Genomic DNA, 71,110 nt, shown 5'->3' on the forward strand with positions numbered 1-71,110 from the left:
AAAGTTCCTCATGAGAGGCTTCTAGGAAAAGTAAAAAGTCATGGGATAGGTGGCGATGTCCTTTCATGGATTGCAAACTGGCTAAAAGACAGGAAACAGAGAGTAGGATTAAATGGTCAATTTTCTCAGTGGAAGGGAGTGGGCAGTGGAGTGCCTCAGGGATCTGTATTGGGACCCTTACTTTTCAATATATTTATAAATGATCTGGAAAGAAATACGACGAGTGAGATAATCAAATTTGCAGATGATACAAAATTGTTCAGAGTAGTTAAATCACAAGCAGATTGTGATAAACTGCAGGAAGACCTTGTGAGAATGGAAAATTGGGCATCAAAATGGCAGATGAAATTTAATGTGGATAAGTGCAAGGTGTTGCATATAGGGAAAAATAACCCATGCTATAATTACACAATGTTAGGTTCCATATTAGGTGCTACAACCCAAGAAAGAGACCTAGGCGTCATAGTGGATAACACATTGAAATCGTCGGTTCAGTGTGCTGCGGCAGTCAAAAAAGCAAACAGAATGTTGGGAATTATTAGAAAGGGAATGGTGAATAAAACGGAAAACGTCATAATGCCTCTGTATCGCTCCATGGTGAGACTGCACCTTGAATACTGTGTACAATTCTGGTCGCCGCATCTCAAAAAAGATATAATTGTGATGGAGAAGGTACAGAAAAGGGCTACCAAAATGATAAGGGGAATGGAACAGCTCCCCTATGAGGAAAGACTAAAGAGGTTAGGACTTTTCAGCTTGGAGAAGAGACAACTGAGGGGGGATATGATAGAGGTGTTTAAAATCATGAGAGGTCTAGAACGGGTAGATGTGAATCGGTTATTTACTCTTTCGGATAATAGAAAGACTAGGGGGCACTCCATGAAGTTAGCATGTGACATATTTAAAACTAATCGGAGAAAGTTCTTTTTTACTCAACGCACAATTAAACTCTGGAATTTGTTGCCAGAGGATGTGGTTAGTGCAGTAACTTAGTATAGCTGTGTTTAAAAATGGATTGGATAAGTTCTTGGAGGAGAAGTCCATTACCTGTTATTAATTAAGTTGACTTAGAAAATAGCCACTGCTATTACTAGCAACGGTAACATGGAATAGACTTAGTTTTTGGGTACTTGCCAGGTTCTTATGGCCTGGATTGGCCACTGTTGGAGACCCCAGGATGCTGGGCTTGATGGACCCTTGGTCTGACCCAGTGTGGCATGTTCTTATGTTCTTAATTTTCTCTTTCTTGTTGGTTTCTGATAGGGATTTAGTAATGAAAACGTATTTTAGAAATATGAAAGTGTTCTTTCTTTAGATGAAAGTACAGATTTTCCCCGATGTTGCAAAGAAAACACAAGAAAGAAAGAAACAATTTTTGCTTATAAGATCTCAGATACTAAACACGGGAGCAAAATTTCCTTGTAAATGCTACATCAGGTATCGAGAAGTAAATTATATATTGTATAGTCCATCTCAATTGTTGAAATTTATAACAGATAGAGTAACTCCTAGTATAGATAGAGTTAGTCCAGATGCATCTTCTCCTCAGTAAACGGAGATGTTCTATAAATGTAAAGTTGTAAGTCCAACTACAATTTCTTAATAGTAAAATATTATGAAGAAGCTCTCTTGAGTCATGGGATCTCTCTATATATTGAGGACTATATATTAACAACCAAATATGAATGTAGAATACACTTGTTAGATATTATTATGTAAAATGGTTATTATAATTCCTGTTCAGTCAAGATTATTTGATTGTTAAATGTAATAATTTCAATAAATAAAAAAATATTTTTAAAAAACCTCTCTGTTCTTTGTTTCACCATTTCAGAGGGGCTTTGAGGGGGTTCTAGGGGACGTCCATCTGCCCAGGAAAGCTGAACCATTATCATTCAGACGTAAGGCTGGAGACCATTATTGTTCACCCTCTTGTGCCTCAGAATTGTGCGAAGGGCAGGAGTGAGGATGAAACAGTTCATGAGTGTAGCTTGCTTATTGCGGCGGTTACTACCCCTAACTAATTACGCTAGATATTTCACTTAGATGCAGCTCTAACACTGCTCTCTGCATTAATGGTGGGGGTGGAAGGGAAATAGAACCAAAAGGTTACTAAGAGCCAAGAGTAACAGATAAGTATGAGGAAAAAAAAAGTGCGAAACTTGCTGGGCAGACTGGATGGGCCGTTTGGTCTTCTCCTGCCGTCATTTCTATGTTTCTGTGAGTCAAAGCGAGCCCATGGCTAGTAAGCAGGTTAATGTGAATGACAGTGACTTCAGCTGGTGAAGACATGGCTATAACATTTATTTTCAAAAGATGGAAGAGAAAACACACAAAATTTAAGGGGATAGGCATGGGGTTTGGATTGCCTTGACTAGGTCACAAATAGGAGAAGATAAATCTGCCATGTTCATGCACCTCCTTGTATTAACCTGCCAGATTTGTTCCTTCCTCCACATAAATCCATCTAGTTGCATGCGGTTCAGATCTATGGTATGCAGTATTCACAGCTTTGTACTTTGTACCTGAAGACTTTTCATATCTAAATAAATCAATATTTAGTTTTATTTTTTTAATTGGTCTCCAAGTTGAACTTGATCAAAGCTGACTCGGAGCACCTTTTAATAAATGTTGTTTGAGCCGCTATAGAAAATAGCCTTGAGGGTGCCATGGGAGTTATCTGGGAAGAAGCCAGTGCATTCATGTGAACCCTGACCCTGAAGTTAACTTGAGAAGTCTGATTCTAGATCACAGCCGGAGGCAACCTCACTACTGTCCAGTTGCCTGTTGGCCTCTGGTCACCTCCTTCTCCTCCTTAGCACCCTGTGCAGGCTTGGATGCTGGCATGTTCAGTCGCTATCATTTCTGTAAGTGGAGGGAGGTGAGAATGTGATAGAGAAGAGAGGGAGCGACCAGAGGGAGTTCGATGACTTAGCATTAAACTGGCATACATATGAAGCAAAACTTAGGTTCATTAAGAAAAATTTCCATTTGATCAGCAGGGAGGAATCTTGGCTGTAGATTGTTATTCATACAGAACTAATTGCATTAATAAACATAGCAAGGCTGATTCATAATCTGCTTATTAAAAGTGCACATTGTCAAAAACCAGGAGAATTGAAGGGGGTGAAGGTAATAAGCAGTAATTAAGGGTAGTGATGAAGGAAAGAGTTGAGAATGCACTGCTGCTAGAGAGAGTCTGGCACAGGGTCGGCAACTCCCGTACTCTGGTGTCGCAGGCTGATTGGGTTTTCAGGATATCCACAGTGAATGTATGTGTTAGGTGCATATCATTCCTGTCCACACTGAATACCTGCAGAACCGGACCGTCTTGGGCCACTCGCATTGGAGCTGCCACCCAGCCCTGAGCAAGTTCACTTGCACTCTGGCTATTGCAGATTTAGTTCTTGTTTTTTTTCTATAGCCCCTGCACGGACAGAGAGTATCCACAGCTGAACCCCAGTAATCAACAACGCTTCCCTAATTGTTGGAGGAAAGCTTTTTTATTTAAATGCCCCTTTACTACAACAGAAGAGAGCTCTGGTCCTGGAGAGTCACAAACAATATGCAAATGAATGCATAAAAGAGATTCACCTGCAGGGGAGGCAGTGCCAGCAGATCTATCTCATGCATATTCATTGTGGATATCCTGAAAACCAGGCCTGCTTGTAGCTCTCCAGGACCCCTGCCTTAGTGCTTCTTTTAATGACCAGCTGGGCCGAGCTGGATGATTGTGGGCGTTCATTCCCGATACCCAGAAAAAGTGTTTGTAATGGATCTAGCGTCCACGGCTGCCCTGAGTGGGATATGCTTGGAAGGGCTCCCTAAAACTCAAGCCAGCCGTTTGCAGTGCACCACCCATCACCGGAGACGGACTCCCCCCCTCCCCGAGGAATGGGCAGCTGAGAGCTTGGCTTTCCTCTCTGCCTGGGGCTTTGCTGCTCTAGTAGAGCTGGAGGTTTGATGGACTTCAGATGAAAGCAGAATGTGCTGTGCTTCTGTCTGAACGTTTGCTGCTCTTGGAGCTTCGCTGGTGCCAGGCACTGCAGAGCTCAGTAAGTAGCACTGTCTCTGGGCAATCTTAATTCCTGGCTCCTCTCCTTGAGAGCGCCAGACAATAAAAGGCTCAAAGGGTTGCAACTTGCCAAGGAATGTTCCCTCCCACTCCTGCCCCTCATGTTTTTCCACTTTGATCCTTGCCAGCACTGGATTTACAGCCGCAGGATTGCAGCCTCTCATACACCTTAAAGGGGGAACGGAAGACACGGATGCCGTTCTGGGACTGGCTTTATCTACCCAAAGCAAAGAGCATGAAGCCATGTCCTGTGATCACACAGTCTGTGGGAGACTTGGGATGTGTGCATGCCCCTGCCTTCCACTGGCCCACACTGCCATTCCAGTAGCCCATGGAAAAGGTGCTCCAGCAATGCCTCCCTGAAGGGAGACTCACTGGGCAGAAGAGCTGCTTGATGCTCTCGTCACTGTAGGGGTGGGGGTAAAACAGGGGAGAAGCCATATCTCACCTCTTATGTACATTTTTCTGTGCTTATTTTAGTTTGAGAGAAGAGTAAAGGGGGATGGGGATCTTCCTTGTGGCTTAGGTGGGCTCCATTTTCAAAAGTGTGCAAAACTGCAAGGTGTCAGGTTGCATGCGTAGCCCTGTAATCTGCACAGTCTGAGTGTGAATCCCTATTGACTTTATGTGGCTGCCTTGAAGCTAGAGGTGGACAATATGCTCATTTACTTAGCTAGATGTGTAATATGGAGGCCTGCAAACAGGTTGCACATTCATTGGACTAATTAGTGACTTTCCACGGGACCTCTGACTTTAATCCATTAATTCTACTGTAAAGCCTCCAAAGGGTGCTCCGACTGACCCTGCCAAGCTTTCCCTCACCAAAAGCTCGTGGAAGTAGCCAGCTCCATGTTTTCAGTACAGGCCGATCCAGTCCTGGGAGAACCCGTCTGCCAAGCATGGATTTCTAGTTCTGGCTTATCAGAGAAAATTGGAAAGCTATGTCCATGGTCTAGCAGGGTGAACCAGGATGGTATGGAACCAGTCTGCACGTCTGGGCTTCGTCAGAGAGCACCGAGAAGATTTAAGAGAAACCGGATTTTAATAGCAGAGCAACCTCTTAAGTAATTCCTCCTTTCTTAATTGTGATATTTTGGAATAGCAACAGATTTTTCAGCGTTGCTAATTGCAGTTTGTTTACTTTGCATTAATGTTGGTTGCCAAAACTTTCCCTGCAGGTTGTAGCCTTGGGGTCATGGAGTGCCTTCCAGCAGATGGACCTAGCTATCAGGCCCATTGACCCAAGCTTGCTGAGGGGATCTGTGAATGCCAGCCTGCGGGTGGGCTGCTTGCCCCCTGTTCTTTCACTTGTTCACACCTTGGATGAATTCTTCCTTGTGCGTCATCTCTGGGCCTTGGGAGTTGAATAACGAGCGCAGGTTTCTACAGGTTCTGGCTGGGAGTGGAGGGGAATGTGGACACACCTGGTTCATCCTCTACTTTGCCTTCTAATACTTGCAGTTGGTAACTTGTTTTTAGTTTGATTAGCTATGTATTCTGGGGTTTTTACAATTATTGCTGAATTTGGTATTTATAAGCAGTTGCATGCCAAATACATTGGAAACAATAACAGTGCAAGTCTTAACCCTGCTCTGGATTGGGAGGGAAGTTGGTCTCCATGTTACATTTCTCTTCCAAAATACCACAAAGAGGAAGCATCCCACACCAGGGGGGTGCACAGCATCAATCCTAACTGCCCAGTCAATGAGGCAATAGCTGCTGTATCTCAGGGGCTCCTTCTATGGTTTGAATATTCCTGATTAGGGCTGTAGTGGGTAGGGGTAGGCTCTAAATCCTCTGGATATCAATAGTGAATGCCCAGTCATCCATGCTCACTTGTTTCAGAAGAAGCACAGTAGGTACACAGGTCTATCTACCACCATCTACCTTCCAGTCTACCATGCTAGTTAATTACTGTTTTAGCATGCCCTAGTATGGAATGGGGACTTCCCTAAACTGGTATTTGAGGGCAGCAATTCCGAGACTAAAATTTTTAAAGGAATATGAATATTCTTTATTTTATGTTCCCTTTTATGGTGACAAGATAGTGCCATGTCTAAGCAACTTCTCTCACTTGTTTACACAGTGCCCTGCCCCGGGGGGATTCTTCCGAGGTGCAGATCAGAGAAGTAACTGGGCAAACCTTTCCAAAAACCAGTTAACAGTAGAAATCTAGTGTTCAACCCTCTCCCAGAACTGTAACAGCTCCACAGGACCCACACGTAGGATCTGCTCTGGGTGAAATTTTAAAGAAATAAGGATACCTAAAAATACATAAATAAGCTGTGAGGATCAGTCTTAGCATTAATTCTACCCTCCCAATGCAGATGGCTGAGGACCAGATCTTTTCCAACCTTTTTTTGTTGCTATTAGATGAGTCCTTCATTCCAACTTCGCTACCTGACTGATGCACCCCTGGTCAGTGACGGTGTTGTACTAAGGAACAGGATTCCTTTCAGTCTCTGCCAGATGATATCGTTTTCCATGTAGGAGGGTGGCTGCCGGACCCTCCTGGCCACTGGAATGCAGTTCTGGCCTCTGAATGTTTTTTAAAGCATTAAATAAAAAAGTCATTCAGCAGGGCAGAGTTTAGACAATTAATTTTCTTCATAGCGGAAGACTCAGGATGGGTGAATCACTGTAATAAAAGAGCGGGAGGCGGACGATACCTTTGTCCTGTGCTGGAATGTGAGGGCCAGAGCATTTCTCCTAAAACGACTCATAGAGGTGAGGTTTGTCCTTGGGGGATGCAAATCTATCCCAAAGGCAGTGAGTTAGACAACTGTATTCTGCAAGAAATGCTGTGCCCCACACACTGAGACTGTGCAGTGATGCGCACGCTAGGCCAGAGGCTGAGAGCCTCCTGAACACATTGCATGAGTCCCAGGAGGCTGAAACACAGGGCATTGCACATGAGCCTGGGCTCCATGGGAACTCATCGCAAGATCATTTCAGAAATGCATCCCTTGGACTGACTGCACACAAGGCCATCAGGATAAATTTCCCTTACAGTCTAGGACCTTGCATAACTCATTCCACCTGTTTTCTAGGATCGGAGCCAGTGCAAGAGTACCAGACACCTTATTCACCTATCAGTGGCAGCTCTGGCATAGCATGCACTGCTCACTCTGCCAAATCCTACATGCCCTCTCCACCGTGCCCAGCATCCCTTCTCTCTATACCTCCCTCTCCACCGTGCCCAGCATCCCTTCTCTCTCTGCCTCTCTCTCCACCATGCCCAGCATCCCTTCTCTCTATGGCTCTCTCTCCTCTTCTCCCACCAGCATCCCTTCTCTCTATGGCTCTCTCTCCTCTTCTCCCACCAGCATCCCTTCTCTCTGTCTCCCTCTCCTCTTCTCCCACCAGCATCCCTTCTCTCTATGTCTCCCTCTCCTCTTCTCCCACCAGCATCCCTTCTCTCTATGTCTCCCTCTCCTCTTCTCCCACCAGCATCCCTTCTCTCTGTCTCCCTCTCCTCTTCTCCCACCAGCATCCCTTCTCTCTATGCCTCCCTCTCTTCTCCCACCAGCATCCCTTCTCTCTATGCCTCTCTCTCCTCTTCTCCCACCAGCATCCCTTCTCTCTATACCTCTCTCTCCTCTTCTCCCACCAGCATCCCTTCTCCCTATGCCTCTCTCTCCTCTTCTCCCACCAGCATCCCTTCTATGTCTCCCTCTCCTCTTCTCCCACTAGCATCCCTTCTCTCTGTCTCCCTCTCCTCTTCTCCCACCAGCATCCCTTCTCTCTATACCTCCCTCTCCTCTTCTCCCACCACCATCCCTTCTCTCTATGCCTCTCTCTCCTCTTCTCTCAGTAGCATCCCTTCTCTCTATGCCTCTCTCTCTCTTCTCCCACCAGCATCCCTTCTCTCTATACCTCTCTCTCCTCTTCTCCCACCAGCATCCCTTCTCTCTATGCCTCTCTCTCTCTTCTCCCACCAGCATCCCTTCTCTCTATACCTCCCTCTCCTCTTCTCCCACCAGCATCCCTTCTCTCTATGCCTCTCTCTCCTCTTCTCCCACCACCATCCCTTCTCTCTATGCCTCTCTCTCCTCTTCTCCCAGTAGCATCCTTCTTTCATCCTTCTCTCCCTGCTCTGCATAGCAGCATCACTCCAATCACTGACCCTTTTTTTTTTTGCAGTGCTCAGCATCTTCTCTCCACTTCCCCACCTTCACCTATCCAGCATCCTTTCTGTACAACTCCCCCCCGTACCCGATATCTCCTCCCTTCTCTCTTCTGGTGCTGTTGCTTAACTATTGGCTTTTGCCATCCCTCTAATTGTTGGGGCCCTGTGTGACTGCATGGATTTCCTAATGAAGGAACTGGTCTTGTCTGGCACCACAAGGTGAGCGCTTTGGCCCAAACATTACCTTCTCTGATGTTGGCTCGTGTCATTCTTACCAGACGACCAAGTCCTCTTATCACATTGCCTGAGTGCAGGGTAAATATTGCTCTCAGACAAACACACGACCTACCCACCTGCACTTTCCCTGCAAATGCTGTATCGGGTCGTGCAGTCAAACCCTGGAGCTATTTTTCTGTTTTGCTAATGATTAATTAACTCCTTCTCGCCTCATGCAATGGTATCTGTCTGGGGGCTTGCATTACCTTCCTACGTGGGGTTTGCAAGGTCCTTGATCTTCTTGCCATGGTAACCAACGGTTGTGCCCCTTCACCCACCCACCCACTGATTGGAGCTGAATCTGATGTATTAGGAAACCTTTCCTCTTATCCCACATGGCCTGTATTCTCTTATTTCCAGGTACAGGAAATGCATTGCAGGTGTGTATATTCTACATTACTGGGCAAATAATGTATGAATCAAGGACGGTGTGGAAGCTGAAAGCTGTCAAGGGACAGAAGAACATAAGAACATGCCATATTGGGTCAGACCAAGGGTCCATCAAGCCCAGCATCCTGTGTCCAACAGAGGCCAAACCAGGCCACAAGAACCTGGCAAGTACCCAAACACCGATGCCAGTAATAGCAGTGGCCATTCCCCAAGTCAAGCAGACACCCCTTGCTGGAGAAAGTCTCTCCCCCAACCCCTCCATATCAGGAGAAAGTCAGTCTTGTTAAATAAGAAATGCATAGCAGAGTAACTTCTGATTTTCACCTCCTGCCACTGTTGCACTGCAGTGACTTTAGGTGACTCAGCTGCAGTGCTGCCTGGCCACCATGGTAGCCACTGCTTTCACCTATTGCTTTGCAGACGAATGTATAGGGAGGAAGCACGGCTGCAAAGGCTTCCTGTGCCAGGGGGTCCCAGGCCACCTGTTATACCGGGCTAAGATGGAGGATACCAGCTTCAGGCAAAGGTTTTATATTTTAATGCTTCTCATTACATGCAAACAGCCACCTCGAGGGTGGATGAACCAATACCACATTTCTCGTGCCCACAAAGCTAGCAGAGAAGAAAAGGTACAATGATGTTCTTAGAAGTAATGCCCAGTTTATTGGATAATGTGAAAAAATGGTTTGTTCAAGGTGACATGGAAGAAGTGGTAGAGAGCTCACTGCTGCAATCCCCAGGCCCCTGCCACCCACGTCCTGTCCTCAGCTGTCACTTATGAAGCTAAGATGCCCGTTATACCAGGATAGGGCACCATTCAACAATACTTTTTATTCAGCTGTACAAGTCACCGAAAGACAGGCTTCTGACCGATGTGCATTACACCTTCACCTGCCTGGAGTGCCAGGTCACCAGAGTCCGGGTCAGCCAGTGCTTGCTGTGTTCTGGGATTTGTAGTTACAGCATCTCTCAGAACTGACTCTGTAAAACCGTTTCTGCATCCTGTTGCTCGCCTTCACTCTGAACGTTTGGGCGCCACGACTGCAGGAGGAGGCTGACTCCATTTCTTTTGGTCTGCAGAATCCACTCCTGGCTTTACCCCACTGCTGCATGGATTCCTGGCTCTTTTCTGCATCTCCCTGCAGGCAGCGGAGGAAAGCTAGGGCTGCAGCAGCAGCAGACTTGGAGCTCGTTGCTAATCCTCGGTGGGTGACGTTTCCTAGGGCCCCTCCCCCAGGTCTGCTCTTCTCTGAGATGCTATGCATTGGTTCCGGTCCAGTTGAATGTGGGAAAGAAACATTTTATAAGTGTACAGGAAAATAATGGGTTTCTTGTTAACCCGTTCACATTGCTGTTTGCTCCCCACCCCATTCATTAATACAAACACTTTTTACATGGTTTTTGTAACATGAACATAGTGCTCAGTAAAATAGAAGTAAGAAGTTCAGTCACAATTGCTTTAATTTTATCACATGTGTCCCCCTGGGCACATGTGCCAGGGCAGTGCAGCTGCAGGGTGGAGGCTCTGTGTGATGCTTCTGCTCTACATGGCTTAGGACGTGTATCTCAAAATAAGTTAGTCAGTCCCAGGTTGCATAGGCCACAGCTACGTGCCATCTGGCGTGATTTTGATTTCAGGGGGGTACAGCTCCAGCTGGGCATTCACCTGGTTATTCATGGCGTAGAATTCTTGGTGGCCGGGATTGAAGGGAAGGTTGTTGGTGAAAGGCAGAGTTGGGATGCGATGGTACCGCTGGTTGGTCTTTTGCACGATGCATTCCCGGCACCTCTTGCCAACCAGGTAGATCATTTCACATATGTTCAGGAGGACACAGATGGCCGAGGTCACCACCATGAAGATAGTGAAGATATTCTTTTCAGTGGGGCGGGAGATGAAGCAGTCAACAATGTTGGGGCAAGGGTCAATGCTGCATTTCACCACGTTGGGCAGGGAATAGTTTCTGTACAGCCTGTGGAAGACGTACAAGAAGATGATATCCACAGCGGCCTTGAAGAGCAGGCTGAGTAGGTAGGTCCACCAGAGGCCTCCCCTCTTCTTGGCAGTGTCTGGATACAGTTTGCTGCAGTTCTCCCCCATTTTTTCTTGGTGCTTTTTCTCGCGGTCTTCCCGGTAGGCCACGTGCATGATGACCAGGAGAGAGGGGCAGGTGACCAGGATGAGCTGCAGGGCCCACAGTCGGATGTGGGACACTGGGAAGAAGTGGTCATAGCAGACATTGGTGCAGCCGGGCTGCCGGGTGTTACAGTCAAACTCTCCTTGCTCATCGCCCCACACCCTCTCGGCGGCTACCACATAAACCAGCAAGCGGAAGATGAAGACCACTGAGAGCCATAGGCGGCCGAAGGCAGTGGAGAACTTGTTGACCCCACTCAGAAGCCCCTGGAAGAGTCCCCAGTTCATAGCGTCTCTTGGCCTGGCAGGAGGAAGAGTAAAATCTTGGGATTAGATGGCAGCAGCTACAGGGGCTAGTGCCCGCCCTGGCAAATCGCCAATTGGACCCTCTGTTTCTAACCTTCCCTAAGTGGGGATCTAGCAAGTGCTTACAAACGGGCCGATACAGTAAAAACGTGGAAGAGCGGGCGAGTGCCCGCTCTCCCAGTGCGCGCACAGGCCAGTCTCCTGTGCGCGCGATACGTATTTTAATTTATTTTAATTAGGGCCGGCGGTAAAAAGAGGCGCTAGGGACACTAGCGCATCCCTAGCGCCTCTTTTTTGAAAGGAGCGGCAGTTGTCAGCGAGTTTGACAGCCGACGCTCAATTTTGCCGGCATCAGTTCTCAAACCTGCTGACAGCCATGGGTTCAGAAACCGGACGCCGGCAAAATTGAGCATCCGGTTTTCGACCTGCGAGCCACGGGCCTATTTCAATTTTTTTTTTACTTTTTTTTTAACTTTCGGGACCTCAGACTTAATATCGCCATGCACTTTCCTGGTGGCTGGAGAAATTAGCACCTACCTAAGGGGTAAAACTAGCACGTCCAAAACGCGTGTCCAACCCCCCCGAACCTAATAGCGCCCGCAACATGCAAATGCATGTTGATGGCCCTATTAGGTATTCCCGCGCGATTCAGAAAGCAAAATGTGCGGCCAAGCCACACATTTTATTTTCAGAAATTAGCGCCTACCCAAAGGTAGGCATTAATTTCTCCGGGCACCGGGAAAGTGCACAGAAAAGCAGTAAAAACTGCTTTTCTGTGCACCCTCTGACTTAATATCATGGCGATATTAAGTCGGTGCTCCAACGAAGCGCACTGTTAACCCGCAGTTGGATGCGCATTTTGGACGTGCTATTACCCCTTACTGAATAAGGGGTAAAGCTAGCGCGTCCAAAACGCGCGTCCAATCGTGGGTTAACAGTGCGCTCCGCCGGAGCACACTGTACTGTATCGGCCCGAAAGAAGGTGGGAACGTGCCCATGCAATCCCTTCCACCCATGGGATTTTGGGGGGTTAATTTAATTTGATTCTGACTAAGATTAAATTTAGAAAGCAGTGTGTAATAGCTAATGAGCTGCTGACGGGCTTGCTAGGGATAATGAGGAAATAATGAAGTGGTAGAATGTATTAATTTTCACTTGTTACAGAAAACGCTGCTCCTGTGCCTGGCGCTCACGGCTCCTCTTTGTCTGCAGGGCCCCTTACTGGGAAGCGCTTGGAGATCGGGCCTTCGGGGCAGGGACAGGGGCAGGTAGGGACGAGCCAGCCCAGGAGGCAGAAGAAACCCCTGCACCCTAAACCACCTTTCTGATATAAATAGCCCCGGAATTTACAGCGCAAGGTGAACAGAAATCAAACCCCGGCAAGGATTTTGTAATGGGATTTTCCTGTCCTTCAGTAGAACTTTTGTGACGATTCCTCGGAACATTTCCCCTCACCACAGTTAGGGCAGGGCCTGGCTAGCGAGGGCCACGGGCCGGGGCCGGGGCTCAGGGTTCTCCTTACCTGCGATCCTGGAGGCGCCGCGTCCTCTCTAAGCCATGGCAGAGGCGTCTGAGCACTGGAGTTGCACCTGCAGCCCCGCCCCGCCCTCACCTGCAAGCCAAGCCCCGCCCTCACCTGCAAGCCCCGCCCTCTCCTTGCGAAAGCCCCAGCGAGTCATCCGCGTTTCCCCCCCGGGAAAAGCTTTTAAGGGTTTTTTTCTTTTTCTTAAGAAAGGTAAATCAAACCAGAAGGCTGCAGATCCTGTTCTTGGAATCAGACTTTATTACAAAAGAGTTGCGGAAGATGTGGACAGTTGAAGGGGTTTAAGCCTGCAGAGCTGGAAACCCCCCTGCCGAGGCCCTCCTGAACAATGAGTGCTTTCTTACCCCCAGAGGGAGCGGGGGCCTGCCCTCTTCAGGGGGACTCTGGAGTCTCTCTGCTTCCCTTCTCTGGGTTTTAGGTACAAAATCGCAGCCATTCAAGGCTACACAAGGAGCTTTGTAAATATGCTGATTCCACAACCTGCACTCGTTTCTGTCTTACATTTCTTTTGCAATTTCTGCCAGAAATGTTTTCACAGACTGGGGCAGGTTGCAAATGTACATAGAAAATTAAAACCATAACAAGAAATAATAATAATAAACAGACAGTAACATACACATGACAATTCTTTTAAAGCCATCAGCAGGGACAGGCAGTTAATGAAAAAAAAAAAGCATAAGCAATTTAAAAAAATGAACTTTCAAGGCTGCTTTAAAGTGTTTAGACTGCATTCTATGTATTAAAGCAGGAGGTAAGGAAGTGCAGACTCATGTGAGTGCAAGATTGAGAGGTAGATCGAAAGCTTCTACAAGGTGTACAGATTTTTAAAATGGAACCGACCCAGGAGAGCTGAGGTCATTTAAGAGATTAGGACTTGGATGTTGGATCGCAGTTACTAACATGGACCCTTCTCCTTTCTGTATGGTGGACACAGACACAGTGACAGAGTAAATGACAGCAGACAAAGACCAGTATGGCCCATGCAGTTTGCTGAGCGAGGTGCTTCGGGCTGTCCTCCCACTCCCTGCAGGCTCCAGGCTCTGAGCACCCAGAAACCTTAGCCCAGATCACCGCAGGGCTTCATTTCCAGCCTCTCTCTTTAAACCATGCCCTTTTGAATTCTTCACCACCTCTTCCAGGAGGGCGTTCCAGGCATCTGTGCCATCTTTTATTCCTGGTTGACCCAGACTGCAGCCTTTCATGAGCCTGGATGGAAGCTCCGGGCAGAATTCCCAGATTAGATGCCTTAATTATACGTTTCAATCTCACCTCCTGCTGGTTAAACCCCAGGGGAGATGGAGACCTGGTCCCTGCTGCACCTCACTGCTCCGTCTGCCCTTTCCCAGACCACATACAGCCAATTCACCCAATATCCACCCTCCCCTCCTAGCTCAGATTATCCGATTCTGATAGTTTTACTTTGCAGTCTCAGTTTTTCCCATATTCCTTCTTGAACTGAGGGAAATATTTTATAGATCAGAGTTGATATATTTTTTTTCAATAGCAGAGGCTTTTGATTTTGTTAGAAATAAAATTCCCAGAGCTCCTTACTAATGCTATTTAAACAGGGACAGATTGCGTGATTTAGTCCTTGGTAGGTTCGCTGGCCATGACTGTCGGTGCCAGCTCTGTGGGTGGTTGACCATCCCCAGTTTTGTGTCCTTCGTTGCTGTAGATCGGGAGCTGAGAGCTCCATGCTGCCGAGGAGAATAAGAGGAAGGAAGTGCTTCTGACTTATTGCTACTGCTGCCACCTTTCCCTGCAGCTAATTGGCTGGCTGTAGAATGTTTGACCAATGGGATGCAGGAGAGGTCAGGAAGGAAACATTTGTATCTTCTCTGTTGCTACAACTCCCATCACCCTCTGCAGCTTATTGGTTGGCTGTAGAATGTTTGACCAATGGGATGCAGGGGAGGTCAGGAAGGAAACATTTGTATCTTCTCAGTTGCTACAACTCCCATCACCCTCTGCAGCTTATTGGTTGGCTGTAGAATGTTTGACCAATGGGATGCAGGGGAGGTCAGGAAGGAAACATTTGTATCTTCTCTGTTGCTACAACTCCCATCACCCTCTGCAGCTTATTGGTTGGCTGTAGAATGTTTGACCAATGGGATGCAGGGGAGGTCAGGAAGGAAACATTTGTATCTTCTCAGTTGCTACAACTCCCATCACCCTCTGCAGCTTATTGGTTGGCTGTAGAATGTTTGACCAATGGGATGCAGGGGAGGTCAGGAAGGAAACATTTGTATCTTCTCTGTTGCTACAACTCCCATCACCCTCTGCAGCTTATTGGTTGGCTGTAGAATGTTTGACCAATGGGATGCAGGGGAGGTCAGGAAGGAAACATTTGTATCTTCTCTGTTGCTACAACTCCCATCACCCTCTGCAGCTTATTGGTTGGCTGTAGAATGTTTGACCAATGGGATGCAGGGGAGGTCAGGAAGGAAACATTTGTATCTTCTCAGTTGCTACAACTCCCATCACCCTCTGCAGCTTATTGGTTGGCTGTAGAATGTTTGACCAATGGGATGCAGGGGAGGTCAGGAAGGAAACATTTGTATCTTCTCTGTTGCTACAACTCCCATCACCCTCTGCAGCTTATTGGTTGGCTGTAGAATGTTTGACCAATGGGATGCAGGGGAGGTCAGGAAGGAAACATTTGTATCTTCTCTGTTGCTACAACTCACATCACCCTCTGCAGCTTATTGGTTGGCTGTAGAATGTTTGACCAGGGGGCTATAGAGGGATCAGAGAGTAGCATCAGTTTAGGACAGGCTTCCTACCCTTTGACTGACCTGAGGTGCAGTGGAGATGAGAAGGGCCAGGTACTTGTGGCCTGGATTGGCCACTGTTGGGAACAGGATACTGGTCTTGATGGACTCTGTCTGATCCAGTATGGCAATTCTTATAGAGGGAGTGAAAGAGGGACAGAGGAGTATGAGGAGGTGATAGGGACGATGGACAGAAGAGGAGTGGGAATGCAGACTGGTAAGTGGGAAGACTGATTATAATGGTGATAGTGGCCAGGAGAGACAATACTGTTGTGAGGGTCTGGGAGAGGAATTGTGGATGGAAGAGGAAGAGAGAAACAGTGAACAATGGAGGGGCTGAGAGCAGGCTGCCAGAGAGGTCATTGATATCTAGAGGAGCCGGGGTGAGGGGTTAAGCAAAGGGGAATGAATGACAGTGGAGGTAAAGCAATGAAGGGTTGTAAGAAGAGAGGAAGGAGTGAGAACAGGCTTGGAAGTGGGAAGAGAAGATAATTAGCTGTGGAGCAACATGGAAGAAAAAAACAAATGGGAGGAAGAGCAGAAAATAAATTCTGAAAGGAATGGGAAGGCAGAGAGGAAACTAAGAGAGAAGCAAAATACCGATCTGGGGGCGGGGGGGGCAGCCCTGCAATCAGAGGAAATGAAGTATTTTACTGGATGGAGGGGGAAGGGGGAGGGGGTTGCGATGCCATGGGCTGAAAACTCTCTCTCAAAAATTGCTCCCCCTTGCAGCCCCAGTATTGAGAGGCTTGAACTGAGATGGAAAGGGGGCGGGGACGACAGCATTCCCTTACTTCCCAAAAATAATAAAAAGAATCCCGCAGGAGGCAGCCGTGATCTCTGGGTGGGGGGCAGGGCCTGGAATCTGCGTGTGCACCTAGGGTCAGGGAGGGCAGAGCAGGGAAGTCATCAAAGCCAAAAGATGAGGAGGAGTGAAGGGATGAGAAGAGGAGCAGAGCAGAATGGGTGGAGGGGAAATAGGGAGCAGATCAGGCTAAGGGGGTGCAGGAAATGGAGGTAACACCCAAATAGAAAAGTCAAAGGGTGCCCATGCAGGGTGGGAAAAGGAGAGGAGAGGATAAGATGAGGACTGGAGGAGGAGGATATTAGGGTAATGTGAGAGGAAAGGGAGAGGAGAGGATAAGACGGGGTCTGGAGGAGGAGGGTATTAGGATAATGTGAAAGGAAAGGAAGAGGAGAGGATAAGACGTGGACTGGAGGAGGAGGATATTAGGATAATGTGAGAGGAAAGGGAGAGGAGAGGATAAGACAGGGACTGGAGGAGGAGGATATTAGGATAATCTGAGAGGAGAGGAGAGGATATGATGGGGACTGGAGGAGGAGGATATTAGGAGAATGTGAGAGGAAAGGGAGAGGAGAGGATAAGACAGGGACTGGAGGAGGAGGATATTAGGATAATCTGAGAGGAGAGGAGAGGATAAGATGGGGACTGGAGGAGGAAGATATTAGGATAATGGGAGAGGAAAGGATAAGATGGGGACTGGAGGAGGAGGATATTAGGAGAATGTGAGAGGAAAGGGAGAGGAGAGGATAAGACGGGGACTGGAGGAGGAGGATATTAGGGTAATGGGAGAGGAGAGGATAAGACGGGGACTGGAGGAGGAGGATATTAGGAGAATGTGAGAGGAAAGGGAGAGGAGAGGAAAAGATGGGGACTGGAGGAGGAGGATATTAGGGTAATGGGAGAGGAGAGGATATGTTGTGAACAGAGTGGTGGACCCTTGGTTCGACGATGATCGAGTAGACCACCGTCGTTAGGCGAGGCTGATTCTCGGGGTTGCAGATGGAAAGAGTAAGATCTGGACGCAGGCGCCTCCTGCAGGTCGTGTAATCCAGATGCTGGCGCCTCCAGCAGGTCGAGGAGCAAACCCCGCGGATCTCGTGAAGAAGTCCAATCCAGAAGTCGTGAGCCAGAGAGATCCGCAGCCAGTCCAGGAGTCAAAAGCCAGAGAGGTCCGCAGCCAATCCAGGGGTCAGAAGCCAGAGAAGTCCGCAGCCAGTCCAGGGGTCAGAAGCCAGAGAAGTCCGCAGCCACGCCAGGAAACAAGGAACCAGAAGGAACGTCAGCCGAACCAGGAATCAACTCAGGAGGACAAACAGGAACCAGGAACAAAACAAACGCAGGAGCCAAGAAGTCAAGGCAAGGTCTGAGGGTACAGACCTTGCTTAAATAGTCTTCAGCCAATTGGGATGCAGCAGGAAGGAGCCAGCTCACATCCTGTGAGTGTTTCTTTAATTACAAGCCAGAGCCGCCCGCGCGGCCCTAGCAGCTGTCAGGGGGCGGAGCTTAGCCACGCGGAGAGAAACGCCGCGGCCATCTTGGGGCAGCAGCGGCTGCTGCTGCTGAAGAAACAAGCGAGGTCTGCATCAGTGCCGACGGTCAGTTCGGCCCCTGGGGACGGCGGTAAGTCCCGGTTGCGGCTTGCCACGGCCGATATTCATGACAGGATAAGACGGGGACTGGAGGAGGAGGATATTAGGAGAATGTGAGAGGAAAGGGAGAGGAGAGGATAAGACGGGGACTGGAGGAGGAGGATATTAGGATAATGGGAGAGGAGAGGATAAGACGGGGACTGGAGGAGGAGGATATTAGGAGAATGTGAGAGGAAAGGGAGAGGAGAGGATAAGACGGGGACTGGAGGAGGAGGATATTAGGAGAATGTGAGAGGAAAGGGAGGGGTGACAGGCGAGAGTGGGGAGAGACTGTGGTTTGGATGAGCTGTGGGGGGTGGGGGGGAGGAGACTGCTGAGCCTTTGAGTGTTTGCCTGGCTTTTGTTTTGCTCACCTGAGTCTTCCCCATGTCCACATTACCTGCTCCTCGCTGGATATTTAAATCCGGGCTGGCCACTCACAACATATTGGGTTGTGTGGGGGGGTTTCTTTCCTTTTTTTGCTGGGGGGGGGTGGTGGTGCTGTAATTTGTATTGTGTTCAACGCCCTCAATCATTTTCAAAAGTGGCTCCTATGGCCATGGCTACCATTCCCATTCCCCTTAATTGTAAAGTGTATGGGCTCCTTCTTAGGCTTCACACCCCCCCCCCCCCCACCCCCTATTCTGTCACAGAAAATGTCTCCCACTCATAAAATAATATTATGTTCCTCATGCATCCTACTACATCCACTGAACCCATCCGGTGAGCAAACAGAGAGAAAACTGCAAACATCACCTTTTGACATGTAAGTTGCTTTTTGTCCTCCTTGCTGTGCCTCACAGCAGAGCAGAAGAGATGTCCACTAACTCCTTGCTGTGCCTCACAGCAGAGCAGAAGAGATGTCCACTAACTCCTTGCTGTGCCTCACAGCAGAGCAGAAGAGATGTCCACTAAACCTCTCAGTTCCTTTAGCAAGTTCTGCAGAACAATGTTTGCTGGCCTATAGCTCCCGCATTATTCAAAAACAACTCCTGGACTGGTGATGGTTTTCTCCAGCTTTCAGGCGCAGCACAGCTGGGAGGGTTATGGTCCTGAAACCACGGCTCTCTTTGTCTCACTCCAGCCGTAGCCGCACATTGGTCGTCTCTCGGAGAGCGGCAGGTCTGCACCTAATACCTGTGAAATTGCTGAGGTCGCTTGGTTGGAATCCATGGCTTACGGGGGGTCCTTAACGCAAGAGCAGGTACAAGAGTGGGGCGGAGCCTGAAAGAGTAACTCTGCCCTGCATCCCCCGAGGGATGTTTATTTGATTTTTATTTTTAAAATATTTCTAACCCGCACTCTCTAGTTATTCTATGACCAGATTCGTTCTCTGTTCATTGGACATAAACTTCAGGTTGCAAACTAGCTTCATCCTTTAAGCTGGCAGCAATTTTAATAACAGGTGGCTTACAGTTCTTGCCATTGAAGACATTTCTGTCCAATCTTAAGAAAGACTGTGATCCAGAGGTCATCTGAACATTGCTCCGAGCCTCCTCCTTGGTTCTCTGGCTTGCTGCACACTCTCTGCATTTCTTCGAAACCAAGTAGCCCACTTCTATCAAGTTTAGCAAGATGCACACAACTGAGGTGCTGAGCATGAAAATTGTGAAGAGGTTTTTCTCCGTGGGCTTGGAAATGTAACAGTCAACAACATTGGGGCAGGGGGGGATGGGGCATTTCACCAGCCTGGGAAGGACATAATTCTCATACATCCTGTGGAAGATGTATAGGAACACAATCTCCACAGCGGCCTTGAAGAGCAGGCTGAGTAGGTAGGTCCACCACAGGCCTCCTCTCTTCTTCCCAATTTCTGGGTAGAGTCTACTGCAGTTTTCCCCCAGTTTTTCTCGGCGCTTCCTCTCTCGGTCTTCCCGGTAGGCCACGTGCATGATGACCAGGAGAGAGGGGCAGGTGACCAGGATGAGCTGCAGGGCCCATAGTCTAATGTGAGAAACGGGAAAGTAATGGTCATAGCAGACGTTGGTGCAGCCGGGCTGTCGTGTGTCACAGACAAAGTCCCGCTGGTCGTCCCCCCAGACTCTGCCGGCTGTCAGCATGTAGACCAGGATACGGAAAATGAACACCAAGGAAAGCCAGAGACGGCCTAATACCGTGGAATATTTGTTCACGCCGGTCAGAAGCGCTTCATACACCAGCCAGTTCATGGTAGCTTTGTCTCATCAACTAGATTTAAAACAGAAAGGAAACAGGAAGGTATAATTTTAATGACTTGCTGGTTTTCAAATTTAAAATACCTTTTAAATGATTTAAGAATTATTTAGAATAGGCACAGTGAGGTCCATATTCAAAAACATTTACCATCTAATTCAGAAGTTGGCTGGCTAAAAGAATATTTGGACACTAGTTGGCTAATAAGTAAGGAGACTAGAATTTAGCTGGATAAGTTAGGGGCCTTCTAGGGGCATAACTGGGCAGAGTTGAGTTAGCCGGCTAATTCCGATATTCAGCCAGATGACTTAGCCGACTAAGGGTCTCATTTACCCAGCATTTTCCCCATAGAAACAGAATGGGAGAAAAGCCTTAATAAACCAGGCCGAAGAGGTGTTCTGTTAACTTTAGTAGTGCGGCTGGACCATTGAATATTCCTCCAAAGATAGCAGGTTAGGTTTATCCAGCTAACTGCGTCTGAATACGGATCATCTTATGAATACTTGAGTTGCTCCTGTGTACAAAGTTAGCAAAATAAGCTTCTTGGCTACATGGATTAACAGTGAAACCTGGCACAGGATGGGAGAAACATTTAAACAGAGCAGGGCAGGCATGAACCTCACTGCTAAGCCAAGATGCAGTCTCTTAAATTGAATGCTCCTGCTCCCGTTAGTGCCAATTCTAGTTTGAAGTCATTCAGGACAAACTGTATTATTTTCTCGAGCATTTGAGAGAACGGGGTGTTGGAAAGGCTCTCCTTGGAATTGGTTAGCATAGATGGCATTGTGAGCTGTTGAGAGCTGCAGTTACGAGGAGTTGAGCCACGTTTTAAGAGTCTTTTAGCTGCATTTCTTATGTATTATTTATCCTGTTTATTTCTCACAGGGTTTGGCTTGCAAGGTCATGGGTTTACTGCTATGCATTTTCTTGTTTCTTTCAATCTGTTTGTATTGTATGTAGTTTTATGAGTTTTATTCTGTAAGCCGCCTAGACTGCTCGATAGGCAGTTGGTTTCTTTGCAAATAGCTGGTATTCCACTTTTTGCCCAGCGGCCTTGACTCATGAGAAAGCTAATAAAAGCTGGGCAGGCTTTGACCCACATTACAGAGATAGATAAGTACTGATGAGAAGCAGCATGTGCGCTATTTGGGAGTCGAGGTGACCGACAAGGGGAGTGGATTTTGAGTATTAGATTAAACAAATAAAAAACTAAAAAATTGTCAAAAAATCATATTGAGAATAAAGAAGGCATAAGGACATGGTGGCTATTCCATGTATATGGCCTGCACACATAAGCACCCATTGAGAAGTTAATAGTTGATGATCAAGAATGGTCTCAAAGCAGGACTAAGAGTACGGCAGCAGATAGAAAAGGTGTGACGTTATAAAAGCCTGGTGTCCATGTTCCTTCCTAACGTACAGCCTGGTGGAACAACAACCATGCCTTAGCTTTTCCCAGAAAGTGAGGTAGCATGCTTTTGGGTGGTTGAGTGGTGGACCCTGGTCTTGTGCAGTTCAGTTTTACGAAAGTCAAAGTGGGGTGAAGAGAAAAGGATCAGAGCTCTCTGGTGGGGGTGTAGGCAGCAAGAAGATGGGCGAGATATCCCAGTGCCTGATTATCTACACACTTGAAGATGCAGCAAGGGGTTTCAATTGGTAGTCAGTGCATTCTGTAGAGAATGGGCTTTATGTGGTCCAATACTTTGATTCTTACCAGGATTCTGGCTGCACAAATTGTAGGTGTTTCAGGCTAGTCAGGGAGATGCCATTCAGTAAAGAGTTAAAATAATCTAGTCAACTGGTGATTAGTGCATGAAACACAGATGCAAGGTTATGCTGGTTAAGATATTTGTGTAATTGTTGGATCTGATGGAAATACAGAAAGGAAGTACCCACTTTCTTAGAGATGTAGGATTTCATCTTGAGATTAGGGTTGAGTTGAACTTCTAGGCTACATACGGATTCTTTAGGCTGGAGGGGAATTCCCACTAGGGAAGAAAGAGATCATAGGGGATGTGTAACACTGACAGGAGTAGCGGACCCTTGGTGCTGCGGTGTCATTGGCACAACCTAATGAGGGAACCTGTTAGGCACACACTGGCAGCTGGCAGAGAAGCCCTAGGTGGGACTGGATGGAACGTCACCTATATCAGCTGCCTCCCCTGCAGGTTGAGCCCTTGGGTTCTGGCAGCCAGCAGGTCTTAAGTGGGTCCCTATGGCTATCCAGAGCGAGAGTCCAAGTCCAGACGGAGGGCAGGGCAGACAGCAGAGTAGTCGGGTCCAAAATAGAGGTCAGGTATGGGCAGCAATCAAGGTGAGTCAGGGTCCAAGCTGAGGTCAGAGTCCAGGAAATCAAGCTGAAGAAAGACAAGATGAACAAGACAGCAGGACAAACAAGACGAGGACACGGGCAAGGCAGACCAAGGAACAAGGTTAATAAGCAAGGCAACGAATCAGACAGGGTAGAAAACCAAAGACAAGGCAAGAAAGGAACCAGCAACATGCAGTGGGACACAAGGCCCACCAGGGGACCTGTTGCTGAGGCAAGGCAAGGAGGACTGGAGAGCCCTTAAATAGTTCAATTACAAAAAGATCACCACCTCTCGAGACAATAACAAACACAAAGAAAGAGGTGAAAAAATGGACTTAATCCCAATAATCACAAAAAACGTCTAAAATATTTATAAAAACTATCATCAACCAAGGACTCCTGATGAAGGCATGCTTTGCCGAAGCATGGGCCATGTCGAGTCATGAGTCGAGTTTGGAATCTTGTTTAGAGTTTTGGAAGTTTTGCGGCTAGCCTCTATGATTCAAAGCTAGTATAACTGTTGGCAGTTTTGTTGCACTAATGAGTTCAACAATAGGAGTTTTTTTGGAAAATCTTTAATTTTTGGGAATTGTCAGTCAATTTGTGGATTACAATAATAAAAAGAAAAATTTGTATTGTGTTATAAACATTTTAAAAAATAGTGAGACGTTATGGTAAATGATTTGTTCTGTCTGTGCTTTATACTGATACTGCCTGAAGCTGATTACAGGCAAGAGACAGTGGATTAAACTCTGGCACCTTATTTCATCTGATACCAGCCTTCTCTATAAAGTGTTGGTTGATGACAGTTGTTATAAAATATTGAAAATATTTTTGTGATTATTGGGATTAAATCAATTTTTCCACCTCTTTCTTTGTGTTTGTTATTGTCTAGAGGTGTTGCTCTTTTTGTAATTGAAGTCCGTATTTGGTGAGCAGTTGATATGACATCAAGTTGGGATAATTGTTTTTAGTTTCTCGCACACGTGCTTGCAAGAAGTTTTACAATCTCCTTCGATATTTTCTTCCACCAGTTTGGGGATTGGGATAGAGAGTTTTACACAAGCGATGCATTTAAACAAAAGGTTAATATGAATGGAATTACACACTAATACACTGAGTACTGCAGCGCAAAACGCATTCCACATGGTTGAGAATCAATAAAGAAGCTCAATTATATATTGAAGATTCCGATTTTTTGCATAAGTGGAATCAGATCTTAAATAAATGTTCTCTTGATTTGATGCTTTTAATTATTGAAAAAGCTAAAGCCTCTGCTAATTTGATTCAGAAAGAGGTAGATGATCTTCTCCAAAAGGTGAACCGATAAATGTGGTGTATTTGGATTTTCAGAAGGTGTTTGACAAAGCCCTCATGAGAGGCTTCTAAGAAAACTAAAAAGTCATGGGATAGGAGGCGATGTCCTTTCGTGGATTACAAACTGGCTAAAAGACAGGAAACAGAGAGTAGGATTAAATGGTCAATTTTTTCAGTGGAAAAGGGTAAACAGTGGAGTTCCTCAGGGATCTGTACTGGGACCAGTGCTTTTCAATAAAAATATAAGTGATCTGGAAAGGAATACGACGGGTGAGGTTATCAAATTTGCGGACGATACAAAATTATTCAGAGTAGTTAAATCACAAGTGGATTGTGATACATTACAGGAGGACCTTGCAAGACTTGAAGATTGGGCATCCAAATGGCAGATGAAATTTAATGTGGACAAGTGCAAGGTGTTGCATATAGGGAAAAATAACCTTTGCTGTAGTTACACGATGTTAGGTTCCATATTAGGAGCTACCACTCAGGAAAAAGATCTAGGCATCATAGTGGATAACACATTGAAATCGTCGGCTCAGTGTGCTGCAGCAGTCAAAAAAGCAAATAGAATGTTAGGAATTATTAGGAAGGGAATGGTTAATAAAACAGAAAATGTCATAATGCCTCTGTACTGCTCCATGGTGAGACCACACCTTGAATACTGTGTACAGTTCTTGTCACCGCATCTCAAAAAAGATATTTATTTATTTATTTATTTATTTAATGCTTTTCTATACCGGCATTCATGATGGATATCATATCATGTCAGTTTACATGGAACCGGGGTAAACATTAACTTAACATTGAACAGGAGGCAAAGTTACAACAAACAAGGTGGAGTGAACTTGGGCGTTGAGGTAGCAAGCGGCTACAGAAACAAAGGAGGAGAACTTAACATGTGGAAACTGGGGGATGCCTAGATCTATATAGAGGATTTGCCTAAGAGTCTTTTATTCATGGTTTCCACCAGTTGGGGGAAGGCTTGAGTGAATAACCAGGTTTTAAGTTTTTTCCGAAATGTTGAAAGGCAGGGTTCGAGTCTGAGATCTGTAAGCATGGTGTTCCAGATGGTGGGTCCGGCAATCAAGAATGCCCGATCTCTGGTGGTTATATGAAGGGTGGCTTTAGTTGTGGGGATGTGTAGGGTTCCTTTATACCTTTCTCTGATGGGTCTTGTAGACGTGTGAAGTTTGAAAGGAATCTGCAGATCGAGTTGGAGCTGATATAGTTGCGATGGAGAAAGGTACAGAGAAGGGCAACCAAAATGATAAAGGGGATGGAACAGCTCCCCAATGAGAAAAGGGTGAAGAGGTTAGGGCTGTTCAGCTTGGAGAAGATATGGCTGAGGGGGGATATGATAGAGTTCTTTAAAATTATGAGAGGTCTTGAACGAGTAGATGTGAATTGGTTATTTACACTTTCGGCTAATAGAAGGGCTATGGGGCATTCCATGAAGTTAGCAAATAGCACATTTAAGACTAATCAGAGAAAATTCTTTTTCACTCAACGCACAATTAATCTCTGGAATTTGTTGCCAGAGGATGTGGTTAGTGCAGTTAGTGTAGCTGGGTTCAAAAAAGGTTTGGATAAGTTCTTGGAGGAGAAGTCCATTAACTGCTATTAATCAAGTTTACTTAGGAAATAGCCACTGCTATTAATTGCATCAGTAGGATGGGATCTTCTTGGTGTTTGGGTAATTGCCAGGTTCTTGTGGCCTGGATTGGCCTCTGTTGGAAACAGGATGCTGGTCTGACCCAGCATGGCAATTTCTTATGTTCTTATGTAAAAGATTAGATCTTCTAGTATTGTGGAGAACTATGATCAATGATTAAAGGAGTTTCATAATACTATGGCTGCCTTTTCTGCACAATTAAAACAGGTAAAATATGAGAAGTTCTTACAAGATGAGAAAGATTATCAGTGAGGTTCTATATATTGGATGAATCCTAATCAGCGTAAGAAGATTTATATCTTTTGATTCATCCAGTTCCTCTACGGATTCCTCAGATGAGGAAAATGGAAATCATTCCTCTCATAAAGCTTTTTTGCCATAGAGGCGGAACCCTGCCCTTTAGATCGAACAACACATGAGGATATTAAAAAAAATGTCCCGCATTAGAGACACTGACCAAAACTCAGTTGCAACAGGAGAATTATCCTCTGTGATTAATTTATCATCGCTGTCCCTTATGGGTACACAGATCAGTGTTTTGGATAAAGGTTTATCTTTTTTTACCAACAATAAGATTTGATGTGTTTCAAGCTGAAATGTTTTTTCAGGGTTTTGTTAGATCATTATGGTTACGTTTATTTTTTTCACATTCTGAATCTAATTTCATGGACCGTTCAATTGTGCACCCGAAATCTCTGTGAAGTCCTCCTAGACCTTTGGATCCATTAACTGCGTGACTTTTACAGATTTAGTTTTGAAGGATATTAATCTTATTAAAGACAGTCCACGAAAGGTAATGCATAATTTGACTTATGATGAGAGAAAGGCTTTAAATGAGTTATCGAAGAATTCCAAAGTGGAAATAAAAGCAGCAGATAAAGGAGGTGCTTTAGTAGTTATGGATGAGGACGAATATACTACTTTTTACCACCTACTCCCAGAGGATCTGACATGGGAATTAAAGAGAAGGGTTAACTTTATTATTGATGAGGCATATGAAATATCTTGGATTACAGCAAAAGAACACCATTTTTTGAAAGTTGATTTTCCGAGGACACCTAAAATTCATAAGTCTCTAAATAACCTTCCTGGTCAACCTATTATATCAGCACAGGGTTCTTTGTTTGAGACAATATCAATTTTTTTAGATACCTTTTTGTTGCCATTAGTTCCATAGTTGCCATCTTACGTCAGGGATTCAACAAATGTTATTCATATTTTACAAGAACTTGCAGTAACTTGGTTTCCATTTCAAACACTTGCTATTGCCATGATTGATGTGGTTTCATTATATACAAATGTCCACAGGATTTGGCTTTGAAGATTATTAGAGAAGAACTCTCATCTTCTTTAAAGGACAGTAGGATACCACTTGAATTTATATGTGATTTGGCATCTATAAGTTTGTTGAATAACTTTTTCATGTTTGACGGCAAATTTTATTTGCAGAAGAAGGGAGTATTCATGGGTGCTCCCTTGGCTCCGGATGTTGCTAACCTGTACGTGGGACACTTTGAACAGTGAAAGTTGCCTTTAAATCCATACAGACAGAGGATTAAAAGACAGAGGATTAAGTTATGGAAATGATTTATTGATGACATTTTGGTCATTTGGGATGACAATGAGATGGATTTTCCTGCATTTATGACATGGCTGAAGTTTATATCTGCTTTTAGTTTTACTGTATTACCCTTTGTAGACATTTACATTACAATACGTAGATTGGGTTTTGATTTTACCATTTATTGTAATTCCACAGATTGGTTGATGATAGTTTTTATAAAATATTTTAAGTCTTTTGTGATTATTGGGATTAAGTCAATTTTTGAGCCCTTAAATAGGTCAGGATAGCTGACATCATCCCGAAATGCCACGGCGTGCTTCCCACCAAGGACCCTTTATGAGGCGCTACGCATTGCATGCACACATCTAGGAGGGAACACAGGAGCAGCTGAATGATGGTGTCTAGTGTTCGCTGGTGGGTCCTGTGAGCCACCAAATGTAACAGGATGACCTTGACAGCTTAGCCAGAGGAGTTCTGATTTGGAGGGGTTAAGTTTGAGTTTGTGAATGCTGAGCCATTGGACTCCTGCTTTTTTATGTTGAAGGATTGAATCAGATCACAGATATGAAGGATGTAGATATTGAAGAGAATCAGTGAAAGAACAGCGTTCCGAGGAACTCCACGAATGAGGTTTTTAGGTGTGGACTGTTTGTTGGCCCACACAACAGACTGAATTTTGTTAGAAAATATTCAAACATTTAGTGCAGTACTCTCAATGCCAATGTTTCCTAGGTGTTGAACAAGAAGATCATGACTTACCATGTCAAAGATTGCAGAAAGATCTAGCAAGCCTAGGATGGAGTCACCCTCTTGATCTGCATTTAGGTGAATACTATTGTAACATCCAGTAAAATGGATTCTGTGTCGTTACCTTTCCTGAAGCTAGATCATTGTGGATACAGAATACTTCCCTCTTACAGGAAGATGAGAAGTTGGAAGTAGACTAAATTTTCTACTAGTTTGGATAAAAAGGCAAGGCTAGACACAGGGCAATAGTGATCAATTATTTTGGGGTCAGAGCTTGATGTCTTCAGGATAAGTTTGACTACTGCTTCCTTGAGGGTGTCAGTGAGGAAGCTTTGAGATAAGATGCTATTGGTGATACTAGATAGCCATGGAGCTAGATCTCATTTTAGGTTGCGAATGAACCTTGGGGGGGAATAGGGTTTAGTAGGTTAGGGGATTGACTGATTTTCTGGAGGATGTCTTCCACCTCTTGGGGAGGGGAGTGATGGTTCTGTAACCAGATAGTGTGATGTTGTCTGAAGGAGGCTGAGGTGATCCTGAGGGAAAGATGAGGCCTTCAAGGAAGGCTTGGAGGAAGGAGAGGTGTCAAGGGAAGAGCATTTCACTAGGGTCCTATCCATGAAGAATTTGGCAAGGTTTTCTACTTTGGGGTATCCTACAGTGGAGGAAGTTGTTTGAGATAAGGATTTGGAAAGATTCTGAACAATTTCAAACAGTTTACTTGGATGGTTCATGGAGAGTTCTAGCTGTTTGGAGATGTAGTACTTTTTGGCCTGTCAAATGGCTGCTTTACATTTTTTTGTGTGCTCTTTGCAATTATGAAGGTTAGTGTCTGTTTTATGTTTTCGCCATGCTCATTCAAGTTGGTGGGATTGCTGCATGAGGAGGAGAAGACTCTTTTGGAACTACGGAGCATTTCTGGGGCATCTTGGGGGGCTGTGTTTAAGTGGAGCTAGGATGTCAATTACTGACATTAATTTATCATTCCATTGTTGTACTAGGGCTTCTGCTGGGTTGGAGGTAGTTAAGAGTTTTAGGTATGTCAAGGAGCTGTTTAATACTTTCACTTGTGATGGAGGATAGGTTCTTAGAGGGTGGTTTGAGTGGGGGGTGGAGGGGAGGACCAAGAGAGTTTGTTTTGGGATAGGAATGGTGGCTTAGATCACATAGAGATTTGACCTCGAAACTGGCTCCACTGTTATAGTGTTGGGGTCCAGATTAATGTTTGCAGCATGGAAAATTAGGCCTTGTGAGCAGCCATGTTTGTGAGTGGGAAATTTGATTAATAGAGTGAGTCCATGGTCATCCATGTTGCGTCGGAAAGTAGCAGTATCGCCACTGGGAGGATTCTCTGCATAATAGTTTTTGTGTGGCATAGTGGCTTTGTCACAGATCAATTCTGAGAGCTTGAGAAAGGAGTCTGGGTGAGTGTCTGGTGGACAGGACAATCTTAAGTCCTTGTTGCCTTGGAATTTGTCTACGCAGTCTGATTTTTTGTTGGGAAGTAGATAGGTCAAGAGTCAGAGTCACTAAAGATGATTGCAACACCTTCTCCATGGCCCATGGTCAGGGTGTATGGTGAATTAGGTAGCCAGGTGGGCAGAGGTGAGCAAGGCTGATGGTGTTACTTTCTTTATCCATGTCTCTGGCAGTCAAATAATGTGGAGATTGAACTGAGGTTGAGGATGTGGTGAGGTTTACTATTTGCTGAGTGGGCGTTGAGCCCGAGTCGCAGTGAAATAGGAGAGCTTTGTATAGTTTCGGTATAATCTCTGTGTTGTAAGGTGACCGGGAGGAGATGTCTTGTGTGAAGTTGCTTGGATGGTTCAGGGGTTCTCTTGCCCCATATCAGCTGTGAAGGGGAAAAGGTCCTGTTGAGGCACATTCTGAGGTGTGATGGTCTAAGTGATGAGAGTATTGTGGACCCTCGCCACACAGCATTATCCTCCTTCATTGTTAGTGCAATTTAGGTGATTTTAGATGGGGTAATTTTTAAAATCAATATGTAATTCCTCTTACCTACCCCTGTACTAGGAATCTGTTTAGGATTGTGAGGAGAGTGATAGTTGGGGAGACAGGATCTTGAGAGGTGCTGACCAGGTGGAATCCGCACAGTAGTTTTCCTTAATGGATTTGCAGTCAAATGGATTCTCACTCTTAGGTGGTAGTGGTCTTGGAGCATGGGTGAGAGATTTCCCACAGGCTACTGAATTTGTGCTGAAAGGGGTGCGGCCCTTCGGTGTTGTGCCCGCCTGAGCAGCCCCTTCAAGGGGCTCTGGCTGAAGTGGGAGGATAGTGGGGGATGGTCCTGGGAAGGAGCTAGCCCAGTAGCCTGCCTCACAGAAGACGTGGTGGAAGGGGGAGGAGGGAAGGGGGCTCTGGGGAGCAATGATGGGGGGGGGTCTCCTTTCCTCACGCACTCCAGTGCTGGCCACGCAATTCTTCTTGGCTCTTCAAGGGGCCTCAGCTAGAGCAGGAGGACAGTGGGGGGCGGGCCCGGGAAGGAGCTAGCTGACGAAGACGCGGTGGCAGGGCCAGTGCTTCCATGAGGCAAACTAGGCAGGCGCCTAGAGTGCCAAATGTTTGGGGCCAGCAAAATCCCAGGAGCATGAGGCCCAGAGGCTGCTGTGCTACAGCCAATACCATCTGCTGGTAGGAGGGAGCGCTGTGCTGGAGGTGACTGACAGAAAGTTCCCCTAGGGCACGAAATAGTTTTGTACCAGCTCTGCGTGGTGGTGGGGTCTCTCTTCCTCACATCTGGGGTCCTCCTGCACTCCAGTACCAGGCCATGCAATTCTTGGCCCCCTTAAGAGAGTAAATACTAAGGAAGTGCATTCATTTTAGCCATTTCAGCGGTGCACGCGCACCTCCCTGACTTTCTAGTACATGCGGAAACATGGATTTGCAGAGAACTCAGGATAATATCCATTTCTCACATGAACTAGAAAGTGGGTGAGGTACGAGCGTAGCTGCCAAAATGGAAAAAAACACGTGCACATCCCTAGCAAGTACAGGCAGAACATCACAGAGGCCGTCCGAGTGATAGCGTTCAGATCGTTTGGGTAATTCAGGCTAGGAACCATCGCTAGAAGGGATGTTTGCTTCCTTATTCCACTTCATTTATTTCAGACATTTTTTCTCACTTATTTGTGTCATTTGTTCATTCAATGGGGGAAGGAGTCCTCTTTTGGGCTGGAAAACTGGGGTTTCCTATGCAAGTTTTAGTGACACTTGTAGGTAAAGTAGCTTTAGAGTCAGCAACACCCCGAGGCACTGAGAGAGGGGCAAAGCAGCACCAAGGGCTCCAAAAAAGGAGCAAAGTGGCAGGAGGAGCCCAAGGGCTCGTGAGCTGAGCAGCAAGAGGCAAAGAAAACGCAAAGCATGAGTGAGGAGCAGAGAGAGGGGCAGGAAGTGACCGAGGAGCAAGGAGAGGGGCAGGAAGTGACCAGCAAAGCAGCACTAACAGCGGCAGGAGGAGCCCAAGGGCTCGTGAGCTGAGCAGCAAGAGGCAAAGAAAACGCAAAGCATGAGTGAGGAGCAGAGAGAGGGGCAGGAAGTGACCGAGGAGCAAGGAGAGGGGCAGGAAGTGACCGAGGAGCAAGGAGAGGGGCAGGAAGTGACCGAGGAGCAAGGAGAGGGGCAGGAAGTGACCAGCAAAGCAGCACTAACAGTGGCAGGAGGAGCCCAAGGGCTCGTGAGCTGAGCAGCAAGTGGCAAAGAAAACGCAAAGCATGAGTGAGGAGCAGAGAGAGGGGCAGGAAGTGACCGAGGAGCAAGGAGAGGGGCAGGAAGTGACCGAGGAGCAAGGAGAGGGGCAGGCAGTGACCGAGGAGCAAGGAGAGGGGCAGGAAGTGACCGAGGAGCAAGGAGAGGGGCAGGAAGTGACCGAGGAGCAAGGAGAGGGGCAGGCAGTGACCGAGGAGCAAGGAGAGGGGCAGGAAGTGACCAGCAAAGCAGCACTAACAGTGGCAGGAGGAGCCCAAGGGCTCGTGAGCTGAGCAGCAAGTGGCAAAGAAAACGCAAAGCTGAGTGAGGAGCAGAGAGAAGAGCAGGAAGTGACCGAGGAGCAAGGAGAGGGGCAGGAAGTGACCGAGGAGCAAGGAGAGGGGCAGGCAGTGACCGAGGAGCAAGGAGAGGGGCAGGAAGTGACCGAGGAGCAAGGAGAGGGGCAGGAAGTGACCGAGGAGCAAGGAGAGGGGCAGGCAGTGACCGAGGAGCAAGGAGAGGGGCAGGAAGTGACCGAGGAGCAAGGAGAGGGGGCAGGAAGTGACCAGCAAAGCAGCACTAACAGTGGCAGGAGGAGCCCAAGGGCTCGTGAGCTGAGCAGCAAGTGGCAAAGAAAACGCAAAGCATGAGTGAGGAGCAGAGAGAAGGGCAGGAAGTGACCGAGGAGCAAGGAGAGGGGCAGGAAGTGACCGAGGAGCAAGGAGAGGGGCAGGAAGTGACCGAGGAGCAAGGAGAGGGGCAGGCAGTGACCGAGGAGCAAGGAGAGGGGCAGGAAGTGACCGAGGAGCAAGGAGAGGGGCAGGAAGTGACCAGCAAAGCGGCACTAACAATGGCAGGAGGAGCCCAAGGTAACAGAAAAGGAGCAAACAGGCACCAGAAGAAGGGGTGCCAGGAATATACCCAGGTAAATTAGCCCAAACAGGGCGCGTGAGAGGAGCAAAGCAGAAGCACTGGTGGCATTAATACCCCAGGGGTTAGAGTGAGGGCTTTAGGGTTACAACACACACTCAGCCCCCAGTGCTATCGGCAACCCCCAGGAATTAAGAGGGGGGAAAGCACAGTGCCCTAAAAACTGCACAGCATGGAGGTGGCGTGGGGCATCAACACCTCAAGACACCACCAGAGGGACAAAATGGTCCCCGTACTGCCAGGAGTTCTCATTTTCAGGGAACACTGGGTCCATTTGTTTGATTTAAGCGAATGCACATGGCACATCCCTCTGGGACAGAAGCAGCGTGGGAGCCGTCCCTGCCCTCTGCCGCTCACGTTGAGTCATCATCACTTCTGCTTCTTGCTCCGTGAATAATGCTCCAGCTATGCTAAGGATGCAGCAGTCGCCCGTCCTGGCATGCATTCGGCATTTTGCTGCAGATTAGTCAGGATACTTGTTTATTTACAGTCAGGAGGTTGTTGAAAATGGGACAACCTAGAAATGTGTTAGCACTCAAGCTGCTAATGGGTCCTTCAAATAATGTGCAATAGTAAAAAGCAAAATGCAGAGTGCACGAAACCTTTGAAAGGAAGCACAGAAAGCTGCCAGAACTGGAAGACGTGCGGTTATGAGAACAGCAGAGCAGGAGGAGTCCTGGAGACTGCCCTGGGGACTCCCATCTCTGCTCCACACCTGAGGGGGCTCCTGAGGGCCACGCCACTGTGCTGGAGTTGGGGGAAGAGGAATTCCCTCAGGGTGATAAATATGTTTATTTGCACCACTGTGGGCCCCGCAGAGCGTCTTCCCTGTCTCATCCGCAAATTCTTCACGCACCCTGAAAATGGTGCGCGGATCATTATTTTCACATTCAGACTTTGATGATTTTCCATTTTTTTATCGTTTTTATTGTAGCAAATCTACGGGAGCTGCCAGAAGAGTTGGGAATTGTACAAATTCAGTAATATTTCATGGCTTGGCATTTCTGTTTCAAGTTGAAATCACGGCTTCGTTTACAGGTCCTCTCCCACTCTGTCTCTGAATCTGGTTTCTTTAATTTTAAGGCTGAACAACACTATAAAACCACTTGTATTAGGGATTATTTTCTTAATGTTCTCAGGTCCTGGAATCTCTTGTCCACATCATTGTTTCAGAGTTGAGATCTGCAGGGACTTCTGTAAGAGTTCCCGCTCTGCTTCCCCTCTAGCAGCAGAACTTTGCTCCGGAGTAGGGTTGGCCGTCATGGTTGTTGATGCTGGTGGGTGAAGTCTTTGGAACGTAAGTTTTTTTCTTTATTTTTAACAGACACAAGATGTTCTGTCTCTGGGATGGCAACACCCTTTGATTTGAGATGGGCAAGATCTTGGGCCCAGTGCACTAGCACAGGACGCCAAAGGTTAGAAAGACTTTTCACACCTGGCAAGAATAGAAAGATATTTATTTACTGCAGCGAGCAAGGACCAAGGCTGTACAGCTAAAGTGAAGAGAAGGGGGTTGTACCATCTGTGAAGTGAAAAGGAAATGTTTTCCGTTTCTCTCATTTTCCTGGGCCCTCCTATCCATTTTCCCCTCCCCTTCATGGAATAGGAGCAATTCCTGCCAGTATTGCCCCGTTCTGCCCCACTGGTGCTGTGATAAAAAAAACGGTGCCAGTACACAGAGATAGGGGCCATTTTAAATTTCTTTCATACAAAATGGTGATGACCTGGGCCTGGATCTCGCCATTTTGTACAGCAAAATTAACACTGGCACTTGCCTTAGTCTCTTGCCACTATTGTTAATTTTAAATCCAAAATCCAAATAGTGGAGAGAAGCGTAGACAAGAATTATATGCTTATGTATCGATTATATGTCCAGAAAATTCTCAAAGGGGACGTCTAATACAATTATAACATAGAAACAGAGAAATGACGGCAGAAGAAGACCAATCGGCCCATCCAGTCTGCCCAGCAAGCTTTCACACTTATTTTCTCATACTTATCTGTTACTCCGACCGCTGAGTTCAGGGCCCTTATTGGTAACTTTTTGATTCTAATTTCCTTCCACCCCCGCCATTGATGCAGAGAGCAGTGTTGGAGCTGCATCAAAGTGAAGTATAAGGCTTAATTTTTGAGGGTAGTAACCGTCTTATTGAGCAAGTTACCCCGATGTTTGTATACTCATACTGCTCAGATCAATGCCTTGATGGATGTTGTCTGGATGTAAATCCTATTTCTTCATTCTCCCCCTGCCGTTGAAGCAGTGAGCTGCGTTGGATATGCATTCAAAGTGAAGTTTCAAGCTTAATTTGTTAGGGGTAGTAACCGCCGTAATAAGCAAGCTACTCCCACGCTTATTTGTTGACCCAGACTGTGCAATTCAGCCCTTGCTGGTTGTTGTCTGAATATAAATTCAGGTTAATAAATTCAGGTTAATAACATAACGTAGCATTTACGTTATGTTATTAACCCCATATATCTGTATCCAAGTTCCTGCTACCTGTTCATTGTAAGACATTAACTTGTCAATGTTTCTGTTTAGAATGTAAACCGAATTGATCAGTAACTCTGTTATTGGAAAGTCGGTATATAAAAGTGCTAAATAAATAAATAAATAAATAAATAAATTCTCTTTTCTTCATTTCCCCTGCCGTTGAAGCAGAGATCTACGCTGGATATGCATTAAAAGTGAAGTATCAGGCTTAATTAGTTTGGGGTAGTAACCGCCGCAACAAACAAGCTACTCTCATGCTTATTTGTTTATCCAGACTGTGCTTCCTTGTTGGGTGTTGCCTGAATGCAAATCTTCTTTTCCACATTTCCTCTTGCTGTTGAAGCATAGAGCAACGTTGGAGTCACATTAACTGTGTGAACATTTATTGAATAAGGGTATTAATCACCAAGTAGTAGTCGTCATTCCCGCAAGCCACCCCCATACCTCTTCTCTTCATTCCCATCCTCCAGGCTTTATGGATCCACAGTGTTTATCCCATGCCCCTTTGAAATCCTTCACAGTTTTGGTCTCACCACTTTCTCCAGAAGGGAGTTCCAGGCATCCACCACCCTCTCCGTGAAGAAATACTTCCTGAAATTGGTTCTGAGTCTTCCTCCCTGGAGTTTTAAATCGTGACCCCTAGTTCTACTGATTTTTTTCCAACGGAAAAGGTTTGTTGTTGACTTTGGATCATTTCTTGGAGACTTCAAGGGAGAAAGTGATAATCAACAGAGAAAGTGATAATCAACAGAGTAGAACCCCTGTGTCACGGCCCGTCTTTCGCCGGAGGGGCTGGGTCGGGAAGGAGAGGATAGGTAGAAATTGAAGGCTTCTTGTACATGCTATTTCACAATTGAACGGATGCGAGGTGTTTTCTACCTATCCTGTCCCTCCGGCGAAAGATGGATCGTGTCAGGGGTCCTACTCTGTTGATTATCACTTTCTCCCTTGAAGCCTCCAAGAAATTCTTCAACTTATAATTGTATGAGATGTTCACTTTGAGAATTTGTTTGGACAGAATATAATTGATACATAAGCACATATTCTTGTCTATGTACTATTCTTAATTTTACCATATAAATGGTGCAGGCCAGGTCTAGGCCCAGGCTGGCACATTGTGAACTGAAGAAATGTGGAATGGCGCTGTTTTTAATTGCAGTACCAGCAGGGCAGGAGCAACTGGGGACCACCCGTGCCCCATGAAGAGTATCAGTTTGGTAAGAGGCTTTTGGATGGGGAGGAGGTTTATGAAAGCACCAATATGAATTTGTTCTTTTTTAAAATTTTATTTTTCCATCTTAAATAAAGCAAAATAGAAAATAAAATCTGAAATGATGAACAAAATGAGCAATGAAAAATTTGTGCCCAGAGATAGATCAAAGAAGGAAGTGAAAAGTAAGAATTTTCCGGCACTTTTCAACGTGACCCTATGGAAAATTACCTGAAGCTCATCAGAGGAGGAAATGCCAGGCCCTTCACCCTAACCTTCGGGCCGATTCAGTAAAGTCTGCCTGTGCGCGCGATTCAGTATTTAAAAGAGGCCCGGCAGTAGAAACAGGCAAAAGGAGGCGCTAGGGACACTAGCGCGTCCCTAGCGCCTCCTTTTGGCCCGGAGCGGCGGCTGTCAGCGGGTTTGACAGCCGATGCTCAATTTTGCCGGCGTTGGTTCTCGAGCCCGCTGACAGCCACGGACTCGGAAACCGGACACCGGCAAAATTGAGCATCCAGTTTTCGACCCGACAGCTGCGGGCCAACTTCAAATTTTTTTTTAATTTTTTACTTTTTTTACCCTTCGGGTCCTCCGACTTAATATCACCATGATATTAAGTCGGAGGGTGCACAGAAAAGCACTGAATCACGTGGGAATATCTAATAGGGCCATCAACATGCATTTGCATGTTGAGGGCGCTATTAGGTTTGTCGGGTTGGACGCGTGTTTTCCGCCCCTTACTGAATAAGGGGTAAGGGAAAACGCGCGTCCAATGGCAGGTTAACAGTGCGCTGCACCGGAGCGCACTGTACTGTATCGGCCCGTTTGATGGTGATTGGTCCACTTGTCTTTTTGGCCAGAAGGACAGATCTGATCGCTGCAGAAATGTGCTAAATGGAAGTGGCTGAGTAGCATTCAGCGGGCGGCGAGGCCCAGAGGTCAAGCGGCTCGGAGTCCCTACAGAGTGGCCGTCTGCATGTTGGAAGGCCTAGCCAGAGCATGGTGGGCATGGAGGAGCCTTGCTAGGATGGAGGCGGGAAACTGAAGCAGCGAGAGGAATTCTAGGGTGGGGAGCACCGCACGCTCCTTAGGGTGTGGGGGGAGGGGCTGAATCTCTCTGGCCAGGCGATGCTTGTACCTTCTATCCTGGTCACTCAGGAACAGTACATAACAGAGCAAGAAGGTGACCGCCTCCCTCCCCCTCTCCCAGAAAACTAACCCAAAACCAAAGGGGTCTGAAACGATCATTAAACATCATTGCCAGTCCCTGAATAATTGTTCCATCTGCTGCTGAACTGTTTGTGGACTGAGCTTCTCTTTTACTGCGAATTCCCATTCCAGCGCAACCTTCCTGGGACCCTAATTACCTCCCATAATTAGCTGATTAAAGGCATTTCTTACCTGAGCGTAGGTGTCTCTCGCTGGGGCAGCTTTCTTCAGGTTATCTTCGGAGAAGAAAGGAGATTGCTTCCAGCTGACAACAGCCAGACCTCATCCATGCCTGCAAGTTTCATGTTTCAAGCCTGCGGCTGAGGAGCCATCAATGGCAAACAGGTTTCTGGGTGTGACCTTAAAGAGGAAGGGCTTACATCTGGCAACACTTCTGCAGCTTCGCTGCCACTGCCCTCCTTACTCGCGTTGGAGGCACAGCTTCTTCCTGCCCCTTTGTACTTCGGTTGGAGCCAGGGCTGGGATTTAGCCCCAGCAGCCTCCATGTGCAACCAACCAGAGATTCTTCCTCTGCTCTCTGGCTTCTCAGCCATGCACGGACTCCAGCCGCTATGGGTCACCATTGCACGTGAGCGGGTCACCCTCCCTGCCTCCCCCTGCATCCACAGGCCTGGCCCAGGCAGGGAGCGGAGACCTGAGCAGGGAATGCAACCCATGTTTCCTGATCACATGACAGTGCCGAGCACTGTATAGTGCCACTCTGTGTGTTCAAAATATTCAATTAAATTGCAAACTAAAACTCTTTATAGTAATGATGACGGATAAAGACGAAATGGTCTATCCAGGCTGCCCAGCAAATTGCTTGAGGTAGTAAATGCCGCTTCATGCAGCTGACCCCCACAGTTTGTCTCATGCCCTTTTGAATACATTAACTGTTCTCATCTTCCCCACCTCCTCCGGAAAGGCATTCCAGGCATCCACCCCCCTCTCCGTGAAGAAATATTCCCTGATGTTGGTTCTGAGTCATCCCCCCACTGGAGTTTCAAATGGTGACCCTCAGTTCTACCATGTTCCAATGGAAAAGGCTTGGAGTTTGTGCATCGCTAATACCTTCAGGTATCTGAAGATCTGTATCATATCCCCCTTGCACCAAGGACCCATTTTTCAGTACATTTACATCCTAAAATGTTAATCTGTTAGTCAGATTGAATTCCACTTTCATAACCCATTAATAGGATAGTTCTTCCAGCTATCAATGCCCCCTCAAAGCCGCTGGCTCTAGCCTTTTCTAACGACGCACATGGCCCTTGAGGATGTTCTCTGGCACATGAACTGATTGGCCCATGTGAGCCACAGCAGAGCAAGGTCAGCAAACAGCAGCGGAAGTGGGGTGCAGCCGACAGGGTAGCAGGGCAGAGCAGGGGGATGGAAGGAGAACCACAGTCCTTGTCCCACAGGGCACTCCCAGGTTACACCGTGACCAGGACACGAGGAGGCAGGTGGCCATGGGCCAGTGAAAGCACTGTGTGCGCTCGTGCCTGCTCTTCCAGGCTAATCTGATTGCTCCTAATGTTTGTTCGCTGGCGGGTGGTGGGGGCAGAGAGAGAGAGCTGGGGCTAGGAAAGAGAAAGGGGGCTAGACAGAAAGCACCGAGAAGGAGATGGGAAAAGATAAAGCTGAGGAGGGGAGCTGGAGAGCCGACAGAAGTTAAAGTAGGCCTGGGTGAGGGCAGTGGGATGAACAAGAGAGGTGGGGGAAGGAGAGAGAGAATCGTGGAAGAGCTGCCCCTGTGCTGCCACAGGTCCTGAGTCGGGAGGGGGAGGGGAGGATATGCCATGAAGGAAGGAGAGCATGGCTGTTGGAAGGAGAATTTTTCCACCTTTTTTGGTGCAAGCAAAACTTTCAAATGGAACTGCAGTCTGTGCTGATCTCCGTCCGCTCAGAGAGTTGTCTCTGCTTCCTTTAACAGATGAATGTTACAAACAAGTATCCTAGTGTACTCCATCTGCTTTTGATCTCTGAAATCTCTCCACATCATTTCAAAGCCCTTCTTCTTTCCAAGTATTTAATCATTTCCAAGGCTCCACTCTCCTCTCCGATAAGCTGTGCTTAAGGTCAGCCTAGCCGTTGTTTGTTTCTCTTTCTTTTCCTGTTTTGAACCCTGTGTCCCGGCTTCTTGTTGAGAACTGTAATTTAATTTTCCAGGAGTGAAAAGAACTCCCCAAAACCCATAAACTAAAGAGCGTTTGCAAGGCAGAGGAGCAGTGGGGCGCAGTCCTGCTCTCCACCAGTAGATGGCGACCCTGCATCTTGGCATTTGCTGGCCTCTCCCGATCCCTTTATCCCAGTGACCCAGGGGAGGACTTTCCTCGGCCTGGCCACGGAAGGAGACTGGTGCTAAAGCTGTCAGCAGCTACACTCGGCTTTTAACTTAGCTCTGAAACGCACACAGTTGTGCTTGTAACTTCTCCCTTCTCACTGTTGTCTGCAAATAAGTGGAGTCTGAGCAGCCCCCGAGGGCACTGTGAACCCGGGAAAGGGCGTTAGTGAACTGTTGCCTAACCTCAGTCGGGAGATGTTGTATCGCGCGTACGTTCTGTCTACAGGGCAGTGGTACATTGCAAAAATTACCCTCCCCCCCCCCCAGCCACCAAGCAAACTGAGCTGCTACGGTAGTAGGGGGGGCATAAGGGCAGACTGAGCACTGCCACCCCTGCCCCTGCTCTGGCGCTCCTGTTATTACTTTGCATTTTGCTAAACTGCAAGATGATAATTTAATTCCGATAAGGTCCCTGCCCTCTCTGGCTGCCAGCGGGGAATAGGATGGATCTTTTACTGCCGGCACTGGCTGGCGTCTGATCATTCACGGGTGGGTATGAGGACAGTTTTTCATGTCTGCTTTGTAGTGCGCTATTCCAAAAAACGAAATCTGTGAAGCGCGTACCAGGTGTGCGCAGCACTGCACAGGGACACTTAATCCCCACCTGACAGTCCCGTCCCTGGCGGTCTGCGCCAAACATTGTTTCATCCTGCTGTGCTTTGCTTTTGTGTCATTGACTTAAAACAAACATCTCCCTGCTCCTGCCACCCCCAACCCTCCCAGCCACGTACCCCCATCTGAGGGATGAGGAGCAGGGTCCCTGCTGGGTTCCCATCTGAAATGGCACCAGGTTTTTCTATGTAGGGAGGTAGAAATACACCCCTGGCCTCAGACTGTGGATGGGGGAGTCCAGGGTCCGGTGGGGGGCGTTGCTGGCAGCCATCTGAACATTTCTTTTTGTCTTAAGTTTCATTTTCATAACAAAATAAAAGGGGACATTTTGTTGACATTTCCCATTTTGTTTGAAATGAAAAAGAAAGAGGCTTTGAGTTAAGACAGCAAGGGACGGACTGACTGACGGGCCTTCAGGTCTTGCGACTTGGGGGAGCGTTGGCGGTCAAGCTACCGGGCCCGGTTCCGGACTGATAAGAAGGAGATGTGTGCAGGAGCAGTAATCACTGGTCAATGCACGAATCCACAAATTGTATTTAAACAAGCTTTCACCTAATCCTCCGCCATAACATCCCTCCCTTTCCTCCTCATTCCACACCTCCTTTCCCCCAATACATATCCCTCATTCCTTCCCCTATTATACTTTCTTCTAATCTCTCACGATCTCCTTGCATCTACCTGTAAACTCTAACATTGTACATTATCTTCCCCTCCCTCCTTCACTTTACTTCTTAATTTACCATACTGATACTCTAGTATTCTCCCCTCCTGTATGTGATGTTCGCATTATTTATTATTCTTCTCAGTTTGCAGTATGTATTATTGTTCTCAGTTTGCAGTATGTATTATTATTCTCAGTTTGCAGTATGTATTATTGTTATCAGTTTGCAGTATGTATTATTGTTCTCAGTTTGCAGTATGAATTATTGTTCTCAGTTTGCAGTATGTATTATTGTTATCAGTTTGCAGTATGTATTATTGTTCTCAGTTTGCAGTATGTATTATTGTTATCAGTTTGCAGTATGTATTATTCTTCTCAGTTTGCAGTATGTATTATTGTTATCAGTTTGCAGTATGTATTATTGTTCTCAGTTTGCAGTATGTATTATTATTCTCAGTTTGCAGTATGTATTATTGTTCTCAGTTTGCAGTATGTATTATTCTTCTCAGTTTGCAGTATGTATTATTGTTATCAGTTTGCAGTATGTATTATTGTTCTCAGTTTGCAGTATGTATTATTGTTATCAGTTTGCAGTATGTATTATTCTTCTCAGTTTGCAGTATGTATTATTGTTCTCAGTTTGCAGTATGTATTATTGTTATCAGTTTGCAGTATGTATTATTGTTCTCAGTTTGCAGTATGTATCTTTGTCATCAGTTCTCTGTAAAGCTCTTTTGCTGCACCACCCCCCCCCCCCCGCACAATCTCCCTTTTACCACCTTCAATAACCTGATTTTCATGTGCCGCCTGTTACATTCATGTTAACTTCCTTAACTCACTCGCAACAATATGTTCACTGCAATACTCATTCTGATACCTATTCCATTCAGTCACGATGACCTCACTTTAATGTACACTTTGTAAATAGCTCGTTACAATACCTGTTGTGTTACCTGTTGGAATTTCTTTGTTACTTTTATTATTAACCTTCACTCTATTCCTTGTTCTTTGTAAAGCTTGTTGCTATTTTTAAGTTATCTGTGATCCGAGATGATGTTCCCAACGTATGCCGGTATACAAAAACACCCAAATAAATAAATAAATAAATATTCAGTTCCTTGTAAACCGATGTGATGTTCCCAACGAATGTCGGTCTAGAAAATCTTTAAATAAATAAATAAATGTATGTTAATGAGCTTGGGTACTTAATATAATAAGCTGTGGCCTTAGAACTCCATGTTTCTTTTCCATGCGAGTGGAGAGGAGGGGGCGCGAGAACTAAAGGGTGATCCTGGGTGTCTTCGCCTATCGTTCTCCCATCAGAAGACTTGAAGCTATCAAACCCTCTACGCCTGATAAAAGTGCAGAAAGGGCCTCAGAGCTGGGTTCTCTCCCCTGAATTGTGCTACTCTGGGCACTAAAATGATTGGCAGTGCGTCACCTTTATATGAAAAGGTTTTCTTGAGAAGTCAGAGCTTCATCCAAGCCAGCAGTAGGTCTCTCCATGGCAAAAGGCTTACATTTTATTATTTATTTATCGCACTACATAAGAACATGCCATGCTGGGTCAAACCAAGGGTCCATCAAGCCCAGCATCCTGTTTCCAACAGAGGCCAACCAGGCCACAAGAACCTGGCAATTACCCCAAACACTAAGAAGATCCCATGCTACTGATGCAATTAATAGCAGTGGCTATTCCCTAAGTAAACTTGATTAATAGCCATTAATGGACTTCTCCTCCAAGACCTTATCCAAACCTTTTTTAAACCCAGCTACACTAACTGCACTAACCACATCCTCTGGCAACAAATTCCAGAGTTTAATTGTGCGTTGAGTGTAAAAGAACTTTCTCCGATTAGTCTTAAATGTGCTACATGCTAACTTCATGCAGTGCCCCCTAGTCTTTCTATTATCCGAAAGAGTAAATAACCGATTCACATCTACCCGTTCTAGACCTCTCATGACCTTAAACACCTCTATCATATCCCCCCTCAACCGTCTCTTCTCCAAGCTTCAAAACATTGCAGCCTAAGACAATGTCATCAGGTACACAACAAAAGGCATGCTAACTCTACCAGCTGCAGACCCCACTAATTCAAATCAAATGCTTTCTTAAACAGCCAAGCCTTCAGACTGCTTTTGTAGCACATAAAATCCTGCCAGTGCTATATCTCACCAGGCAATAACAGGGACCTCTCTATTCCCAGCAGTGCGGCCTCGGACATGGGTGGAATTCCCTGGGATCCTTCCCAGCTGTTCATATCCTAGAAGGCATTTGATGGTAAGTGGTGGATTTGCTGACAGACTGCTGAGAGATGCTCTCTAATGTTAGCACAGGTTAGGGCTCTTTTGGCCTCATTCTGTCACGCTGTAGTTTTTTCCCCAACTTTTCATTATACTTTGGGGTCTCAAAACACTGCACTTCACTCTATACTGATCTCTCTCTTTTCAAAAGTGTTTTGTAATCCCCAAAGCTTTGCAAAAATCTCCAGAAGGTTTCTGCCTGTTGCCGTCTTCCCTCCATCTCTCGGCATCACGCAGGCCACAGATGTTAGTACCTTCAGGTTATAGAGAACAATCCATGTTCCATAAATCGGATGTCTCTATAATCGTTATGCGGATACTAATCATTTTCATAGGAAAGCTGCTTTGTTTAATTAAAAATGCAGTAAAGAGAGGAAACTGCAGGCTGCTGAGTTTTCCTCTGTCGAGCTCCCCTTTACCTCTCTGCCGGCAATGCCCCATCAGGCTGCTGCTGTCAGTCACTGCTTTAGCACATCTCGCGTCTCCGCCAGCATGTCAGGAGAAATTGCTAAACAGCCACTAATGGTTTATTTTTGCATAGAAATATGTTGAGGTGTAACTGCGGGGCACTGGCAGCTGGTCCCACTTCCAGTTCGGTTTCTGCACTAGCAGGGAAGGGCCTGGGTTGGAATGTTTCTCACTTCTCATCTTATTCCTTTGCGTCTGCTGGGGATACAGATGAGCACTTAGCTTTCTTCTGGACCAGCATTTAATGGGCAAATGTCTGATTTTTCATGCATTTATTATCCAAGTGTCTGGGGCCAGTGTCGTGGGGTGCACTCTGCCCTCGCTGTAACAGGAAAAGGACACAGAGAGAGAACCTTTTCTGTTCTGCGGGGGTAGATTCAGCGATGAGGTACAAGAATATAGCAGCAGTGGCCAGGATCAGAGTGAGTTTGCATGCAGACAGTTCAGCTGAGCCTGGAGAAGGAGGAGACAAGGCAGGGATTCAGCTGATCATAGAAACCAAGGCAGACAGTTCTCCCAATATGAATCTTCATAGTGCAGTATTAGGCCTGTAGCACATCTGTGTCCATTGTGCAATATGTGAGACGTTCACAAGGGAAATGGTAATAATTATTTTCTATTAATTCAATAAGATTGCTAAGACACTTACTTTTACTAGGATACTCAGTTTGCAGTATTGCTAGGTGTCAGCAAGCAGCCATGTTTGGAACAGGGTCACGGAGATCACATTTGATTGGTTTATGCATGGTGTGATGTCATATGTGATGTAACAATATTTGGAATGGACTGAGGCTCGTGGTCATCTTGCTTCCACTGCCACTTTTAGAGGTTCAGCACTGATGGAGGGGAGCAATATAGAAAAAAATTACGAACAATGTTCTCACATAACATTTTGAGGACTGAATTTTGGAAGCCTTTTACGGTCATAAAACTGGGTGTCACGGCCCTGAGAGGTCCAGATGTACTTTAATGCGTTTCAGGAGCTGGAGCTGGAGTGCATGCTTCTTGATTTGCTTGTAGGTTTACCTGCATAACTTGTGCCCTGGGAAGAGGAGGTGAAACCTTGCGAGTTAATCGTGCACGGGGAAGTTTGAAAGTAAACTTGTGTGCAAAAGTTCAGCACAACCTTTGCCTGAATATAGACAGGGTTATAAAACTTGCCCTCCTCCTTGTGCAGAAATGTTTAATACATAAAATGGTTTACTTTTAAAGGATTCGTTTTGAAATTTGTCGTCTCAGGCCAGCTTATGCTGCTGTCTGGCTCAGGCCCATTGCAAGACCCAAGTACCTGGCAGAAGAGGGAGGTGAAAAGGCCAACCAGAAGCACCGAGGATGCACATCCAGCCTTCAGGGCCAGCAAAAGCACCAAAGCTGCCTGAGCCCGCAGTCTGCAGAACTATGCTGTAGGGCTATGAAATGTTGAAAGCGCTTCCTGAAGTGCCCTGACCCCCAGGTAGGGAAAAACCTGGTTCATGTCACGGGAGAGCCGTGCCACGCGACTGGAGACGTTTGCTTCCTCTCAATCTGCACGGAAAGCTTCATTCACTCTTCACCTCCGTTAGCAAAACGCTGCTATGCGCAGAAACGAATAGCAGCGTGGCCAGTTTTGGGGCTAATAAACCACAGTATAAAAGCACAATTTTCTTTCTTTCATTTGCAAACAAATAACTAAAAACTTTGCTCCACAGGGCAAGGCAGAGAAATGTCGAGGATTTTTTTCCTTTGCTTCTGCAGAAAATTAGAAATAAGCTGGAAACAGCTCATAGGCAGGAGGAGAGCAGCTTTTAAAAGGAGCCTGAGCAGCAGAGCACATCCGGTGCAGAACAGGAAGGTAACAGTCAGGCAGGAAGTGGGGCCTTAAAGAAAAACTTATTAGAGCTTTTGTCTTTGCTTCAGGATTTGGTTTCCAGTTTCCAGCCCCTCCCCCCAAAATAAGCAATTTCAGCATGAATTCCAAAAGTGTTAAATTTCACACATGAACGTAATTTGCTGTTACTTAAATAAGTTTAATTCTAGCTGGGAATGAAATTATCTCAAACGTGTCAGGTTTGGAAAGTTATAATTGCTTAACCTGCAATCTTCTCACATGAACTTGGCTTGTAGCCCTAGCTCCTTAGTGTTGCACAGCACTAAATGAAATCTCTTTCAGCCAATTACCCAGTTGGTGAGGTTGAAACGAGACGAGAGATCCATTGATGCCGGCCTTCTTCGGATCGCCTACCAGCGCTCTGCGTGTGATGATCCGGAGGAAAATGGACAATTCCTGCATATCTGTAACCAGTTCTACACGAGTGAAAAAAAGTCCTCTCCAACTCCAGCCATCAGCTGAGATCAAGCTTCCCTAGCCTGAAGCTCCATCGAAGCACCTCCTAAAACTGCCTGATCTACTTGGGAATCGATTTAGTCTTGAGGGCTGTAACTACTGCTGGCAAAATGTTCTATCACGTGAGCCCCCTGAGTAAGGAGCTGGCAAACCGATTGCCCCTTGCTTTCCTGTGCTTGTAACTGCTTTGGTAGAATGATCTTGTGCGGGAGTTGATTTTGTGCGAACCTCACTCGTAAGCTAGGGTTTGTTGAGCACAATCCCAGTCTCTCAAATTCACTACAAATGTCCTCCTTAATACCTGCATTATGCCAAAGAGAGACGTTCCTTCTTGTGTCCCTAAATATATGCACAGGCAACGTGTCTGGATGCACCCGGGACTTCCTTATGCTCAGGCCAGCGGCACATGATACATTTGGTACGATTTCTGTATCCTTCTGCTCCTTTTTCTTGGTCTCTGATTCAATCTTTTGGTACTCGAGGATAAGTTCCGTAAGTTATATCAGAAATGCATCTTAGTGGATGAGACCAAGGGTCCATCAAACCCAGTACCCTGTTTCCAATACAAGTACCTGGCAGGATCCCTAAAGGTCAATAGGTCCCATGCTGCTAATGCCAAGGATAAGAAGTGGATTGTGGACCCTTGTTGCTCTGGGGAGTTTGCAGATCCTTCCCAACAGCTGGCGGGACTGGGCAGGTGCAGGACTGGTGTATGGCTTCACCTTTACCACCCCCTTTCTCCTTAGGTTGAGCCCTCAGGTTCCGGGTGCCAGCAGGACTTAGGTGCGAGTCTCGTGTAGCACAGTGGGAAGTCTTGGTCGTGGCTAGGGTCAGAGACAAGTGGCCTACAGAGATGTTTGTGGTTCTGGCTGAGGTCAGAGGCAGGCAGCAGGCAAGAACGGTCAAGGTCCAGGCTGTGGTCAATCTGAGAGTCAATCTGAGGACAGGCAGGGCTTGGAGAGACGAAGCAGGATTAGAAGGGGTGAGGCAGGAACGCAGCAGCTCACAGTATGGGCTGTAGTTGACCCGTTGCTCAGCCGGTGATTTGATGATTGGCCAGGGTTTAAATACCCAGCTGTGTGATGTCATCAGGCTGTTCTGGGAGGAGCGGTTCCTGCCAGGGAGCCTAGATAAGCAGATGTATACTGCGCTCGCATCTAGGGGTGAGGCCCGGGAGGATGATGGCCACAGTGTCCTGGCCATGAGGCAGGCCGTGGTGTCGGTGGTGTCAGGTGAGTGTGCTGGCTTTTTCCCTGCCCCAGGAGCACTTCCACTATAATGTAAGTGAAGGTACATGCATGGGGGAGGGGGGGGAGATTTATAAAGGTAAAATGCATTTTACCTATGGAAATCCCCTATGAAAACTGCTCTTTATTTAAAATGTAGAAGAACTCAAGAAGGAGGCGGAAGGCTCATGATGGAGATCTAAAATCTGAAAGAACAGCCAGAGTTTGTGTGTTCACTTACCTAAATCCTGCCCTACAGCACCCAGCACCCATTCGTTTCAGTACTGATCTGACTCTCACATTGAGCTCTGTCAATTCACCTCACTCGTGCCCTGCCCTGCATGTAACCTTCATCTTGGGAAGGAGGAGGGTTCTTTCCAGAGGATGTTCTCTTCCAGTAAGTGAATATTCAAGCTGCAAAAACAATAATACTTACGGGCTTGTGGGCTGGAAAATTCATGAATTTCCCAGGGAATATATGAGAGATTTGCATACAAAATGTTGTTTGACATTTCTGAGATTCCTCTCTGAAAAAAGGCGCAGAACTGAATTAATTACCTTTCAGCTACAACCTTAATGAAGAGGCCTCGAAGCCTGACATTCAGCTCGGAGATGGAGCAGGGGGTTTGTCAGGTGAGCTAAAGATTTTACCCCCTTTTTCTGAAATTCCATTTTCTCTCCCTACGAATCAGATGTGTTGATAAGATCCTCAGTGGTCTGGGGCTTATGATATCTGTATCATCATATTGTTGCAGTTGTTCCTTCTGCAGAAACCCTTCTTCTTTTTATACCATGAACTTACAATTTTTTTCCACTTTCTACTCCCTAAAAAAGTTTCTCTGACTCCACACGTCAGCAGGAAAGTAATAAAGTCATCCACTTTAGAACTGGGAGTCTGTATCAGTTTGCAGCTGGCTGATTTCTTATCCATTTACTGCTTAAGACTTCAATAATAATCAGTTTTGGAAGACAGGGTGATGGGACCAAATTCCTGAATCATAAATCTCTGCTAATATTCCGAAGTGTGGCTTCAGGGGATAACCTTATTTCAGCTGAGACGGAGCTTAATTAATCATGGAATCAGACCAAATCTCTGAGATGTTTCTAGCTAATGGAAAAATCTACATTTTTAGAGGGCACTGACAGAAAAAGGTCAGGTCAGATGGGTATTAAATCATGGTGAATAGCCAAGTAAGGACTGTACAGGAGCTCCCTGCTACAGGAAGCTAAGGCAGATCAAGGCTGATTGAATATATTGAAAATAGGGAATAAACGTGCCAGGAAAAATGTGCCTCCCATCTCCTGCAATCCACACTGCTCCATCACAGAACAGATACAGCATAGGCATCAGTGCAAGCTACACACAACACAACACAATTCATCCAATTGCTCCTGCCTACAGCTCTGGTTAATGCTCTTATTACCGCCCTCTGCACTAAGGCAATTTCCCAGCTGTTGGTTGTTCTAGCTTGACCGCTGCAGGATGTCTCTCCTTTATTCTTCTCACCATAAGCTGTCCAGCTGCCCATGCTAAGTGACCAGCCACCCCCCCCCCCCCCTGCTCCACTTACCCTGGAGACTATCCCAAAGCCTTGCTTACATTCAGGCCGATACAGTAAAGTGCGGCCGGGCTTGCACGGTTTTGAACGCGAATTAGACGCATGATTCAGTATATGCTCTAACGCTTCCTTAGCGCGTGCTGAAAATGACGCGTTACAATTAGCACCCGCTGCATGTAGATGCTATGTAAATGGTGTTTAATGAACAGATTAGCTATTCCCCTCGATACAGTAACGTGTGCCCAAAATAGCGCGTCTTTAACCTGCACATTTTCCGTGTCTTTACCCTCTGTTTTTACCGCCTACCCTGACCCTGGCGTTAGTGTGGTGCTGTGCTCTTGACAGTCAGTGAATATCCAACGGACAGCATCGGACAGCGTCATAGACTACATGTATATATTGGCTTTGGCGCTTTTTTCTACGGGTGAGAACGAGATTAAGAAATGCCTTGCCAGCGAATTCTAGATGGCCTATTGGAGACAACAGCCAAAGGAGAACCCGGCACAAAGACCGGATGAGGTATGTATATGTGTTGTTTTTTAATATCCAACGGTATCATTTTTCTGTCTGGGCGTCTCTGAGGCTCCGTGGGTCCAGCGGAGACACGGACACCTGTATGGACGCTGGGAGAAGGACGCTGCAACCGACCTTCCTCCAGCGTCTAGAATTAGGGATCCCTGAGGCTCCACTTCATTATTTGTTAAATGAATAATCAAGATGTATTAGGTTATGCTGATTTTCTTGTGTTGTTTTTCACGCAGGCAGAGCGGGACAGAGTCATCCGTGCACAGGACAGGGACATCGGTAGACCAGGATGGGCCATCGGCAGACCTGGACGTATCATTCGCCCATGGACAACTCTATTTGGCATGTCCGAGTGAGATGTAGTCCGAACCTACCGGCTGAGCTCACGGGCAATCCTGTTCTTCTATGAAGATCTTGCTGCGACATTGAGCCCCTGGCCACAAGCCACCATGCTGTGCCAGGGTTGACGAAACTTCTTGGTGCCTTAAATTTTTTTGGTACCAGAAGTTTTCAAACCCTCGTGAGTGTCATTGTGGGTATGACACAGGCCTCCTTCTCACGGCATCTGGCACAGGTCTTGAAGGCCATGATGAAGCAGATGAGGAAGTATATCGTGTATCCTATGGATCCAGTGGAGCTGCAACAGATCCGCAGTGGGTTCACGGCTATTGCAGAGATGCCTAACGTATTACGCTATAGACTGCATCCATATTGCGTTTACCCCCAGGTCATAGGAAGAGAGTTCATTCCGGAATTGCAAGTACTTCCATTCAATGAATGTTCAAGTCATTTGCGATGCACACCTTGGATTCTAAATGTTGTAGCGAAGCCTCCATGACGCCTTCTTTCTGGCACATTCATCTATGGGGACCCATTTCCCAGAGGGGAAGTATGGTGAAGGCTGGCTACTTGGTAAGTGACATCGGCTATGGCCTGGGATTCTATATCTGGGATGTTCGGTATACAATATGTGTGCATTTATATATTTGATGTGTTTAAGATGTTAAGCGCTGTGAAGTTGTTTTTGATGCATTCCTGATTATTCCCCCTATAGGTGATGGCGGCTATGGCTGTAAGCCCTGGTTGCTAACTCCACTCCAGTCTCCACGCACTGCAGCAGAAAAACACTACAATGAGGCTCATGGCAGCACCAGAAACGTTATCGAGTGGACTTTTGGAGTTCTGAAAGGACAATTCCGATGTCTGGATCACTCTGGGGGAGCCCTGCAGTACAGTGCAGAAAAGGTGGCAAACATCATTGTTGCCTGCTGCATGCTGCAGGCAACAAATTTGTCAGCGATTTGGTGTGCATGCAGAGGTAGCAGAAAACTTGCCGCCAGATCCACCTGTGGAACCGGCAGCCGAGGCGAACAACACCACAAGGGGAATGATGTCTGACGAAGGATCATTGAATCTTATTTCTCGTGTAAGTTCTTAACTGTAATACATTCATTTCTCCATACTGATGTGGCGCTTTTATTGTAGTACATAGCTCTGCAAAATTTAAGATATAATCGTTTTATGACTGTACAGTATGTTTAATCTTGTGTTGTGTTTCTTTCAGGAGCTGTGATACAGCCATCAAACCATTTCCCAGCAAGCAGAGAAGTTGATTTAAAATAACAAATAATAGTGAAACAAATAAAATTTAGATGGAATTTTCCCTTGTCTTCTCTGTGTTTTCCATTGCATCATTTATAGTTCTTGAAGTATAAAATCAATAAATTGTGTTCCCATTTAATCCTCAATAAATTGCTTCCTTTCCTTTTATTATAGCTTCTTACGTTATGTTATTTTGGCGTCCATTATGCTCCGTGAACCAGTGGAGACATGGACGCCTCTACGAGCGCTGGGAGAAGGATGTCGCACCAGGCCTTCTTCCGGCGTCTACCATTAGGCGTCCCTGCGGCTCCGCGGGTTTTTCACAGACATGGATGCCTGTACGGATGCCGGGTGAAGGACACAGCACCAGGCCTTCTTCCAGCGTCTACAATTAGGCGTCCCTGCGGCTCCGCGGCTCCATCGCAGACATGGATGCCTGTACGGATGCTGGGTGAAGGAAACCGCACCAGGCCTTCTTCCGGCATCTACAATTAGGCATCCCTGCGGCTCCGCGGCTCCATCGCAGACATGGATGCCTGTACGGATGCTGGGTGAAGGAAACCGCACCAGGCCTTCTTCCGGCATCTACAATTAGGCATCCCTGCGGCTCCGCGGCTCCATCGCAGACATGGATGCCTGTACGGATGCTGGGTGAAGGAAACCGCACCAGGCCTTCTTCCGGTGTCTACCATTCGTCCCTGTGGCTCCGCGGGTCCATCGCAGACATGGGCACCTGTACAGATGCCGGGTGAAGGACGCCGCGCCAGGCCTTCTTCCGGCGTCTACAATTAGGTGTCCCTGCGGCTCCGTGGGTCCATCACCTGCACAGACGCCAGGAGAAGGACACAGGACGCTTACACATGGAAAGCCATGCCTGGACGTCCATTTTGTTAATGCTACTCCGACTTCCAACATGCTCCGTGGGAGGCTTCCCAATTTTACAGAGGGGGATGTCCAGCTCCTGGCATCTCTAATTGTTGCTGATGTAGGCCACCTGTACTTCCGCCCTGGGTGCCCGCGGGACCAGGACCGGGCTGATGAGGTCTGGTGAGTGCTCAGGGCGAAATTCAATGCCCAGTTGTCCTACCTGAGGAAGGTAAGTTCATAGGCCTATGTTGTGATTGGCCAAGGTCTGGTTTATGTTGCTTGTAAGGAATGACACAGCTTATACTTCTAGCTAGCAGGAAAAAAACAAGTTAAATTAAATTTAGTATTTTGGTGGTGTTTTGTATTGCTAGGGGTCAGAAAAGAAAAACTGACACTTGACTTGTTTGGTTAGAATTGTTTTTTGCCTCAAAAGCAAAGTAAAAGTTTAATATCAACTTGTGTTTCCTATTTGTATTTTATTCTCGCCAGGTTGAGACATTGAAAAAACAGGCGAGGCGGTTTTGATGGGAGGAGCCCGAATACCTGCAGGCCCACCGCAGAGCGGAGGAAGGTACATGCTGTTAGCAATTGAAATGTCATGGTTACCATGTAAGCGGCGAGGTCTTCTTTAATAATGGCTGTAAGAAATGTATCATTTCTACCATTCTGGATCTTTGCATGCGCAGCAGTGACACTTTTGCTATTTCTGTTTTCAGAGACCACCTTGGAGGGTTCATCGAGCTCCGAATCCGCTCCTCCGCTTTCCACGCCAGCAGAACAGCAAGGTGAGCCTTTAATAGTATTGGCCTTGTAAAAGTATATGAATGTTTTATGCCGTGTGGCACGCCGCTCACATTTGCATTTTTAAATGTCATGCTTACGGTAATGCTAGAGGTGAGGGACTTGTTTAAAAATGGCTATAAGCTAGTTATCCTTCCTACCATTCTGGATGTTTGCATGCGTGGTAGCAATAACGCTTTCGCTTTTTCTCTTTTCAGACACATCGGCAGAGGAGGAAGGCAAGGAGCCACCCCCAGTTGTTGAGCCACCCCTGTTGTTTTGCCACCCCCCATCTCTCCTGCCCCACCAGCCATGGAGACGAGGAGGACATCGTCATTGACGTTGTCAACCCAGTCTCTCCAGAGCATCCAGGTGCGGGTCGACGGCCAGAGGCCAGCGCAGCAGCTGGGGAAGGGCCCTCAGCCCTTGAGGGACGCCTGGATGCTGTGGTGGCTCTCCAGGTACGGTTGATCCACAGCCTGGATTTCCAGGAGGGACTGGCAGTGCAGGTGGTGACCATCCTGCATGACCTGCGCCATGGCCAGCAGGAGATCATAGAGCTCCTGCGCACAATGGCAGGAGCACAATCCCTGCTCGTCATGGCGTGGGATCCTGCGGGAAGGGCACCATCTGATCAACGTGAATGTCGATGATCCTTCTCTCCCCCATGGCATGGTCCCTTCCCTTTCCTTCTCCATCCCATTATACAAAATATTTTTTTTTCATAAATAGTTTCTGTAAATAGTTAAAAAAAATATATTTTTTGAATGTTAAAATTGTATGAGTTTCATTTAACCAATTTATTTTGAATAGTTATTGAATGAAACTATTGTGTGTTGTGAGGAGTGGCATGCCACATAAAAAAGAAACATCAGTTTATGGACAAAAAAAATTTCTATTTAAAAATTATTGGTTAATGGAACAAAAAGCTGAGGCGACATCTCTAACGGCACCGATCAATTCTGTTATCATTTCCTTCATCAAAATTGTGTGAGAAGCCAGCAATGGTGCATTGATGTCAGCTCGGTTCAACCTCATTTCCTGGAGCATCAAGTCATTGTGTTGATCCTGTTGAGAGGTGATTCCATTCATAAACTGCTTGCTTAGGCTGTCAATTCCAAATAATGCCTGTTCCAGGTCCTGTGATACTGAGGCCATTTCCTGTGCCGGTGGAGCAGCAGTCTGTAGCGGAGATGGTTCTGACGCTAGAAACGGTTTCATGGCGACAGATGCCTCAGGTTGTGTTACAAATGGTTCCAGGGGTGCAGATGCCTGAGGTTGTTGGCTCTCAGGAGACACATCGAACCGATTAAGTGTGACCACTTCCTCTGTGGAGATGTGTTGGCTGGGGGAGTCCGCGTTCGACATGGGGAATGGATTCATTGCTAGTTACGTCACCATCGTTCACTCGATCTGTGGAGAAAGATGGAGAAAGAGGTTGCAGTTAGAGTTATCAGTTTACCCCTCATGAACCCAAAAGTCAACATGCAATGCAAACAAGATATATGTTTATGCATACCTCGACTTGCCCCTGTGTCAGTGCCGAACTGTGTGTGCATGCCGCCGATGACGTCTGGCCTTACAGTACTGAGAACCAGCTCCTCCACAGGTGTCAACACTATATGACAAGGTGGCCCTCCACCGGTCCTCTTTGCTGCCGCGTCAATTTTGGCAGCCTTTTCTTTCACCTCTTTTCTAGTGTCGCACCACCGGTGCTGTACCTGTTTTACGTCCCTAGGTGTGACAGAAAGGGAGCTCACATCCTGTGCGATCTTCTCCCAAATCCATTTCTTCGTGGAGCAAGAAACCTTGGACTGGAATAGAACTTTATATTTGTCACAGACAGCTCAGCTCAGTAACTCTTTTTCTTCATCTGTGAAGCGAGCGTTATGGGTTCGCTTTTTGGACAGCTGGCTAGAACTTGTGCCTTCCAGCTGTTGATGTTCACTGTACTCTGCCTCGATGTGCACAATAGAATGTTTTCCAGCCATCATAATGCCTAAATGGGGAAAAAAAAGAAGAATAGGGATTAATGAATGTGGAGACAGCATGACGGAAATAGACAAAAGCAGAATAAATGAAAAAAATTGTGAATCAGAAACAAGAGGGGCCCATGGACAGCATCAAGCAAGAGCCTGAACTAGTGCCTTCCAGCGGTTGCCGATCTCCAGACTCTGCCTCTACCCATGCAATGGAATGTTTTCCTGGCATGATTGTCTGAATAGGAGAAAAAAACGGAGGAAAGGGATTAATGAATGGAGAGATCATGGAAGAACAGAATGACCCCAAAGGAAGAGGAGCAGATGCAGAGCATGCAGTAAAGACTAAAAATCACAAAACAGAAGAGGAGCACATGTGGAGAGCAAACAGCAAAGAGTCAAAATCTGCAAACCCAAGAATGACCCCAAAGGAAGAGGAGCACATGGAGAGTATACATCAAAGAGTCAAATCAGCAAAATGAAAGAAAAAATGACACAATGGACGGCGCCACGACCGAAGGACGTCGGTCTGAAAGAGGCGGGAACGTCCATGTCGTAGGCCCGGCTACCTATCCTTTCCAGATGCTCAGGGCAGCGGCCATGGACGTTGGAAGGTAGCGGGGCCTCTGACCATAGACGTCCGGAAAGAGGCGGGAACGTCTATGGCGTGGTCTGAGGCAGGTCTTGCTACCTTCCAATGTCCATGGCCGCTGCCTTGAGCGTCTGGAAAGGATTGGTAGCGGGGCCTCCGATCACGGACGTCCAGGTTGCGAGACCTGCCTCCGACCACGCCATGGACATTGGTCGGAAAGAGGCGGGAACGTCCATGGTCGAAGGCCCCTGCCTCCTTGCAACTTCCATGGCCGTCCTGAGCACCTGGACGTCCATGATCGGAGGCCCCACTCCCTTCCAACATCCATGGCAGCTGCCTTGAGCGCCTGGACGTGGAAGGCAGCGGGGCCTCCGATCATGGACGCCTGGGTGCTCAAGGCAGTGGCCTCTGAGCGTACATGACTCCTGGTGTCCATGTGGTGTCCAAGCGTCCATTAGTATGCCTCTTACTTGCTGAAAGTGTTGCCGATCTTCCGAAAGATAGCCAAAGGTACCGCTGTAACCACTCTTCCCTGGCCCGAACCAAATACAAAGGGACTTTCTTACTTGGCGATGCGACTTATATACACGTCCAAGGTAGGATTATGATGCGGCGATGATGTCACATAGGGGGAACAACGGGATAAGTTTCCAGATTGATGAAAAGTTTGGAATTCGTTACATTTTTGTAACATTTTAAAAATGACATTTCCCATTCCATTGAAATGACATGTATGGTATGGAAGCAGCGCACCCTGGATACTGTATAGGAGTTCTATAACGTCCTATACAGTAAAATGGATAGCAAGCGCCTACCGCACGATAGACGCGCATTTGGCATCTCTTGGATTTGCGTCTAATTTGAATACTGAATCGAGCGGATTGTGAATCAAAATGTGCGCATGGCAAATGAGCGGGCGCTGGACACTGCGCACTTTATTTTACGCGTCGGTACTGTATCAGCCTGAATGTGAGAAGTAGCTGTGTAAGATTCTCCCACACATTTCTTCAGATGTGTACCTCAGTCTGTTCTTGGAGGGACTGCCATTAGGGGTGTGATATAAGAACATAAGATACACCATACTGGGTCAGACCAAGAATCCATCAAGCCCAGTATCCTGTCTCCAACAGCAGCTAATCCAAGTCACAAGTACCTGGTAAGTATCCAAACATTAAATAGATCCCATTCTACTAATGTCGGCAACAAGCGGTTTATGGACTTCTCCAGGAACTTATCCAAACCTTTTTTAAATTCAGCTATACTAACTGCACTAACCACATCCTCTGGCAATGAATTCCAGAGCTTAATGGTGCTTTGAGTGAAAAATAATTTTTCTCTGCTTCGTTTTAAATGTGCTTCTTACTAACTTCATAGAGTGCACCCTAGTTCTTCTATTATCCGAAAGAGTAAATAACCGATTCACATTTACCCATTCAAGTCCTTTCATGATTTTAAACATCTCTATCATATCCCCCTCAGCCGTCTCTTCTCCAAGCTGAACAGCCCTAACCTCTTCAGCCTTTCCTCATAGGGGAGCTGTTCCATCGCCTCTATCATTTTGGTCGCCCTTCTCTGTACCTTCTCCATCGCAACTATATTTTTTTTTAGATGCAGTGACCAGAACTGTACACAGTATTCAAGGTGCGGTCTCACCATGGAGTGATATAGAGGCATTTTGACATTTTCCGTTTTATTTACCATTCCCTTCCTAATAATTCCTAACATTCTGTTTGCTTTTTTGATTGCCGCAGCACACTGAGCCGACGATTTCAATGTATTATCCACTATGATGCCTAGATCTCTTTCCTGGGTGGTAACACCTAATGTGGAACCTAACATTGTGCAACTACAGCAAGGGTTATTTTTCCCTATATGTATCACTTTGCACTTAGTCACATATTTCATCTGCCATATGAATGCCAAATCTTCCAGTCTCGCAAGGTCCTCTTGCATTTATCACAATCCACTTGTGATTTAACTACTCTGAATAATTTTGTGTCATCTGCAAATTTGATCACCTCACTTGTTGTACCTGTTTCCAGATCATTTATAAATATATTAAAAAGCACCAGTCTTAGTACAGATCCCTGAGGCACTCCACTGTTTATCTTTTTCCACTGTGAAAACAGATCATTTAATCCTACTCTCTGTTTGCTGTCTTTTAACCAGTTTGTAATCCATGAAAGGACATCACTTCCTATCCCATGACTTTTTACTTTTCTTAGAAGCCTCTCATGAGGGACTTTGTCGAACGCCTTCTGAAAATCCAAATACACCACATCTGCTGGTTCCCCTTTATCCACATGTTTATTAACCCCTTCAAAAAAATGAAGCAGATTTGTGAGGCAAGACTTCCCTTGGGTAAATCCAAGTTGGCTGTGTCCCATTTAGATCATGTCAGTCTATATGTTCTGCGATTTTATTCTTTACAATAGTTTCCATGATCTTTCCTGGCAGTGAAGTCAGACTCACTGGTCTATAGTTTCCCGGATCACCCCTGGAGTCCTTTTTATATTGGGGTTACATTGTCCAACTTTCAGTCTTCAGATACAATGGATGATTTTAATGATAGGTTACAAATTAATTGAAATAGATCTGAAATTTCATTTTTTAGTTCTTTCATAACTCTGGGGTGTATACCCATCCGGTCCAGGTGATTTACGATTCTTCAGTTTGTCAATCTGGCCTACTACATTTTCCAGGTTCACCGTGATTTGGGTCAGTTTATCTGAACCATTACCCTTGAAAACCATCTCTGGAATGGGTTGTCTTCCCAACGTCCTCCTCAGTAAACACCGAAGCAAAGAATTAATTTAGTTTTTGTGCAATGGCCTTATCATTCCTAACTGCCCCTTTAACCCCCTCTATCATCTAATGGTCCAACCAACTCCCTTGCAGGCTTTCTGCTTCGGATATATTTTTTTAAGTTTTTATTATGAGTTTTTGCCTCTATGGCCAACTTCATTTCAAATTCTTTCTTAGCCTGCCTTATCAATTTTTACACTTTGACAATGCCTATGCTTTTTCCTATTTTTTCAGATGAATCCTTCTTCAAATTTTTGAATGAAGATCTTTGGCTAAAAGAAGACTCTTTCACCTCACCTTTTAACCATACCGGCATTTGTTTGGCCTTCCTTTCACCTTTCTTAATGCATGGAAAACATCTGGATTGTGCTTCTAAGATGGTATTTTTTAACAATGTCCACATCTGTTACACACGCTTAACCTTTCTAGCTATACCTTTCCATTTTTTTTTTACTATTTTTCTTATTTTATCAAAGTTTCCCTTTTGAAAGTTTAGTGTTAGAGCTGCAGATTTACTTATTGTCCCCCTTCCAGTTATTAGTTTAAATTTGATCATGTTATGATCACTGTTGCCAAGTGGCCCCACCACCATTACCTCTCTCACCAAATCCTGCACTCTACTAAGAAATAAATCTAAAATATCTCCCACTCTTGTTGGTTCCTGAACCAATTGCTCTATGAAGCAGTCGTTTATTCCATCCAGGAACCTTGTCTCTAGCAAGTCCTGATGTTACATTTACCCAGTCAATATCGGGGTAATTGAAATCTCCCAATATTACTGCACTGCCAAATTGGTTTGCTTCCCTGATTTCTCTTAGCATTTCATCATCTGTCTGACCATTTTGTCCAGGTGGACGGTAGTATACTCCTATTACTATATTCTTACCCAACACACATGGGATTTCTACCCATATAGATTCTACTGAGCATTTAATCTCTTGTATGATCTTTATCCTGTTGGATTCTATACCCTCCCGGACATAAAGTGCCACACCCCCACCAAGTTGATCCTTTCTATCACTGTGGTATAATTTATACCCTGATATAGCACTGTCCCATTGGTTGTCCTCCTTCCACCAGGTCTCTGAGATGCCAATTAAGTCAATCTCATCATTCACTGCTATACACTCTAACTTTCCCATATTACCTCTTAGACTTTTGGCATTAGCATACAGACATTATAGGTATGTAGTCTTTTTTTCTCTAGTAGCGATAAACATGAAGAGAAGGATCAGTAAAACAAGGACTTTTATTGAATCTTTGCCCGACTCTGGCCGAGTTTCGCTCCTCTAGGAGCTGCCTTAGGGGCTACTGTATACAAGAACAGTCACTATTCTACTCCACGGCGTGCCGCAGTTTCGTGCTGCTGACAGTAAACACAAGTGGTGATATTGATGCATTTACAACACTAGTGTGGATTCAAGCATTAAGTATACTTCTTATACTTAGTTTACAATGCATTAAAAGCTTCAACAATCAATATCCCATAATAATTTTCAAAAGTAGTGTGCACGAGGAGGAGTCAACAGATGTGTTTGTTAAGAAACTACCGTATGCATTACCTGTTATTTCATTGATTGGCATCAGTCCAGTTGGACTTCTTGTATACAGTAGCCCCTGAGCCATCTTGGATCGGCTTCTGCTTTGTTTTTTGGGACCGTCTTTTTCTTTTCCATTTTTCCCAGTGAAATATTGATAGCATTTTTTTTCACACTTCTGTGATGGAATTTCTGAGCTGTGATGACCTCCAGTTGGACACTGTATTTTTTTTTAGCTTAGTTTTGCAATAATTTTCCTTTGTGAGCACAAGGTCTGTCTTTATACTGGGCAGTGTAATTTGTTGGGAATCAGAATTATATAAAACTGGTCTTAAAATGATGTGAGTGGGAGTAAGATATCAAGTTCAGTAAGTGGGAGTGGGAGTAAGATATCAAGTTATTGAGTTCTGACCATGATGCTGACCTGTCCATCTAGGTGCACATGATTTCCTGCTTTGCCTGGGCAGTTTGTTCAGCCTTTCATGAGCTAGACTAGCATCCAGTGTGTATCTGAATACAGGTCCTCCAGTGTAAACACTAGATGGCATCAGAAGAGCACTAGTGTTAAGGGCCTATGGGTAGTATAAGATACTCATTTATTTTTAACTCCCTACCCCTCTAAAATCTAATCAAAAGAAAAGCCATGCACAGTCAGGACAAGTAATTCATGATTATCTCTGCCACACCGCTATCTCAGAAAATTGTACATCTTACTATGAAGAAGGTTTAGGACATTTCTTGAAAGACTGTTTATAAATGCTTTTGAAAGGGGAAAAATAAAGCAATATAGAGAGGAACTGTGATGGAAAGGTTTGCTCTGAAAGTGCAAGGTGGAAAAGCAGCTGCTTTTTTCTGCTTCCTGCACTGGGCATGTTGCCCTGCAATGAGTGTCCTCTAGTGGCAGGAGGACTGAATTCACACAAGAATGTGCTCCAGTGCTTGGCCAGTAGATGATCCTTTGGCTTTCTCTGGGTTGGGCTGTTCCCTGGAGCCACTGTCTGGTTCTAGTCCTGTCTGGGGCAGTTTTCCAACCCCACTGTCAGCAACAACAATTCTGGCATGGGGTTAGGGTTTCTCTCAGCACTATTGCAGACTCATTGGTCTTTGGATGTCTGTGAGCAGCATTTAGAAACAATGCAGTATTGTAAATCCTTAATTCAGTGTTATTTATCTGACTGCGCATCTGTAGTAATGTTAAGAGCATCAGCCTGGCATTTAATGAGCTAAGTACTGCATTTGTTTTCCTTCTGAAGCTCTCTTGCTGGATTTCTCCCCCACTCCATTTGTCCCTGGCTCCTCAATGTTGTGGGGATTCCTCTCATCTTTACACCGAGAACTCTGGTTTGCAAACTTCATCGCCATAGCTTCTCTTCATAGCTGTGATTTTTAAAATTGTTCTTGGAGCATAGCTCTTCCCAAACACCATCACCTTAGTCGGAATTAATAATCACATCTGGGTAATGTGCACGCCCACAGACTTTGCCTCCTCTTTGCTTTATCAATGGAACTCATGCTGGCACGAAATTTCCTGCAGGATTTTAATTTTTTTACTCTAAGGGGCATCTAATTTTGCCCATCTACATTCCGCTCAGTGCTGGGGAAGCTTAGCTCCGTCACCAGTATTTCAGCCTTTAAGACGGGCACCACACGGACACTCCGGTTCCCCTTCCCCTCTCTCCCACCAGCACATGCATGCAGCAGGAAGAAAGGAAGACCGAATTAAACCCGAGTGAATTTTTATATTCTTTAATCGGTCATCAGCAAGCTTGGGGGTGTTGAAAGAGTCGGAGGCATGTTGTGATTTGCTGACTGAATGGCTCAGGGATTTGGCACCGAGCCACTGAACCTTTCCTCTTTGGGAATGGATGTTTGCCTTTTAAAAAAATATATCTTTTTTTTCTCTTACTACTTTACTTTCCAAACACGTGGAGGTGGAAACGGAAATGTGACTGTGGTAACTTGAACTTTCACTAACCTCTTGCTGGCTCTGTGTGGTTCTACCCCAGTGATGGAAGTCAGACCTGCTGGGCATAGATACAGAAGGCTGGTAGCCATGGTAAGGGAGGGAGATGACCAGCGGTTGAGCAAGGAGGAGGGCAGGGGCAGCCACTGAAGCACCTGGCTTCAGCAGTTACCATACTTTACATGCAAAACAAGAGAAGTAGGGAAAAGACAGCGGTATATTGTCCCCAGTGGAGTAACAGAATTCATACTTGTGCAGAAATGAGAGAGGCTGATGGCACCTTATAGATAAACCCACTATACAAGTGCCACTGGAGAAATCACACAGCAGAACATAAGCACTCCTCTCCTATAATATATATTACGAAAGGCAGAGGACGCTATTCATCCACAGACATAAATATTGATGAGGAGCTTCCGGCTGCTTATCTGTGATGAGTTGTTGGTGCTCACGCGTCCCAGAGTGCGTTTGCGTGAAGGAGCCCTGCGAGTCTATGGTCTGTACCTGCATAGACAGGAAGAGGTGGACAAGGTGGAGTGCAGAGCATAGAATATAAGAAGGAAGAGGCAGCAGTGCCCTTCCTTTGCTCCGCTCTTTCTCCTCCTCTTCCTTCTTTCCATGCATGGTTTTCGGAAGCACTGCTCCAGTCAGCCCTGCTGGGAATTTACCAAAGCTTTCTTTCACAAAAGATGAAATGTGGTTTGCTTTGTTGGGAGCTAATTGGAGATGTGGTGCAGCTAATGAGTTTGAGAGCTTTGCTTTCCGTGCGGAAGGCACTCGGGGGTCAGTGCAGGCAGATTCACACTTGTTAGGAGCCTGCCCTGGTGCCAGTCCTTTACGGGAGAAGAGGAAACGTCCATGCACTTCCTTCTCCCCTCTCCAAACTCTATTTTTATCTTTCATCCAAGGTCAGCTAGAAGTTATTACCCAGATCATCCCGCCAGGTGTTGGCATCACTCATATTTACTGCATAGCTCATGCATGAAGCACCGCCTTCCCCCTGTTGGGCAGGACCTGGAAGTGAGGGATGAGGTGACAAAAGGAGGACAGACAATGGTAAAGAAAGCAACGTGCAGAGACGTCACCTTTGCTGCCTTTAATCTGCATTTTCCGCCGCTGCTGCAGCCTGCATTATTCCACCTTCTCCCTCCTCACTGACACTCCCTGTGCAATGCTCACCCCGCCACTTACAAATCACCTTTCGTTCAGGCAGTGCACATGCTGTCGGTCTGGTGGTCTCACTGCGGCTGTTGCAGAAGACTCGGGGAATGAGAAGCTGAGGCACTATCATTTGTCACAGATCAGATTCATAAGCTGAGCCACACAAAAGTGGGGAGTTTGGCTGAGATCAGCCAAGGTTCTGGAAACCATTCCCACCTTTTGGCTTATTGAGCACATCCCAGTGCCCCTCTGCAGAGGACTGAGAAGAGAAACTCCAGGGCCGGCACTGTACGGGAAGCTGAGGAGAGGCTGGGGGCACTGGGGAACAGGCCTATCCCCCCGGGAGGGAAGATGAATCTTTTCTCTCTGTCCCTGCAGTTCTTATAACTCAGCTGGTCACATCATCAGTCCTGTTTCTTGGTTTGTGAGGTCTGTCTAGCCCAGATGCATTACCTTGTGTAGCAGAATGATCTTGATTCTGCTCCTTCATATCTTTTCAAGAGGAGGAAGAGAAGGAGAGAGAGAGACATTATTTTGTATACATTTCAGTATAGAACCATAGAAGCCGAATGGCAGAAATAGACTATTATGATCTATTCAATCTGCCCATTAACACCAACTACTCAGCTTTGTGATCCCTACCACTTCCTTGGAGATCCTCTGTGTTTATCTCATGCTCTCTTGAACTGAGATACTGTCCTGTGTCCACCATCTCCTTGAGGAGGCTGTTCCACACATCTACACCCTCTCTATAAAGAAATATTTCCTAAGATTACTTCTGAGTCTACCCCCTTTCATCCTCATCTCATGACCCCTCATTCTAGAGCCTTCTTTCCATTGAAAAAGTCTAACCTCCTGTGCATGGAAACTTTTGAGATATCTGAATGTCTCTATCATATGTCCCTTATCTCACCTTTCCTCTAGGGTGTTCATGCTTAGATCTTTAAGTCTATCCCCATATGCTTTAAGATCATGAGAGGTCTTGAACGAGTAGATGTGACTCGGTTATTTACACTTTCGAATAATAGGACTAGGGGGCATTCCATGAAGTTAGCAAGTAGCACATTTAAGACTAATCAGAGAAAATTCTTTTTCACTCAACGCACAATAAAGCTCTGGAAGTTTTTGCCAGAGGATGTGGTTAGTGCAGTTAGTGTAGCCGGGTTCAAAAAAGGTTTGGATAAGTTCTTGGAGGAGAAGTCCATTAACGGCTATTAATCAAGTTTACTTAGGGAATAGCCACTGCTATTAATTGCATCAGTTGCATGGGATCTTCTTAGTTTTTGGGTACTTGCCAGGTTCATGTGGCCTGGTTTGGCCTCTGTTGGAAACAGGATAGTGGGTTTGATGGATCTTTGGTCTGACCCAGTATGGCAAGTCTTATGTTTTTATCTATTTATCTCTATCACATCTCCCATAGCTCACCTTTCCTCTATGGTATACATGTTTATATCTCTAAGTCTATCCCCATATATTTTATAATGAAGACCACTGACCATTTTAGTAGCCTCTCCCTGGACTGACGCCATCTGTTTCTATCCTTTTGAAGGTGCAGCCTCCAGAACTGTACTGAGAATATCACCTCCTATTTTCCCAAAGTCGCTCTATACTATAGAATGAGGTCTTGTGACTGCTTTCTGAGACTTCCAGCTCATGTATATTCACTTTATTAATTAGAACAGTTTTAATCCGGTGTTATTGCTCAGAGGAACTGGAACTTAATGCTCAGGACCTCATGTTCTCAAACTGGAGGAAAACCGTTTTCTAATTATGACAGAATTAATCCATCCTTTAGCTTTCTACTCTGCTGCTGCACAGGAAAATAATCCACATTATGTGAAAAAGGAATTCGAGCCAATAAACTGAGCAGATGTGAAAAGGAGGCAGATGCAGAGCACATGCACAGCTCCCTTGGCCAAGTTAGCTCTGTAGCAAGTGGGTACTCAACCTTTTCTCCTGCTTTATGGGAAAAAGTTCAGTTTAAGATCCACTTCTGAGCAGTCACTTTATCACTTTCTATTCTGGAGCAATGCTGCTGATTTATTATGGTGCGTGAGAAAGGCCGCTCTGACAGTAGTAGTACACTAATCGGGTAATCTTACTGCCTCTGCCTCTGGCCCCAGCTTTAATAATTTCTTACCTGTCTAGTGGTGCACCCTGTGAAATGCTTATTTCCTTTTATCCAGCCTGGTAAAGGTTTGATGTCTGTCTCCTCAGAGTGAGCAGCATGATTTCGGCTTTCACTGGATGGTTTACGAGAAAAATAACCATTATTTGCTCAATAAGTTTTTTGCTAAGTACAATTAAAGAAAGGGAACGTGAAGTGGTATTGCTGGGCTGATCCTGGCTGTGCCATGAGCTTGTGTGACCTTGGGCAGGTCACCTTTTCTCCCTATAGCTCCCGTATCACGCTGGCTTTCGTGGCCATTCCTATGGCGTTCTCAGAGGTAGCGTAGATTCAGCATCTGAGATGTGAGAGCTAGGAATAGCCACACACTGTGTTCTAGTGAGTGTTTTTCTGCATCTATACAGAACCGACAATAAAAATGCAACATTTGTGCAAAATGTACTGTTTTTGCAGCTACAAAAGAATGTTGTTTGAAGTAGGAAGGATGCACATATATGCGAAGCCCCGCTGGTGAGGCTGCAGGCACTGAAAGACAGCTGGTTTCCCTCTGTGAGGAGGTGATAGGAAAAACAAATACAATTTTGTCTCCTTAGTGACCAAGTCTGAGGTATGTAAAATAACAAAACACTCATCTGGAAATGGAGGATGCTAAGGAGAGATGTTTTATGGCATCCAAACTGAGCAGAATGTGCCCAGGAAGCTTATCCTACAGCTTTGTTGCCTCAGGGCGAGGTAGAGGCGACTGGCATAGCGGGGGTTGCACGACTTCCCAGAGGAAAAGTCCAGAACATATTTTCAGCCACCTGGGAGTGGGCAATAAGAAATGGATCTGCCGGGGACTTCCCGATGACCCAGAGGATGCCGGGCCAGATGGAAGGACCCACCATGACAATTCTGATGGTCTCGTGTTTGATTGTTTTTGCTTCCCTATAGACTTTGTTACTGAAAAGTTCATCAGTGTATTCCTGCGTTTTTTTTGTAAGATCTGAGGCCAAGGAGTTCCTGTTCTACCAGTTATTACAGTTTCTCTAGGAACACAGGGTCTCTCCTGAGATTTGTGGTAACTCTCCAAATAATAGACTGTATTCCCTCTCTTGTTCCCTTGTAACTGGTTCCCATGCCTCTGTGGCCTCTGTGATTGCACTTTGCTTAGTCTGGGTTCCCAGTACGGGAACCAAAACTGAAAATAATTAACAAGCAAAATGCTCGGTAATAGCAAGAAGACAGGTGTGTGCCCTGTGGGTTTGCTACACTTCTAGGCTGCAAAGGAAAAGCAATATCTGCTTTGCCTTGCCGATTCTCTAGATTTTATTAATTCAATATTTCAACAACATTTAGCAATTATAATTTAATCAGAAACATGAATTCATGTAGATTTGTTGATGAGAGATTTTTAGAATGTTTTTTAGGGACTTCATCCATTTCTCCTCTGTTTCCACGTTACAGCGACCGATTCCTGGGGAATGTTTCAGCCCTCGTGCACCGAGAGAGAGCAGGCACAAAGTGTCCGTCTGCCTTCCACCTCCTCGTTATCTCCACCCCCCTCCCCGGGAAGCTCGGTCAGCTCACCTGGCAAAACTGCTCCTATAAAGTTACAGCCCAGATCCCTCCCAGACTGCGATGGAAGAACGACCCAACATGGACGCCGAGTTGCACGCGAGTTCTGGGGGCCGGAGAAGGCCCTTCTTCACCCCTCCTCCCATTCAGCACCTCGTTTTGTGTTCTCTTTAACTCTCCAAGGTAATACAACCTCATGGAGCATTTTGTTTACTAATAATTTCTTTTCCCCTGCATTGATCTTGCTCATCTGTTCCTGAGATTCTGCAGAATCTCCAGAAATTGGAAAAATAATATGCTCTCAGTTCAGTGTTTGCCATGATAAAGCAATAAAGGGCCCCCGGAAAGCTAAAATGTAAATAAAATGCGCATTCACAATGTGCTCCTTCAGGAAACGTTTATCTGGCCATGCAGCAACATGAATTCCTCTTCTTCTGATGTATGGACGGCCACTGATCTCTTCATGTTGTGACTTATAATTCCTCAATAAGAGCCGGCGTCTGGAATTTCCAAAATTCTCTCCTTCTCTAAATGCTTTGTTAAATTACTTGTACTTTTTAATGGTAGGAAATAAAAAAAAAAGGGGGCAGAAGGGTAAGAGAGAGTTGGGAGAGGAGAAGGAAGGGCAGCGGGGTCATTCTGGGGATCTCTTGGAGCTCTGTATTCCAGCCTTCATGGTCTCATGCACTTGGCATTCCCGGAAATAAAGCTGACACATGATTAGCTTCCAGGAGCTCAGGCTCCCTTCTTCAGGCCAGAATAGTATTGTGGCAATAGCTGATTTTCCTAAGGTCCATGCATAATCTGACCTCCTACAGTAATGCGGTCAGGAACGTGGATGATGAGACTGCTTCTGAATTTAGTCCTCTGCTCAAACAAGGAGCAGAGGTTTTATTACTTCTGAGGACATGGACTCTTCTCAAGTAATCAAGAAGCTCCAACAGTAATGCAAAGAAGGCGGGAGAGACAGGGGAGATATGATAGAGACATTCAGATATCTCAGAGGTTTCCATGCACAGGAGCTGAGCCTCTCTCAATGGAAAGGGGGCTCATGAGATGAGGGTGAAAGGAGGTAAACTCAGGAGTAATCTTACGAAATATTTCTTTACAGAGAGGGTGGCGGATGCATGGAAAGAGCTCCCAGTGGAAGTGGTGGAGAGAAGGACAGCATCTGAATTCAGGAAAGCCTGGGAATCATACAGGGGACCTCTAAGGATGCTACCATAAGCTTGCTGGGCAGACTGGATGGGCCATGCGGTCTTTTTCTGCCGTCGTTTTCTATGTAGAATTGTAAAGCTAAATTAATTGGATGGATGGGCCATGCGGTCTTTTTCTGCCGTTTTCTATGTAGAATTGTAAAGCTAAATTAATTGGATGGATGGGCCATGCGGTCTTTCTGCCGTCGTTTTCTATGTAGAATTGTAAAGCTAAATTAATTGGATGGATGGGCCATGCGGTCTTTTTCTGCCGTCGTGTTTCTGTGCTTGTCAAGCGGGTCATTAGTGCGTGCCTCAGCTATGGAGTAAAGCATTAGAGCAAAAGCTGAGGACTTGTCTCCCAGTGATAAAGACTCTGCAGACCCTTCCTGCTAATTTGTAAACATAAAATGTTTGTTGGTGATCTCCAGTCATGATGTCGCACCCGTGCCTCTTGGGAATTTCCTCTTAAAACAACGAAGAGCTCTGCTAAGCTGGGCTCTAAGTACTCGGAGATAAAATAAGAGAGCAGGAACTGGGGTCTGTTTTGGGAATAATTTGACAGCAGAGAATGCGCAGCTGAAGGAAGTGCCACGTCAAACAGGGGGCAACGTCCAAAGACCCCAGTGACCTTGCCCAAGCTTTGAAGTGAAAGTGCCACATAGACCTTGCACCTGCTTTTTCATTGACTTGCAAATGTTGCTTTCCCTCTCCTCGGGAATTACCTCCTCTTCACCGCAGCTCAGCTTGCAACGCGCTGACTGTCAGGGGGAGTTTTGTGAGGGGAAAACACTGCTTACCAGTCCTCTCCAGAAGAACTGGGACTCACATACAAAGGATTCATACATTTCTTGAAAGCTGAAAGAGAGGTGCAAGAATCTCCTTGTAGGCAGATGCATTAGGGATGTGCACATGCAAACGTTTGGGTTACATTTTTCATTTTTTTTGGGGGGAGGTTCTTTTCTTTTTTATTTTCTTTTATGTTAATTTTGTTTCATTTCATTAAAATGACATAAACATGGAACTGAAACACAAATAGGGAAAAACCCAAAATGAAAGCACTAAAAGGAACATTCTGCTCCCTTACCCCAGCTTGCATGGCTTTCCCCATCATCCCTCGCCCCCCAGGTTCTAACTTACCTCCAGCCTTGGGGGTCAGAGCGAGCCGGAGTCTTCTCTATTTGCTCCTGCCATGCTGGGACCCGGTGGGACAGGAGCAACTGGGGAGTGCTTCTGCCTCCTATGGCTAGTTCTGAGCCCCCCATGGATGGAGGAAGGTATTAGAGAAATGTGTGTCAGGGGGTGCTGGGTGCTGGCTACACGGGGGGTTTAAACTGACTTTCTGAAATGAAAGACAATGGCGAAAAAAACCCTCTATTCTGCTGGTGGATGTTTTTGGTTTGTTGTCAAATGAAATGACCCAAAATGCAAGTTTTGTGTCACATTTTTCTTACTGTGCGCAATACAACAACTAATCTTAAGAGTCCCCCTACCCAAGGTGCTAATAAAGAGGGGATAGTCAAGGAGCAGAGATGGAGATTCACTTTGCTCTTCATGCACTGTCATGGCTGGGGTCGGGCTGCAATCATGGGCTGCCCTGAACGCCATTGCATTCACAGCTGATATATTTCTGTTGAGTGTTGCTACGAACACTCAACTTTATGTACTAGTGTTCTCAACCACTTCTAATGTTGAACTTGAATTGAATGATAAAGTTTTTCTAGCTGCTTTTGGCAAAGTGACACTGGGGTTGAATACGGCATGAAAGACCAAAGCATCATTAAAAAAAAACCTTTAAGCACTCGCCTCTTACGAGACGAGGGAGTTTCCATATCGGGCTTCTCTAACCCAGGTGAAATATCTTAGAATCACTGTAGATAATATACTTTGAAATCCCTCAACCCAGTTCATAGTAATATAGTAAATGATGGCAGATAAAGACCAAAATCGGTCCATCCAGTCTGCCAGTAAGTTGCTTTTGTTAGTAAACTGCCCTCTCTCTGCAGGTTACCCTGTGTAGAAATGTTGCACTTTATGTTAACATACAGTAAGTTACACCAGGCCCTGATACTGACAGCTGGATATCACTTATCTAGCTAAGTTGCAAGGGATATTCAGTGACATGGCTATGCTGCTGAATATCTGCGGTCAAGGTGCTACTTAGCCGGATAAGTTAAATCAGGGTAAGTTAGATCAGCTCTATGGCTAGTCTAAATTATCCGATTAACTTAACTGGATAAGAATGAATATTTAACTTAACCAGATAAGTAACGCTGCCCAGATCTGTCCCCTGCCCGCCCACAAATCTGGCCAGCCTAAAGATAGCCAAATAAAGGGACTAATATTCAGTGGACTGCAAATAGCTGGATAAGCCTTACTTATCCAGCCATCAAGCCCTGAATGTGCTTTCAGTATTGGGCCTCTCCATGTCTTGATTTCCATCCTCTAGCCTGTAGGGATGTGAATTCATCACCATGCCTATCTTCCCTACCTTCGTTCTGGGAGGGTTCATTCCAGGCCATCGCACCCTCTTCCCCTCTCCCTTCTCTCCTCCAGGGTAGACATATTCAGGTCCTTCCATATCTTCTCATAGGTCTCCCAGTGCAAACCCCACACATTTGGTTGATTTTCTCTGGTCCGCTTCTATAGGTCTCTATCCTTTTTGAGATGAGGTCTTCAGAACTGAATGCAATACTCCAGGTGAGGCCTCACCAAAGACCTTGTACAAGGGCATGATCACCTGCTGGTATGCATAAGATGTGGTCAAAAAAGCAAACAGAATGTTAGGTAATATTAGCAATGGAATGGAAAATAAAATAGAGGGTATGATAATGCATCTTTATCAATCAATGGTGCGACCCCACTTTGAGTATAGTATGCAGTTCTGGTTGCCTCATCTCTAAAAGGATACAGCAGAAAGGTGACTAAAATGATAAATGGGGTGGAAAGGCTCCCCTCTGAAGGAAGGTTAAACAGGTCAGGGCTCTTCAGCCTGGAGAAGAGACCGCTAAGCGGAGATATGATAAAGGTCTATAAAATCTTGAGTGGGATGAAATGGGTAAACGGGGAACTGTTGTTTATCCTTTCCAGTAGTACTAGGACTAGGGAACACTCCATGAAGCTGATAGATAGCACATTTTAACCAAATTAGAGAAAGTATTTTTTTCACTCTGTGCACAAGTAAACTGTGTAATTTGCCAGAGGATGAGGTGAAAACAGAGAGGATAGCCAGATTTAAAAAGGTTTTTGACAAATTCCTGGGGGAAACATCCATAAGCCATTATTAGCCATGTAGACTTGAGAAAGCCACTGCTTATCCCTGGTTATAGGAAAGAAGGTTTGGATGTATTATTTGGGAGCCTGCTGGGTATTTGTGACCTGGATTGGCAGAGACAGGATGCTGGGCTTGATGGACCCTTGCTCTGACCCAGTATGTTACTTCTTATGTTCCTAAGGTTTAAATAGTGCGGTGCAAGATAGCAAAACATGGTCATGCCAGAGTTCTCGTGGAGCTCCTTCATCCTGGTCATTGTGC

The 71,110-nt window shown here is 45.9% G+C and overlaps 2 protein-coding genes across 2 annotated transcripts; both read right to left on the reverse strand.

The window, feature by feature from the left end:
- Positions 1-9,395: 9,395 nt before the first annotated feature.
- Positions 9,396-12,931, reverse strand: LOC115073316 (gap junction beta-4 protein-like). Its single transcript, XM_029571634.1, has 2 exons — positions 12,833-12,931; positions 9,396-11,305 (listed from the first exon to the last, which is right to left on the reverse strand). The coding sequence occupies exon 2, from the start codon at positions 11,290-11,292 to the stop codon at positions 10,477-10,479; it is 816 nt and encodes a 271-aa protein (XP_029427494.1). The 5' UTR covers positions 11,293-11,305; positions 12,833-12,931; the 3' UTR covers positions 9,396-10,476.
- Positions 12,932-18,236: 5,305 nt separating this feature from the next.
- LOC115073395 (gap junction beta-5 protein-like) lies at positions 18,237-37,719 on the reverse strand. Its single transcript, XM_029571794.1, has 2 exons — positions 37,581-37,719; positions 18,237-20,244 (listed from the first exon to the last, which is right to left on the reverse strand). Exon 2 carries the CDS (start codon positions 20,223-20,225, stop codon positions 19,395-19,397), a length of 831 nt encoding a protein of 276 aa, XP_029427654.1. The 5' UTR covers positions 20,226-20,244; positions 37,581-37,719; the 3' UTR covers positions 18,237-19,394.
- Positions 37,720-71,110: the final 33,391 nt, after the last annotated feature.

The sequence above is a fragment of the Rhinatrema bivittatum genome, chromosome 11 (genome assembly GCF_901001135.1).
Source record: "Rhinatrema bivittatum chromosome 11, aRhiBiv1.1, whole genome shotgun sequence".
Taxonomy (NCBI): Eukaryota; Metazoa; Chordata; class Amphibia; order Gymnophiona; family Rhinatrematidae; genus Rhinatrema; species Rhinatrema bivittatum.

Excerpts from the sequence above, each read along its gene's own strand:
- LOC115073316 (XM_029571634.1), bottom strand. The coding sequence starts at position 11,292 with ATGAACTGGGGACTCTTCCAGGGGCTTCTGAGTGGGGTCAACAAGTTC.
- LOC115073395 (XM_029571794.1), bottom strand. The coding sequence starts at position 20,225 with ATGAACTGGCTGGTGTATGAAGCGCTTCTGACCGGCGTGAACAAATAT.